At 35.2% G+C, this 72,089-nt stretch overlaps 1 protein-coding gene, 1 long non-coding RNA gene and 2 other non-coding genes across 4 annotated transcripts; 3 read left to right on the forward strand and 1 right to left on the reverse strand.

Moving 5' to 3' along the window:
* Window positions 1-22,424: 22,424 nt before the first annotated feature.
* On the reverse strand, window positions 22,425-22,532 carry LOC112745703 (small nucleolar RNA R71). The gene has a single exon (XR_003173617.1). It is a non-coding gene; the product is annotated as a small nucleolar RNA R71 (small nucleolar RNA).
* A 7,921-nt stretch (window positions 22,533-30,453) lies between these two features.
* LOC112743520 (delta-1-pyrroline-5-carboxylate synthase) lies at window positions 30,454-43,012 on the forward strand. The gene is made up of 20 exons (XM_025792758.3): window positions 30,454-30,995; window positions 35,392-35,463; window positions 35,613-35,716; window positions 35,964-36,066; window positions 36,257-36,418; window positions 37,054-37,331; window positions 37,972-38,122; window positions 38,453-38,617; window positions 39,007-39,084; window positions 39,344-39,433; window positions 39,538-39,624; window positions 39,957-40,043; window positions 40,123-40,219; window positions 40,543-40,646; window positions 40,739-40,814; window positions 41,003-41,153; window positions 41,248-41,316; window positions 41,997-42,063; window positions 42,167-42,237; window positions 42,537-43,012. The coding sequence occupies exons 1-20, from the start codon at window positions 30,822-30,824 to the stop codon at window positions 42,616-42,618; spliced, it is 2,268 nt and encodes a 755-aa protein (XP_025648543.1). The 5' UTR covers window positions 30,454-30,821; the 3' UTR covers window positions 42,619-43,012.
* Window positions 43,013-43,616: 604 nt separating this feature from the next.
* On the forward strand, window positions 43,617-44,990 carry LOC140178305 (uncharacterized). Its single transcript, XR_011870995.1, has 2 exons — window positions 43,617-43,960; window positions 44,074-44,990. It is a non-coding gene; the product is annotated as an uncharacterized lncRNA (long non-coding RNA).
* A 16,811-nt stretch (window positions 44,991-61,801) lies between these two features.
* On the forward strand, window positions 61,802-61,905 carry LOC112745874 (small nucleolar RNA R71). Its single transcript, XR_003173782.1, has one exon. It is a non-coding gene; the product is annotated as a small nucleolar RNA R71 (small nucleolar RNA).
* The last annotated feature ends 10,184 nt before the right edge of the window (window positions 61,906-72,089 follow it).

Below are 72,089 nucleotides of genomic sequence, written 5' to 3' on the forward strand. Positions count from 1 at the left end.
TAAGTGTCAGGCTATACTCAACATGAAAAGTCTGACCTGCATCAAAGAAGTACAGCAGCTCAACAGAAGACTTGCAGCCCTGTCCAGGTTTCTGGCCTGGTCAGCCATCAGATCTCTCCCCTTTTACGCCACATTAAGGAAAGGAAAGAGATTTGAATGGACAATAGAGTGTGAACAAGCCTTCCAGGATTTCAAGAAATTTTTGGGGCAACCACCCATTCTTACTCGACCACAGATAGGAGAAGCACTCATATTATACCTCGCAGTGGGAAATCGGGCAATAGCCTCAGCGCTAGTCAGAGAAGATGAAAGTGGGCAATAACCCGTCTACTTCATCAGCAAAGCGTTACCTGGGGCCGAAACGAACTATCAAAAGATAGAAAAATTCGCCTACGCACTCATACTCACTTCTCGACGACTCCGCCCGTACTTTCAAGTGCACACTATCAGGGTTCAGACCAATCAGCCCATAAAGGGCATCTTACAGAAAACAGAATTAGCTGGAAGAATCTTGCAGTGGGCGGTCAAGTTGTCCGAATTTGACCTTCATTATGAAGCTCGGACCGCCATCAAATCACAATATCTAGCCGACTTCATCGCCGAGTACACTGATACCCCAGGAAAACCCACAAAATGGAATCTCTATGTTGACGGTTCTTCAAACAAAACCGGGAGTGGCGCAGGTGTGATAATAGAAAGTGATCAGGGAACCCCAAATCGAACTCTCACTAAAATTCGAAATCCCTGCTTCAAACAATCAAGCTGAATACGAGGCATTACTGGCTGGTTTGAGGCTAGCTAAGGAGGTAGGAGTCCAAAAACTCACCATCTTCAGTGATTCGCAAATAGTTACCTCTCAAATAGAAGGGAACTACCAAGCTAAGGATCTCACCATGAAAAAATACCTAGACAAAACCAGAGAACAGCTCGGACAACTCGGGGAATATGAGGTCCAACATATACCCCGAGAGCAAAACGCCCGAGCTGATGCCCTCTCAAAATTAGCCAGCACCAAACCAGGGGGCAATAATAGAAACCTCATCTAAGAAAAGCTGCAAAGCCCATCAATCTTAGAAGAAGAAAAAATTCTAACCATATCAGGTCAAGATCAAGGGTGGATGACCTCCATAATCAACTACCTCAAGTCAGAGGCACTCCCCACATATAAAAAGGAGGCAAAAAGGTTGATACGAGAAGCCCAGTACTACACTATCGTGGGCGACATCTTATATAGGAGAGGGATTTCAACACCCCTCCTAAAATGTGTAGTGCCTTCAAATACAAGGGACGTCCTGGAAGAAGTACACAGTGGCATGTGTGGCAACCACTTGAGGGCACGAGCTCTTTCCAAAAAGGTACTACGAGCTGGATTCTTCTGGCCAACCTTACAAAAAGAAGCGACAGAGTTTGTCAAGACATGTCCACCATGTCAGAAGCATACTAACTTTCACATCACCCCACCAGAGGAGCTCATCAGTGTAATCTCACCTTGGCCGTTTGCAAAGTGGGGGCTAGACCTCCTTGGACCCTTTCCCCAAGGATCGGGACAAGTCAAGTTCCTCATTGTAGGGGTAGACTATTTCACAAAATGGATTGAGGCAGAGCCCCTAGCTAATGCCACCGCTCAAAGAAGTCAGAAATTTCTATATAGGAACATTATTACAAGGTTTGGGTCCCATACTCCATTACCATGGATAATGGCACTCAATTTACTGATACAGGTTTCAGGAACTTGGTAGTCGACTTGAAAATAAACCACCAATTCACATCCGTAGAACACCCACAAGCTAATGGACAGGCAGAAGCTGCCAACAAAGTCATACTAGTTAGGTTAAAATGGATACTACAGGACGCAAAGGGAGCCTGGGCTGAAGAGCTCCCCCAAGTCCTATGGGCATATCGGAAAACTCCACACTCCACCACAGCAGAATCGCCCTTCCGACTTGCTTAGGAATAGAGGCAATGATCCCAGTAGAGATAGAGGAAGGATCCCCTAGAAGGATCCTCTACAATGAAGAGGCCAACTCCCAAAATCAACGGAAAGAACTCGACCTACTTCCGGAAGTCTGAGAAAGAGCTCGGATTAGAGAGGAAGCGTTAAAGTGTCGAATGACTTTAAGGTACAATCAAAGAGTAATCCAGTGAAGCTTCGCCAACAACGATCTCATCCTAATTCGAAACGACATCGGAGCAGGTCGGTCAGGAGAAGGAAAGCTAGCAGCTAACTGGAAAGGTCCTTACCGAGTTGTATAGGTACTGGGAAAAGCCTACTACAAGGTGTCCGACCTCGAGGGACAAGAGCTACCAAGGTCATGGCACGCCTGTAATTTAGAAAGGTACTATAGTTAGAAAGTAATAAAGATCTTAGGTCAATGTGCACTCTTTTTCCTGAAAAGGTTTTTTAATGAGGCACCAAACCAAGATCTATAGAATTGCCCGACTTAGAAGGGTAAACACCCATATGTATATATTCCTGTCTACATGCCTATTTTTCTACTTGAATAAAGTTTTTCAGATCCTAAAAATTCCTTACCAAGACGCATTAATCTGAGTGCAAAAATTCACTGCCCGATCAAAACAAGGTCGGCGAGGTGAAAACCAAATTCACTGCCCGATCACGATAAGGTCGGCAAAGATGAAAACAGAATTCATCGTCCGATTTCGACAAGCTCGGCAAAAGTGAAAACAGAATTCATAGCCCGATTTCGACAAAATCGGCTAAGATGAAAGCGATAAAAATAGATTAATGCAAGAAGTTATAAAAATTAATCCATAAAAAGTGGCCTGACGAGGTCTAACTAAAAATGGACTACTAAAAATAACTTACAAAGAGGTCGGACAAAACGACCAATGCAAGAAGTTATGAAAAGTAATCCATAAAAAGTGGCCTGACAAGGTCTGACTAAAAATGGATTACTAAAAATAACTTATGAAGGATCGACATAAGAAGTCGGACCAACAAAAAGCGTGCGCTAAAAGGGACACAGCTCTGCCTAAAAAAGCCACGACTCCACAACAAGGCTATCAAAATTGTTCAAAGACTAACTAAAAAGGGTTCTGCCAGAACACTAAAAAGTTGTCAAACAAGATAGCCCTAAAGGACATCTCGCCCAACCAAGAGAGAAATAAAAGATCTAATCAAAATGAGGACGGACAATTAGAGCACCAACACTCCATAAAGACCTACACAAAAGTTGCAAAGGCATGAACAAGCATGTCAAGAGAAATATACCCATCAAAATAAAAACATTTAAGAAACTCAAGAGGCCACTTGAGAAGCAGCCTTTGAGTTTAAAAGTGTTTCGTTTTCAAAATAAAGTTGCATAGGAAGCAACTGAAAGTCAGAGAGCCAAACCACAAACAAATTACAAAAGGAGAGTTTTAAAAGCCAACAAATCGGGCTGTACAGATAAAACAGAGATATCATAAGGGGTTCAATGTTTCTCTATTGGTAGCATCAGTGGCTGAAGGAGGAGGTATGATATTCACAGGGATAGCGTCCACGGTCCCATCCTCACGATTAAGAATTTCGCAATCCGGATCAGGTTGAGAATGGTCGACCTCAGCAGAAGGATTTGAAGAAGTCGTGGCTACAGAAGCCTTGGCTGGTTGTTCAAAAGGAGGAGGCTCATCATCCTCGTCATCTGGGGCAGGCACTATCTTACCATCTTACACTACATTGTCCAGGCTAAAGAGTGTCAGGTCGAGTTTAGGAGCAAGAACTCGGACCTGAGCCTTTAGATTCTCATAAGCACCAGTCACGGAATCCACCAGATGGCCCTGAAGATCGGCATAGTTTACAAGAGCAGATTCAAGCCTCTCCCTTAGCTCCAATACCTCAGCGTAAGTGCGGGTATAACTTTTCTTGTGTTTCTTCATCATCTCCTCCACCAATTTTGCAGTCGCCTCAGCCTCGACAGCCCGCGACTTCTCCTTCTCCACGAGCTCCAATTTGGCCACCCTAGCATCAAGCTCATCCTTCAACCCCTTGACTCTATTGAATTCCGACTTGGCATCCTCAAGAAAAGCTTTCGTAGCATGAATTAAGGAGCCCTGAACAGTACGGAATAGAGCTGCGCCCATATGAGCCATCCGAATACTGTTACTGGTGATAAAATCCAAATGGTGAAGGATGGACACTTCATCCATAGGAATTCAACCAAAGGGGGCGATCTGATTATCAATAAATCTCACAGCATCAAAATCTGGGGCATCCAAGTCATAAGGTTTAGCAGTCTTTTGTTTTTTAGGAGGTGGGCCAGCATTAGAAGAAGCGGCAGCACCAGTGGATGGTCGAACTGGGTCAAAAGGAATAATTCGGACTTGAGGGGTAGGAATAATCTTCCTCGTCCCAGAAGCACTTGATGTTGGTTATTGTGGAGGAACCTGAGAAGACTCTCCTTCTACAGTCTTAACCGAAATGTTGGAGGCAGCGGTCGCCTTCTTAGCACGATGATAAGCCATCATGGAATCTGCATGCTTCACCATCTCTGAAAAGGAAAAACACCAAAATTAAATAACCAATAAGAAAGGTATAGATCAGCAAATAAATACAGAAAAGCTAAAAGGACGTCAACAACTACCCAATTCAGCCTTAAGAAGGGAAGGATCTCCTAGAAACTTTTTTGTGTCAAGATGAGGAGGCTCTCCCCAATTTTCCTCCAACACATTCACGAAGGCCTGCTCGACCTCATCCAGACTTTTCCAGGAGTACTTAGCTACAACTACATTCTTCTGCCAGCAAAGAGGGAAGGTAGGCTCATCATTCTCATCCAAAAAGAAGGGTCGAGCTCCGTCAACAGCTCGGACCTTGAAATAGTAGTTTTTAAAGTCCCTAAAGGACTCGTCATACATAGAGAAAACTTTCTTTCCTTGAGTAGCTCAGAAGGAAACCTAGGAGGCTTTTTTCTTCGCTACCCCAGGCTTCGTCAACACAAAAAGGTAAAGGAAGAGAGTTTGGGTAGGTCGGATATCCAGTTCTTGGCACAACAATTGGAAGATCTTTATGAACACCCATGAATTCGGATGAATCTGAGAAGGAGCTACGTTGCAAGACCACATCAACTCGGTCTCAAAAGGGGTAAAAGGAATGATAATATTCAACTGACTAAAGAAATAGTCATAAGCATAGAAAAAGGGACGTTCTTCTGGAATCAAGAAGGGAAAACTAACCCTCTCCTGAGGTTCAGGTGACACTAGCTCATAATTTTTCTCTTGATCCCTATCGCTACAAATTCTATGGTGCCTCCTAAGCCGCACACAATACTCAGAGTCAGCAACAGTAACACACATCAACACAATACTCAGAGTCCAGCCATAATACTCAGAGTCCAGCCAGTCCGACATGCCATCAGGGATCTTAGTAGACATCTCAACAATATTTTTGTGAGAAGACATAGGCCAACTATTCCTACAGGAAGAAAAAGAAACCATGGGTTACTACCAAACAACTCAGACAAATATGAAAACAGTTCGGATTTTATTATGTATGAACGACAAGAAGCAGACACGGTAGCAAAAGGGAAACCCCAGGATTCACACTAAAATCCAGGGGCACCCTTTGGAGGCAGTAACGAGGCAGGAACTAGAAAAGAAGGAAACCAACGGACCATGCCCTAACTATCTCACAAATAATCCTCTTCTAGTAACATCACAAAGCAGCAAGAATTTTCATCATCATCAACAAGGACTATCAAGACTACAATCTTTCTTCATCAAAAATGGTTCAAACAAAGTAGTAAACCCAAAAACGAAGACACGCAGAAATGAAGGATGCAGGAACGGCCCTAATAAAACCTTAGGAAAGCAAAAATCATCAGGCATACATCATAGCAAAGGAAATACAGGGATCATCACAAAAGATGCAAGCTTTTTCAGATAACCATCATTCATTCCGTGAGAAGGTCAAAGATTCTCAGAGACAAAGCACATGCAACAGCGGAGACACATAAAAAAGTGATTAAATAAAAAATAATAAAGGGAAGAGAAAATACCAACCTGTATAGGAAGAAAAGACGAGCGTGAGGGAAGGGTCTGGAGGAAACGGTGGAGATTAAACACCCTTGAATCGAAGCAGACAGAAGGGAGGAAGCACTTCAAGCGAAACGACGAAACACAAAGGGTTGAGAGAAACAAAGCGAACCAGAAGCAAAAAGAAAGGAAGCAAGAAACTGAAAGATGAGACTTGAAAATTCAAAGTGAAAGGAAAAGAGGGAAAGAAGGGAAACGGCAAAAGGGGAGTTAATGAGCATTTAAAACCTCGCACGTTCCCAAGGAAGCACAACGCACGCAGTAATTAAACAAGGGAAAAGAAAAAACGCTCCGCATTCAAAGGAGACCAGCAGGAGTTATACGAAGGTCGACAAAAAGGCTAAATGCTCGAGCTCGACTTCTCCAAAAGATCGATGTCGGAAGACGCGACCTTAAAAGGTAAAATCGAGATCAAGAAGGGGCACTGTTCATACCCAAGGTCGAGTTATCCGACCCGGACTGATTAAGACAAAGCAACCGACCTCTTCAGGTCATATCTCTCGACCTCTACTTTAAAAGAGTTCGGTCAAATCGTTAGAAGAACCCAAAGCAGGCCCAAATGAAGAGACACAGCCCAATCTAAAGGCAGCTAAAGCCTAGAAAAGATAAAGGCAGTTCCCCTTAAAGATAAGATGACTTCATTAAAAGATAAGATAAGATAACTAACTTATCTTATCTAAGAAGGTCAGCCCACACTACTATAAATACACTGGAGCACCCAGGTATAACTCATACTCTGATTCTACTAAAAACCTGCTTTAAGCCCATGCTAACTTAAGCATCGGAGTCTCTTGCAGGTACCACCACCCTCCGGTGATGAAGGATCAGCAGCATCTCCAGCTCCACCAGTTCCAACAAGTTGGAGACGACAGCCCCGGCCACCACAGCAGATCTCATCCGAGATCGACCTTCAGTTTCAGGTAACCCTCGGAACAAGATCCTTAGCCCGATAGTCATCATCCATTTTTGAGGTTATTACTTGAGAATCGCTAAATAGGACCACTCTTGAGGCACCGACTTCTTCAACCATTTAAAGTTAGCCAGAATGACTTTGTATTTAGCTTGATTGTTAGAAGCCAGGAAATTAAATTTGAGGGATAACTTCAGCCGAGTTCCATCCTCGCTTTCTAGGATAAGTCCTACACCGCGAACAACCTTATTGATGAACCATTCACATACAAACTCCATGTAGTCGAGCATTTTGTATGTTTTTTTGCATATTCGGCAATGAAGTAGGCCATACATTGTGACTTGATAGCTATCCGATCCTCATATCTCAAGTCGAACTCGAATAGCTCAACAACCCACTACAACAGTTGCCTTGTAATGTCTGTTTTCTGTAAGATGTGCTTCATGGGTTAATTAGCTTGGACCATCATGGTGTGGGCTTGGAAATAGAGTCATAGTCTTTTGGAATCCAAAACGAGGACATAGGAAAACTTCTCAATTCTTTGATAATTTAACTCGATTCCTTGCAACACTTTACTTGTAAAATAAACAGGCTTTTGCCCTGTTTCATCTTCTCGAACAAGTGCAGAAGCTATAGCATTATCTGCTACAACTAAATATAGGACGAGTTCTTCTCCTACCTCTGATCGGGTAAGAATAGGAGGTTGAGATAGAAACCACTTGGATTTTTGAAAATTTTGTTCACATTCTTGAGTCCAAGTGAAATCACCTCCTTTTTGGAGTATTGCAAACAATGGTAATAACTTTAGAGCTGATCCAGCTAAGAATCTTGAGAGAGCTACCAGCTTGCCATTCAATTACTGAATTTCTTTCAAGCAGATCAGACTTCTTATATCTAGGAATACTTTGCACTTGTCTGGATTAGCTTCAATTCTCCTTTGGTTGAGCATAAATCTAAGAAATTTCTCTCCTTCTGCTGCAAAGGTGCATTTTGTGAGATTTAGTCACATGCCATGCTGTCTTATGCTATTGAAAACCTCAGATAAGCCAGTCAGTAGGCTAGCTTCACTTTGGGTTTTGACAAGCATGTCATCTACACAGACTTCTATTAATCTTTATAAGTGAGGTGAGAACACCTTATTCATCAATTGCTGGTATGTTGCCATTTCCCTTTTCAACCTGAAACGCATGACTACGTAATAATAATTGGCCTTGGGAGTGATGAATGACATTTTCTCTTGATCAGGCTCGTATATTGGTATTTGATTATATCCCGAGTAAGCGTCCATAAACAAAAGAAACTTGTACCTTGATGGTGAATTCACCAAGGCATCAATGCTAGGTAAGGGATAAGGATCTTTGGGGCAAGCTTTGTTGAGGTCTATATAATCCATATAATCCTTAATTTCTTGTTTTGCTTCTTTATTAGAACTACATTTGCTAGTCATAAAAGGTACTTTACTTCTCTTTTATAAATCCAGCTTCCAAGAGTGCTTGAACTTGTGCTTCCACAACTGGTACTCTTTTAGGGCCAAGTTTTCATCATCATTGATGTACAGGTCGAAATCCTGGGTAAACAACCAGATTATGACATATGAGGTCAGGTTGTATGCCGAGCATGTCTGAAGCTTTTCTTGCAAAGAGGTTAGCATTCTCCTTTAATAAGAAAATGAGGTCCTCCTTTAACTTCTGTTCTAGATTAGCTCCCACATTGGTTATCTTTCCGACTTTATCACCTATATGAATCTCTTCCATTTTTCCTTCAGGCTGGAGTCTCATGTCTTTTCGCACTTGAACACCTCTAAGATTTATTGAATGGACCTCTTTGCCTTTTGAGCAGCCTTGCAGGTTTAAACTTTTATTATAATATATTCTCCCCAGCTTCTGATCTCTTCTTATGGTAGCTATTCTCTCCTAAGTGGAAAATTTCATGCAAAGGTGAAGAGTCGATACTACTATGGTAAGTTGTTTTAAAGTTGCCTAACCTATCAAGGTTGGATAATACAACATCTACTATAATATAGTTGAGGCTTACTATTCGCGCTTTTAATCCCTTGCCAAAGGTGGTATAAAGGGTGATATATCATAAAGGTTGGATAGGAAAATCTACCAACTTAAAGAGAGTATCTGGGTATACTTTCAAGTGTTTTCTTCCAAAACAGAGCTTATCAAAGGCTAGCTTAAATAGGATATTTGCTGAATTTTCTTAATCTACCAACATTCTATGAAGATTGGCATTGGCTAGAATCATTGTTATCACTACTGGGTCATCATATCCAGGGATCACACATTTTGCATCTTTCTTCATGAAAGTTATTGTGGGCAGATTAGGCATGTTTTCATTCTCCCAGACTTGATAAACCTCTTTCAAATGCCCTTTGCAGGAGGACTTAGTTATCCCTTCTCTTATGAACCCGCCAGTAATCACATGAATGTGTCTCTCAGGTGCTCTTGCTGGTCACTGTTGCTTTTCTCTATCTTCTTCCTCTATTTTTCTTTTGTTAGCTTCATCGCCCTTCTGACAAGGTACTCATCCAACCGTCCCTCTCTGGCTAGCTTTTCTATCACATTCTTCAAATCATATATAGCAATTATTAGAAGAATGGTTGTAAATTTTATGGTATTCACAGTATTCTGATCGATTTTTTCCTTTCTTGCTTTGAATTAGCCTTGGAGGTGATATCTTTTCAATGTGGCATATTATCTGCAAACATCGACCAAAAAAACTTACAACGGAGTATAGGAGTGATATTTATGAGGCCTATCCGAGCTATACTCTTCTTTTTTATTCTGCTTATTTTCCTTGTCTCGGGGTTGATATTGGTTGCCTTGTCCTGCTGTAGGTTTTCTTAATTGAATATTTTTCTCCATGTTAATATACTTTTCATCTCATTCCTAAATTTCATACAAAGAGGTTGGGTGCTTCTTTGATATGGATTGTGAGAAGGGACCTTTTCTGAGACCATTGACAAGTCCCATGATAGCTGCTTCAGTAGGTAAATTTTGGATTTTCAAAAATACTTTGTTATACTTCTCCATGTAGGCCCTAAGGACTTTTCGACCTCTTGTTTGACACCCAAAAGACTCGGAGTGTATTTGGCATTGTCTTTCTAAATGAAAAATTACGTGAGAAATCTTTTGGCCAAGTCGTCAAAACAAGTGACTGGCCTAGATGGGAGGCTATCAAACCATTTCATTGATACTTTGGTTAACCTAGTCGAAAATGCCTTGCACCTTGTTGCATCAAATGCATCCGCTAGATACATATGAATTTTAAAATTTCTTAGATAATATCGTGGGTCCGAAGTACCATCATAGAGGTTTATTTCTAGGCTTTTGAATAATGTCATGGGTCCGAAGTACCATCATAGAGGTCCATTTCTAGGCTTTGAAACTCTTTGGTACTCTAGCCCACATGATTTCTTCTGAGAATGGGTCATCTCTTCCTAAAGGGGTTGTATCATGATTAGCCCGAGATTTTTTGCCTTTAAGGTTGGACTTCAATCTCTTCAATTTTTCTTCAAGCTCTATATGGCTTTGTAGCTCCTTTCGTAGTAGTCGTTCAAATTTATGTTGTCACTCTAACTCTATCTTCAATTGTTCTAAATGACCTTGATGACCATGGACCAATTCTATGATTTTCGTTGCATCTCTATTTCCTGACGCTTCGAGAATATGGATCAAGGAACCTAACCTTTGCCCCCCTTAAGTTGCTTCTACCTTTGTCATCAGTGGTACCTTTACCCTTCTCCGAGTGTTTGGGTATAAAGATTATTTGATCATTATTTGGACACTCCGCACTATGGGATTCTAAATCAGATGTAGTACGTTCATTTTTTAGATGACCTTTTGCCATGGTTTAGTGTTGACTTCCAGGTCTCTAGCAACGGTGTCAATATTTCGAGGGTTACCTGAAACTAATGTGATTTGGGCCTAGATATAATGTACAGACTCCTTTTGATAAGGGTTCCGACATCTTTCCAACGAGGCAAAGTCGTCCAAGGTCTTTGAGTAAAGATGGTGGGTTGTATCTGCAAGGGACTCCAATACTTAAGTTAGCAAGGGTTTTAGGCAAGTTTAAGTGAATTAGGGTTGAGAAATACCTATGTTTGATGGAGTACTTATATAGTTGGGATGATGACTTGACCATCACTCTGGAACTCTTCCATCTATTGTGGTGGGTAGTTATTTTCTAACATTTAGAGAATTATTGTTATCCCTTGTTTTAAATAGTAGACAAGTTTGTAGGTGGGCATGTTAGTGTAGTTGAGACCTCTGTTCCTTCTCAGGTCGGGTCGTGCTTGGACCAAAGGATCCAGACTCCAGATAAGTTGGGTAGCTTGGTAATGTGAATCTTCTAGACTCTTTTAAATTTTGTAGGCTGAGCTTATTCATTTTGGTCCTGGTTTTAATTATGAGTTAGGATATGAACAATATTTGGTTTAAAATTGAAATACTTTCTTTGAAACTTAAAATTTTTGGGTTGGATTGTAAAAAAAAAAAAAAGATATTAAAAATATTATAAAAAATTAAAAAAAATTTAATGGGTTAAACAGGTTCGCCGGTTTATTTCACGGGACTAACCCGTAATTCATGAGTTAATTTGAGCAATTAAAATCTTGCTTTTATAAGTCTATTTTCGGAGGAAAAAACCCTATTTAAGCGGTTAAATGGCTAATCCGACAAAATCTAATAAAATTTAAAGAGTACGCAAAGATGAAAAAGGTTGTGTTATGTATTTGTTAATTGAAAAAATTACAAAGGTAAAGCTAAATATATAGGTTGAAATTGTAATCAAAATAATTCTATTGGGCTAAATTTATAGGTCCATGTAAGACTTCTTTATTGTTGTCATGGGCTAAAGTGGAAGAGTAGTTTAATACGCCCCTGCAAGCTGGAGGATAAAAGATGTCAAGAACACCGAGCTTATTGAGATTAAGATGGAAGACTTAAGAAGACAAAGGCTTGGTGAAGATGTCAGCTAGCTGCCCAGAAGAGGGAATGGGGAGAAGTTTCATCAGTCCAGCTTGAGATTTCTGTCAAACTAAGTAACAATCAACCTCTAAATATTTTGTCCGTTCATGAAAAACCAGATGAGCAGCAATATGAAGGAAATTCTTATTATCACAATATAAAACTAGTGGACAAATAGGAGAGATGTATAAAAATTATAACACATTTAGTATCCATTGAAGTTCACAAGTTGTGTTGGCAAGTGCACGATATTCTGCTTCAATGGATGAGCAGGCGATAGTGGTTTGTTTCTTGGTATTTTCAAGAGGTTAAAGAGCTGCCCAAGAAGAAACAATAGCCTGTTAAAGATAACCAAGTGTCAAGACATCTGGCCCAATCAGAGTCACTAAAGCTGAGAAGCTGAATTTCTGATTCTCTTGGAAAAAAAGTCCTTTGTCGGGGCTAAGTTTCAAAAATCGTAACACACGCTTGGCAGCTTGAACATGAAAGTCAGTAGGAGATGTCATAAATTGACTTAATTATTGAGTGTCATACATGATGTCAGGTCAGGTAATGGTGAGATAGATAAGACGTCAAACCAAACAGCGATAAACAAAATGGTCAGATAGCAGGGGATAATTGTCTTAATATAGTCTTGTGGCAGAATCCATTAGAACAGAAGCAGGTTTAGCACCTAATAAACCAGAATCTTCTAAAAGATCAAGACAGTATTTTCTCTAAGATAAGTAAATTTTCTTTACTGATTGAGCAACCTCAATACCCAAAAAATATTTTAATAGGTCCAAGTCTTTAATTTGGAAGTGTGGTGCAAAATAGACTTAATGACAACAAGTTCAGAAATGGAATTACCAGTGAGAACAATGTCGTCAACATGGACTCGAAGGATAGAAATTTGAGCACTAGTGAATTTAACAAATAGCACTACAAGATACACGGCAAATGCCGGCCGCGAATTACCAGCCCTTTCTGGAACCGTCGCCAATTAACGGAATAGCAGCGGTGATGGGAGTGTGCACCTGAAGCGTTGCTGACTGATGAGATCAGTGGCGTTTTTGTCTCCCAACCGCCTCAAAGAACATATTTTTGGACTATTTAATAAATTTTTTGGCAAAAAACAGAAGACGCTACTCTTTCACTTTTCGTTCGAACCTTAGGGGAGGAAAGGTGCCAATCACCTTCTCTAAGATACACTGCCGCCGTGACTCATTCCCTCTGTCAGTTCCAACAACTTTGTCCATGTCGTCGTTCTTCTCCGTCACTGGTGTGCTCCCTACGCCGTCGAGCTCGGTCGCGCGAAAGGAAACTGAAAGCGGTCGTCCAAGTCTCCTCAATCCGCGGTGCCAGTCCGTGTCGTCGTCGGCGTCCGTCCCATCCGTCCATCCTGGTGTCGTCGTCGGCACCCTCCCCATCCCGCTGTTGTATGTTGCTCGATCGCTCCCCTTTCCCTCTCTCTGGTTCGTTCTTCCCCTTTCTACTTTTCCCCCAATTTAATTCTGCCCTAATTTTGCTGCTCCCAATTTTGCCCTAATTGTATAACTATACAGAATTAAGAAAAAAAAACTTTCTATCTACATCATCTAACATGGTGTTGTTGTTAGATTCTGTGTATAACATGGTGGTGATGTTAGATTCTATGTATGGAAAGCTTTTTGAAATGTGTCAAATTTAAAATTCCTAGTTTAAATTTTGAACTAGAGTTATATTTTCTGTTCCTATGTGTTTTTTTTTTTTTGTATTAAAATTGTTAGCTGGAAAGAAAATTTTGTTACATTAAGCAAGAGCTAGATGCTGGATCCCAATTTCAATAATAGTAGTTATCATTGCAACACATTCTAGATCAATGTTTTGAGTTTACTAGCAAAGATATAATTGACTTAGGTCCACCCATGTCAGTTTTCAAGGATCTCAGTTCAGCATGCAAGTTAGATAAGATGGTATTAATGAATTCTTGAAATAAAGAATTCTCTTGGATAGAAATCTGCATTGCTGGGTTTAAAGTGTAAGCAAGGAAGCACAGAGCATAAGAAAATAGTGACTACTCTTCACCGTTTATCGTTCTTAAAGGAAATCAATGAGGCCAATTAATAGGCTTAGCACTATGCATTCATCTTTGGAAACCCTGTTTAGTGAATGTCAGCATGTTCAAAAGAATGTACGAGTCTTGTAGTTCAGGTGATGAGATTAAAATTATTTTATAAGAGGTTATAAAGAAGAGAGAGTGGATGTATGGCTATATTAATTTGTTAGTTCTCTGCTTTACTCTCAATCCCTATTTGTGCATAATTTCTTCAGCTCAAGTGTCATTTATCTTTGTTACTTTGCAATTTGATATTGGAATCTATTTTTTGCACTTTCAAAATCAGTTCATGGATTTTCCTGTGCTCAATGAAAGCTTTATATGAGTTAAGAATAAATACGCATACACCCAAGTGGTGGATCCCAATGCAAGCTTTACTACAGGTATCTATTTATTTATTTATAAATTACTAAAGCTTAGTTTTTGTGTTTAATAATACTGGGTTTGTGTGTTTGAGTTATTAGATATGCTAAAATACGGAGGTCTAGCTAAGTTATACTTTGAAGAACAACTATCATCTGAGGTACAATTAATAATTATATATGCATTGAGTATTGTTTAATTTGATAAATTACAAAATTGAATAATGTGTAAATAAAATTAGGAAAAGGTTATAAGAATGGAATATCATGCATTTGAAAGCAGCAATGTGTTCTGCACTGGACTCGCCTTTGTCCCTAAAGAAGAAGGGGTTAACGAAATGGAAGAAGAAGAAGATGATGGTTGGACCATTGCTTTTGTTCACTATGAAGACACTAACTTATCACAAGTAGGAACTACTTCTTCTTAATTATGTACCATGCCATATATATGTAGAATAATAATAATTATTATAACTGCATGCATGAATGCAGGTTCATATAATTGAAAGAAAGAAGTTAAGTGGTGAGGCAGTTGCTAAGATTACATTGCCATGCAAAGTTCCTTACGGATTTCATGAAGCTTTCATGCCAATCTCTTTTTAGCCCCAACTCCCTCATCATAGCTTTATTTATGTTATGTATATATGTCATTGCTATTTTGCCATCATATTATACTTTTAATATAATAAAGCCAACACAATACAATGCTTGAATATAATTATATTTCAATCTTATAATGTCAAGATTAGAATAGTTGAGGTTCCATTCCGAGCTGTACGTTAAAGAGAGATGAAAGAGTCAAAGTTAGTTAGAGTAATAGCAAGTTAGTTAAAAATTCTGTTTTCAGTTAATGCTAGAGTAGTCAACTTTTCTCTTTGGTCCTTTGAGTATATATACTCCGACAGAGTAGATCACTTTGCTTTTGACCAGAATTTTATCTTTAACTTATTATGATATTACTGAATCCAGAGGATCAGAGTTTATGAGTTTTTAGACGGTCTTTTTTGTAAACTTATACTTCAAGTAATTAGTATTAGTCTTTTCTAGCTCAGCTGTGTTGTATGGTTGTACTTGAAATATGTTCATTGCTTATATTAGTATAATTTAAATGCAGCCATCATCAATTCATCATCATGGTATTATCTATATAATTTAGATTTGCCAGTGCCTGCTCTTTTTTCAATTAGTGTTACACTTCGTGTATTGTATTATTAAGAATCTTTTGATCTCTTCTGATAATTATAATAAAAATCAGTTGAACCTGTCTCTAATTTCTTTTGCCAATTGTTTTATAGATGGACCCCCTTGATGGTTACTCATTCATGGAATAAAAAATGGCTTGAAGATAACTTAAAAGAACCTCCATCAGAGAACTTAGAAGTTCTTCCTTCACCATATCTCTCTCTTTCACTTATGAGCATTGTCAAAATTGCTAGGTATGTGTTCATAGAACTATCCTAACTAATCTTGGGAGATTCAACCAATGTAGACCTTTTTATTTTACATGTACATTTCTTAGAGCAAACATTAGTCTTGAGAATACTGCAGAAGTTTAACATTGAATTTTATCCACTTGATTGTGTTAAGCTACATATCTATGCCTTAAACTTTGTATATTCTATGGCTTACCACTACTAATCTATCTTTCTTTGGTGTTTATGCATAATAGAGAATGTGGACGGAAGACAAATGAATTAACACCGTGTCTAGATCCATGTGCGGTTTGTCTAGAAAAGAAGTGTACGGTTGCTGTAGAAGGTATTCTCCTCTTATATTGAAATGACAAATAAAACATGTGATTCTTTAATAAAAGAATTTTGTAAAGAGAGTAGGTTATAGTAAAGAAAAATGGCCTAAACTATTGTAATTATTCAGTTTTTTTATAAGCTCATGTATGAAATTGCGGCGGTTTAAAACCGTTCACATTTTTTTTAAAACACGTTACATAGATTTGTAGCGGTTTTAAAACTGCCACAATTTTTTTTCAAATTCACTGACCAAATAGCGGCAGTTATGCCAGCGGTTCCAATACCACAAAATCAAATCTCCACCCCTAATAGGCAACGCTTGTGGAACTGCTAGAATTTTTGTTTTGCAGCGGTTTAAAACCGCCGCAAATCCCTAAATAAACCGCCGCAGATTCCCAGCTCTATTGTAGTGTAGACTATAATTAGATAAGGTGTACTGATATCCATGAGATAGCAAAAGATGAAAAATTTTGTCATACCACATATGACTAGATTGTCGTAAACCATACAATGACTTCAGCAGCTTGCAGCATTGACTCGGTCGAGGAGATGTAAATCCGGGCAACAGAGTCATATAAACATCTTTAGAAAGATCCCCATATAAGAAAGTATTATTGACATCCAACTGATGTATGGGCCAATGCTTCATAGAGACCAATACAAAAACCAATCTGATGGTGACATGCTTGACAATAGAGGAGAAGGTTTTTAAGAAATCAACACCTTAAGTCTAGGTGAATTCTTTAGCCACAAGACGTGCCTTATATCGATCAACTGAACCATCAGGCTTGCATTTGATGCGATAGATCCATTTATAGCCAACCGGCTTAACACATGCAAGGCAATCAACAATATGCCAAATTTTGTTCAACTCAAGAGCATCCACCTCATCTTTCATAGAACTACACCAATTAGAATATTGATTGGAATCTTTAAAAGACTTTGGCTCAACATCAGAATATAGAGATAAAAAAACTTATGATGAAAAGATGAAAAAGAAGAAAAAGGCATAAATGAAGATAGAGGATACTAGCATTTTGAGAGAGAGAGAGAGATTTGTGAAGGTGAGGGAGAAATTGCACAAGTAATCAAAGAGATATGCTAGAAGTCGGTGAGGTCGGTCGGAATGACGAGGACGGGATTGCTCAAGTGATGAGGAAGGTAACATTGGATGAATAGGTGATGGTAGACTAGTGTCTATTGTGGAAGGAAGGGAGGGGGTATGAGTTGAAATAGATTCAGTGGTCATGGGTTCAAGTTAGTTAGGACACGACGGTGAGGAAGAAGGAGATGTTGTTGGAGAAAAGAAAGAATTAGATGGAAGTGGGTTAATGGGTATGGGTGAGAGTCTAACTGGAAGACTAACTAAATCTTGTTTTTGACAAGGCGTGTCTGGCAATGTTGGGCCGGGTGTATGGAATTGGACATTTTTGGTAACTAAGGACAAGATCATTTCATGAAAAATCACATTTCTAGAAATCTTAATTCTTTTATCTTATAAAACATAAACAATATGTCCTTTAAAACCATGTTCAAAACCAATAAACACAGCCTTTTTTGCTCTTGGATCAAATTTTGATCTATTTGCCATTAGGATAGAAACAAAACATAAACATCCAAAATTTTTAAGGTCATGATAATTTGGTGGATGAATAAATAAAATCTCTAATGGTATTTCAAAATTAATTGCAGATGATGGAACTTTATTAAGCAAATAAACAGCATGTTTAACAGCATCAGACCAAAAAGATGATGGTAAGTTAGATTGAAATATAAGAGCACAAGCTATATTCAAAATATGTTGATGCTTGCGTTCTACCCTTTCATTTTGTTGGAGTTTCAACACAACAACATTGATGAATAATGCCCTTTGAAGCATAAAAATCATGTAAAATGAATTCTGGTCCATTATCGGAACAGACAACTTTGACCTTAGAGTTGAATTTTGATCTAAAAAATTATTAACAATAGCAAAAGTACTGAAAGAACAAAAATAATGAGTAGTTGGATTTGGCAAAAGTCCAACTTGGTTTGAAGAGCTTTAGCCTTTCTTAAAAGTGCCATGAGAGAAGAGTGTTAGGCTGAGAGAGCCAAAGGAGTCTGATGAAGTTGTTGGTCTGCCATTTCTCCTTGACCTAGGACAGAGTAGGGAGGCAAGGAGACAGTGTCGGTATTAATGGAAGAATGATTATTCATTATGGGAGGGGATTGAAGGGGTTTTAGGATCTGAATTTGTTAGTTTATCCATAGATGTCAGCAGAGTTCAAAATCGAGTTCTGATACCATAATAAAATTTAAAGAGTACGCAAAGATAAAGAAGGTTGTATTATGTATTTGTTGATTGAAAAAATTACAAAAATAAAGGTAAATATATAGGCTGAAATTATAACCAAAATAATTCTATTAGACTCAATTTATAGACAGGTGTGAGACTTTTTTGTTATTGTCATAAGTGATGAGCGGATAATTTATACGCTTTTTGGCATTGTTTTTAGTATGTTTTTAGTAGAATCTAGTTACTTTTAGGGATGTTTTCATTAGTTTTTATGCTAAATTCACATTTCTGGACTTTACTATGAGTTTGTGTATTTTTCTATGATTTCAGGTATTTTCTGGCTGAAATTGAGGGACTTGAGCAAAAATCAGATTCAGAGGTTAAAGAAGGACTGCTGATGCTGTTGGATTCTGACCTCCCTGCACTCAAAATCGATTTTCTGGAGCTACAGAACTCAAAATGGCACGCTTCCAATTGCGTTGGAAAGTAGACATCCAGGGCTTTCCAGCCATATATAATAGTCCATACTTTGCCCAAGTTTAGATGACGCAAACTGGCGTTCAACGCCAGCTCTCTACCCAATTCTGACGTCCAGCGCCAGAAACAAGTTGCAAAGTGGAGTTCAACGCCCAAAATGGCACAAAAGCTGGCGTTCAACTCCAAGAATGACCTCTCCACGTGTAGACTTCAAGATCAGCCCAAGCACACACCAAGTGGGCCCCGGAAGTGGATTTATGCATCAATTACTTATTTCTGTAAACCCTAGTAACTAGTTTAGTATAAATAGGACTTTTTACTATTGTATTAGACATCCGGAGTTTTATCTTTGGATCATCTTTGGACGCCTGGTTCTTAGATCAGAGGGGCTGGCCATTCGGCCATGCCTGGACCTTTCACTTATGTATTTTCAAACGGTAGAGTTTCTACACTCCATAGATTAAGATTGAATGAGTATCTCTTGGATCTCTTGATCAGAATCTTCGTGGTATAAGCTAGATTGATGGCGGCATTCATGAGAGTCCGGAAAGTCTAAACCTTGTCTGTGGTATTCCGAGTAGGACTCTGGGATTGAATGACTGTGACGAACTTCAAACTCGCGAGTGCTGGGCGTAGTGACAGACGCAAAAGGATAGTAAATTCTATTCCAGTATGACCGAGGACCTCCAAGATGATTAGCCATGCAGTGACAGCGCATCGGACCATTTTCACAGAGAGGAATAGGATGCAGCCATCGATAAGGGTGATGCCTCCAGACGATTAGCCGTGCTGTGACAGAGCATTTGGACCATTTTCCCGAGAGGATTGAAAGTAGCCATTGGCACCGGCGACATCCTTACAAAAAGCCAGCCATAGAAAGGAGTAAGACTGATTGGATGAAGACAGCAGGAAAGCAGAGGTTCAGAGGAACGAAAGCATCTCTATGCGCTTATCTGAAATTCTCACCAATGATTTACATAAGTATTTCTATCCTTATTTTATTATATTATTTTCGAAAACTCCATAACTATTTTATATCCGCCTGACTGAGATTTACAAGGTGACCATAGCTTGCTTCAGACCAACAATCTCCGTGGGATCGATCCTTACTCACGTAAGGTTTATTACTTGGATGACCCAGTGCACTTGCTGGTTAGTTGTACCGAAGTTGTGACAAATTATGAATTAAGATTAGAGCACCAAGCTTTTGGAGCCACTACCAGAGATCACAATTTCGTGCACCAAGTTTTTGGCGCCGTTGCCAGGGATTGTTCGAGTTTGGACAACTAACGGTTCATCTTGTTGCTCAAATTAGGTAATTTTCTTTTTATTTTATTTTCAAAAATTTTTCAAAAATCTTTCAAAAATTTCTCATCTGTTTTCGAAAAAAAATAAAAAAATGTTTTCAAAAATATATTTTTTTCAGAATTTTTAAGAATGAATTCTAGTGTTTCATAAAGCATGTTGAAGCCTGGCTGGCTGTAAAGCCATGCCTGTAGGGCATGTTAGACGTATCATGTCTGAGTTACATACTAGAGCTTGGCTGGCTATTAAGCCATGCCTGACCCTTTGATTGGAGCTTTAGACTAAAGAGCATAAGATTCCTGGAATTCATATTAAAAATTTTAGAATCCTTATTTTTCTTTTTCAAAATGATTTTCGAAAAAAAAAATTTAAAAGAAAATACAAAAAAAAATTCATAAAATGATAAAAATAAAAAATATTTCATGTTTCTTGCTTGAGTCTTGAGTCATGTTATAAGTTTGGTGTCAATTGCATATTCATCTTGCATTTTTCGAAAAAATCATGCATTCATAGTGTTCGTCATGATCTTCAAGTTGTTCTTGGTAAGTCTTCTTGTTTGATCTTTGCATTTGCATGTTTTGTGTCTTTTCTTGTTTTTCATATGCATTTTTGAATTCTTAGTGTCTAAGCATTAAAGAATTCTAAGTTTGGTGTCTTGCATGTTTTCTTTGCATTAAAAGTTTTTCAAAATTATGTTCTTGATGTTCATCATGATCTTCAAAGTGTTCTTGGTGTTCATCTTAACATTCATAGCATTCTTGCATGCATTCATTGTTTTGATCCAAAATTTTCATGCATTGCATCATTTTTGTTGTTTTTCTCTCTCATCATAAAAATTCAAAAAAAATAAAAAAAATATCTTTCCCTCTTTCTCTCTCAAAATTTCGAAAATTAGATTTGACTTTTTCAAAAATTTTTAAAATCTAATTGTTTTTATGAGTCAAATCAAATTTTCAATTTAAAAATCTTATCTTTTTCAAAATCTTTTGCAAAAATCAAATCTTTTTCATTTTTCTTAGTTATTTTCGAAAATTCTAAAAATATTTTTCAAAAATCTTTTTCTTAATCTTACATCAAATTTTCGAAAATAACATCATCAATTAATGTTTTGATTCAAAAATTTCAAATTTGTTACTTGCTTGTTAAGAAAGATTCAAACTTTAAGTTCTAGAATCATATCTTGTGATTTCTTGTGAATCAAGTCATTAATTGTGATCTTAAAAATCAAATCTTTTTCAAAAACTAATTTATATCATATCTTTTCAAAAATATCTTCTTATCTTACCTTTTTCAAAAATTTGATTTCAAAATATCTTTTCTAACTTCCTAACTTCTTATCTTTTCAAAATTTGTTTCAACTAACTAACTAACTTTTTGTTTGTTTCTTATCTTTTTCAAAATCACCTAACTAACTCTCTCTCTCTAATTTTCGAAAATATCTCCCTCTTTTTCAAAAATTTCTTTTTTTTTTTTAATTTTTGACTTTTGAAAAACTACTAACCTTTTTCAAAAATTATTTTCGAAAATCCTTCTCCCTCATCTCCTTCTATTTATTTATTCATCTACTAACACTTCTCTTCATCTCACATCTCTGCTCCTATCATCACCTTTGTGTTTGGATTCTTCATTCTTCTTCACCCCTATTCCTTTTCTTCTTCTACTAACAATAAGGAACCTCTTTACTGTGACATAGAGGATTCCTCTTCTTTTCTTTTTCTCTTCTCTTTCTTATGAGCAGGGATAAAGAAAAAGGCATTCTTGTTGAAGCTGATCCAGAACCTGAAAGGACTCTGAAGAGGAAACTAAGAGAAGCTAAATTACAACAATCCAGAGACAACCTTATTGAAAATTTCGAACAAGTAAAGGAGATGGCAGCCGAACCCAACAACAATAATGCAAGGAGAATGCTTGGTGACTTTACTGCACCTAATTCCAATTTACATGGAAAGAGCATCTCCATTCCTACCATTAGAGCAAACAATTTTGAGCTGAAACCTCAGCTAGTTTCTCTGATGCAGCAGAACTGCAAGTTTCATGGACTTCCATCTGAAGATCCTTTTCAGTTCTTAACTGAATTCTTGCAGATCTGTGATACTGTTAAGACTAATGGAGTAAATCCTGAAGTCTACAGGCTCATGCTTTTCCCTTTTGCTGTAAGAGACAGAGCTAGAATATGGTTGGACTCTCAACCCAAAGACAGCCTGAACTCTTGGGATAAGCTGGTCACGGCTTTCTTAGCCAAGTTCTTTCCTCCTCAAAAGCTGAGCAAGCTTAGAGCTGATGTTCAAACCTTCAGACAGAAAGAAGGTGAATCCCTCTATGAAGCTTGGGAAAGATACAAGCAGCTGACCAAAAAGTGTCCTTCTGACATGCTTTCAGAATGGACCATCCTGGATATATTCTATGATGGTTTATCTGAGCTATCAAAGATGTCATTGGATACTTCTGCAGGTGGATCCATTCACCTAAAGAAAATGCCTGCAGAAGCTCAAGAACTCATTGACATGGTTGCTAATAACCAGTTCATGTACACTTCTGAGAGGAATCCTGTGAGTAATGGGACGCCTATAAAGAAGGGAGTTCTTGAAATTGATACTCTAAATGTCATATTGGCTCAGAACAAAATATTGACTCAGCAAGTCAATATGATTTCTCAGAGTCTGAATGGAATGCAAGCTGCATCCAACAGTACTCAAGAGGCGCCTTCTGAAGAAGAAGCCTATGATCCTGAAAACCCTGCAATAGCAGAGGTGAATTACATGGGTGAACCTTATGGAAACACCTATAATCCATCATGGAGAAATCACCCAAATTTCTCATGGAAGGATCAAAATCCTCAACAAGGCTTTAATAATGGTGGAAGAAACAGGTTTGGCAATAGCAAGCCTTTTCCATCATCCACTCAGCAACAGACAGAGAATTCTGAGCAGAATCCATCTAGCTTAGCAAATTTAGTCTCTGATCTATCTAAGGCCACTGTGAGTTTCATGAATGAAACAAGGTCTTCCATTAGAAATTTGGAAGCACAAGTGGGCCAGCTGAGTAAAAGGATCACTGAAATCCCTCCTAGTACTCTCCCAAGCAATACAGAAGAAAATCCAAAAGGAGAGTGCAAGGCCATTGACATAACCAAAATGGCCGAACCCAAAGAGGGAGAGGAGGATGTGAATCCCAAGGAGGAAGACCTCCTGGGACGTCCAGTGACCAGTAAGGAGCTTCCCTCTGAGGAACCAAAGGACTCTGAGGCTCATCTAGAGACCATAGAGATTCCATTGAACCTCTTTATGCCATTCATGAGCTCTGATGAGTATTTCTCTTCTGAAGAGAATGAGGATGTTACTGAAGAGCAAGCTGCCAAGTTTCTTGGTGCAATCATGAAGCTGAATGCCAAATTATTTAGCATTGAAACTTGGGAAGATGAACCTCCCTTGTTCACCAATGAACTAAGTGATCTGGATCAACTGACATTGCCTCAAAAGAAACAGGATCCTGGAAAGTTCTTAATACCTTGTACCATAGGCACCATGATCTTTAAGGCTCTGTGTGACCTTGGTTCAGGGATAAACCTCATGCCCCTCTCTGTAATAGAGAAACTGGGAATCTATGGGGTGCAAGTTGCTAAAATCTCATTAGAGATGGCAGACAATTCAAGAAAACAGGCTTATGGACAAGTAGAGGACGTGTTAGTAAAGGTTGAAGGCCTTTACATCCCTACTGATTTCATAGTCCTAGATACTGGGAAGGATGAGGATGAATCCATCATCCTAGGAAGACCCTTCCTAGCCACAGCAAGAGCTGTGATTGATGTGGACAGAGGAGAATTGATCCTTCAAATAAATGAGGACAACCTTGCGTTTACAACTCAAGGATCTCTCTCTGCATCCATGGAGAGGAAGCAGAAAAAACTTCTCTCAAAGCAGAGTCAACCAAAGCCCCCACAGTCAAACTCTAAGTTTGGTGTTGGGAGGCCACAACCAAACTCTAAGTTTGGTGTCAAACCCCCATATCCAAACTCTAAGTTTGGTGTTGGGAGGTCTCAACAAAGCTCTGCACATTTGTGAGGCTCCATGAGAGCCCACTGTCAAGCTATTGACATTAAAGAAGCGCTTGTTGGGAGGCAACCCAATGTTTATTTATCTAATTTTATTTTTGTTTTTCATGTTTCCTTAGGTTCATGATCATGTGGAGTCACAAAATAAACGAAAAATTTAGAAACAGAATCAAAAACAGCGGAAGAAAAATCACACCCTGGAGGAAGCACCTGTCTGGCGTTCAACGCCAGAACAGAGCATGGTTCTGGCGCTGAACGCCCAAAATGGGCAGTATCTGGGCGCTGAACGCCCAAAATGGGCAGCATCTGGGCGCTGAACGCCAGAATTGCACCCTGGAGAAGAGCTGGCGCTGAATGCCCAGAACAAGCATGGTTCTGGCATTCAACGCCAGAAATGGGCAACAAATGGGCGTTGAACGCCCAAAATGGGCACCAACCTGGCGCTGAACGCCCAGAGTTGTGTGCAAGGGCATTTTACATGCCTAATCTGGTGCAAGGTTGTAAATCCTTGAACACCTCAGGATCTGTGGACCCCACAGGATCCCCACCTACCTCCACTCACTCTCTTCTCTCTTCTCAATCATCCTCTATTCCCAATAAACACTCTTCCCCAAAACTCTTCACCACTCACATCCACCCACTCTTCCCCATAAACCTACCCAAAAAAACTCCACCTACCTTCAAAATTCAAATCAATTTCCCACCCAAACCCACCCATATGGCCGAACCTTAACCTCCCCTCCCTTCCCTATATAAAGCCTTCCATTCTTCTTCATATTCACACAACACAACCCTCTCTTCCCCTTCTTGGCCGAAACACAACCCCTTCTCCCTCTCCTCCATTTCTTCTTCTTCTTCATCTATTCTTTCTTCTTTTGCTCGAGGGCGAGCAACATTCTAAGTTTGGTGTGGTAAAACCATAGCTTTTTGTTTTTCTATAACCATTAATGGCACCTAAGGCCAGAGAATCCTCAAGAAAGAGGAAAGGGAAGGCAATTGCTTCCACCTCTGAGCCATGGGAGATGGAAAGATTCATCTCACAAGCCCATCACTAAGAAAAGGATGGAGCAAACAAGAGAACACATTCATAGATCTCAATAGGCACATGAAGAAGCTCATCACCATGAGATCCCGGAGATGCCTCACATGCATTTTCCTCCACAAAACTATTGGGAGCAAATCAATACCTCCCTAGGATAATTAAGTGCCAACATGGGACAATTAAGGGTGGAACATCAAGAGCACTCCATCATCCTTCATGAAATTAGAGAAGATCAAAAAGCAATGAGGGAGGAGCAACAAAGACAAGGAAGAGACATAGAAGAGCTCAAGGACATCATTGGTTCCTCAAGAAGGAAATGCCACCATCACTAAGGTGGACTCATTCCTTGTTCTTACTTTCTCTGTTTTTCGTTTTCCTTATGTTAAGTGCTTATCTGTGTTTGTGTCTTCATTACATGATCATTAGTAGTTAGTAACTTTGTCTTAAAGTTATGAATGTCCTACGCATCCATCACCTCTCTTAAATGAAAAATATTTTAATTCAAAAGAACAAGAAGTACATGAGTTTCGAATTTATCCTTGAACTTAGTTTGATTATATTGATGTGGTGACAATGCTTCTTGTTTTCTGAATGAATGCTTGAACAGTGCATGTGTCTTTTGAAGTTGTTGTTTAAGAATGTTAAATATGTTGGCTCTTGAAAGAATGATGACAAGGAGACATGTTATTTGATAATCTGAAAAATCATAAAAATGATTCTTGAAGCAAGAAAAAGCAGCAAAGAACAAAGCTTGCAGAAAAAAAAAATATATATGCGAAAAAAATATAAAGAAAAAAGAAAAAGCAAGCAGAAAAAGCCAAAGCTCTTAAAACCAAGAGGCAAGAGCAAAAAGCCAATAACCCTTAAAACCAAAAGGTAAGGGTAAATAAAAAGGATCCCAAGGCTTTGAGCATCAGTGGATAGGAGGGCCTAAAGGAATAAAATCCTGGTCTAAGCGGCTAAACCAAACTGTCCCTAACCATGTGCTTGTGGCGTGTAGGTGTCAAGTGAAAACTTGAGACTAAGCGGTTAAAGTCAAGGTCCAAAAGCAAAAAAAAGAGTGTGCTTAAGAACCCTAGACACCTCTAATTGGGGACTTTAGCAAAGCTGAGTCACAATCTGAAAAGGTTCACCCAGTTATGTGTCTGTGGCATTTATGTATCCGGTGGTAATACTGGAAAACAAAGTGCTTAGGGCCACGGCCAAAACTCATAAAGAAGCTGTGTTCAAGAATCATCATACTGAACTAGGAGAATCAATAACACTATCTGAACTCTGAGTTCCTATAGAAGTCAATCATTCTGAACTTCAATGGATAAAGTGAGATGCCAAAACTATTCAAGAGGCAAAAAGCTACAAGTCCCGCTCATATGATTGAAGTTATGTTTCATTGATAGTTTGGAATTTATAGTATATTCTCTTCTTTTTATCCTACTTGATTTTCAGTTGCTTGGGGACAAGCAACAATTTAAGTTTGGTGTTGTGATGAGCGGATAATTTATACGCTTTTTGGCATTGTTTTTAGTATGTTTTTAGTAGAATCTAGTTACTTTTAGGGATGTTTTTATGCTAAATTCACATTTCTGGAGTTTACTATGAGTTTGTCTGTTTTTCTGTGATTTCAGGTATTTTCTGGCTGAAATTGAGGGATTTGAGCAAAAATCAGATTCAGAGGTTAAAGAAGGACTGCTGATGCTGTTGGATTCTGACCTCCCTGCACTCAAAATGGATTTTCTGGAGCTAAAGAACTCAAAATGGCGCGCTTCCAATTGCGTTGAAAATTAGACATCCAGGGCTTTCCAGCAATATATAATAGTCTATACTTTGCCCAAGTTTAGATGACGCAAACTGGCGTTCAACGCCAGCTCTCTACCCAATTCTGGCGTCCAGCGCCAGAAACAAGTTGCAAAGTGGAGTTCAACGCCCAAAATGGCACAAAAGCTGCCGTTCAACTCCAAGAATGACCTCTCCACGTGTAGACTTCAAGCTCAGCCCAAGCACACACCAAGTGGGCCCCGGAAGTAGATTTATGCATCAATTACTTATTTCTGTAAACCCTAGTAACTAGTTTAGTATAAATAGGACTTTTTACTATTGTATTAGACATCCGGAGTTTTATCTTTGGATCATCTTTGGACGCCTGGTTCTTAGATCAGAGGGGCTGGCCATTCGGTCATGCCTGGACCTTTCACTTATGTATTTTCAAACGGTAGAGTTTCTACACTCCATAGATTAAGATTGAATGAGTATCTCTTGGATCTCTTAATCAGAATCTTCGTGGTATAAGCTAGATTGATGGCGGCATTCATGAGAGTCCAGAAAGTCTAAACCTTGTCTGTGGTATTCCGAGTAGGACTCTGGGATTGAATGACTGTGACGAACTTCAAACTCGCGAGTGCTGGGCGTAGTGACAGACGCAAAAGGATAGTAAATTCTATTCCAGTATGACCGAGAACCTCCAAGATGATTAGCCATGCAGTGACAGTGCATCGGACCATTTTCATAGAGAGGAATAGGATGCAGCCATCGACAAGGGTGATGCCTCCAGACGATTAGCCGTGCTGTGACAGAGCATTTGGACCATTTTCCTGAGAGGATTGAAAGTAGCCATTGGCACCGGCGACATCCTTACAAAAAGCCAGCCATAGAAAGGAGTAAGACTGATTGGATGAAGACAGCAGGAAAGCAGAGGTTCAGAGGAACGAAAGCATCTCTATGCGCTTATCTGAAATTCTCACCAATGATTTACATAAGTATTTCTATCCTTATTTTATTATATTATTTTCGAAAACTCCATAACTATTTTATATCCGCATGACTGAGATTTACAAGGTGACCATAGCTTGCTTCAGACCAACAATCTCCGTGGGATCGATCCTTACTCACGTAAGGTTTATTACTTGGACGACCCAGTGCACTTGCTGGTTAGTTGTACCGAAGTTGTGACAAATTATGAATTAAGATTAGAGCACCAAGCTTTTGGAGCCACTACCAGAGATCACAATTTCGTGCACCAATAAGTTAAAGTAGAAGAGTAGTTTAATAAACTTGACCAATTTTAACAATCTTAGTTATAATCAATTATATATTTCCTTATGATATAATTTTTGAATTTAGAAAATATTGGCAATATATAACATCAATTTTAATTCTAACCTATATATAAAATAAAATCAAATATACTAACCGAAAACTATGTAGTACACATATAAATTAATATTTAAGAAAACGTTTTTGGCATATATTGAAAAAAAAAGTAACACACACACATATATATATATGTGTGTGAGTATATATATATATTAGGGACCGATGCACTCTTCAACCAATGGGGACAAGTGTCTCCAGTAAAATTTGAAAAAGAAGTGAGTGATTTTTAGTAATATATTTTATTTGCCCCCATTACCTAATTAATTTTGACCCCCCCTCAAATCCCTAACCCCTCTCCTTCTTCCCTTTTCCAAATTTCTTTCTCTACTACTCCAGCCTTTGCCCTCCAGAGCTATTGCCACCAGTGCCGCTACTCCGCATCTCCGCCAGTGTCACTGGCTCACTGATACTATCGGCGCTGCACCGCTGCCCCCCGTTCAGCGTTTCTCCCGCATGGCTCCGTCACTGTTATAATTCTTTTTTCATTTCCTTTTACTTCTTCTGCGTGGCTGAGCATCTGAATTTGCCTTATTCTTCCGTGTTACTGGCTGTGTGGTTCTGCCACTGCGTTCCTTCGATGTCTAGTTCTACCTTCTTCTTCAGCATTTGTCACTGCGTGCCTCACTAGTTATCTGGTACTCTGGTTCTGCCTTCTTCTTCTATGTTCATCTGTTGTATTTCTCTTCAGCTTTTCTGGTTTTGCCTTCTTCTTTTGAGATCCGTCCCTCAGTCCCTGCTCTTCAGTCTTCAGCAGTTCAGCCTTCGTCTTGCAGTCCTGTTACCACTGGGCCTGGGCGCTGCACCGCTGCTGTGTTTTGCCTTATAGATTTAGCAGTTCAGCCCAGTGAAGCAATAAAGCAATACTGAAAGTTTGAAATACTGAAAGTCTGCCTCCTTGGACTCTTGATACATTCATGATTCAATGGACTCTTGCAATTCTTTGAATTCATTTTCAACTTACACTTGATGAAAAATATCTTGGGAGTTACTAATGAGTTATCTCAAGCATTACAAAGGAATGATCAAGACATTGTAAATGCTATGGCGTTGGTTAAAGTGTCTAAGCAACGGTTGCAAAATATAAGAGATGATGATTGGTCTCTTTTACTTGACGAAGTCTCATTATTTTGTGACAAACATAATAGTAATGTTCCAAAAATGGATGATATATTTGTGTCACAAGAAGATCAAGATACAAAGCTCAAAAGATCTCAAATTTGCATCATTTCCAAGTTGAGATATTCTATCAAGTAGTTGATAGACAACTTCAAGAACTCAACAATCGTTTTACAGAGATGAATACTGAATTGCTTCTTTGTATAGATTATCTGAATCCAATACACTCTTTTTTGCGTTTGATAAGGAGAAGTTGATCCAGTTAGCTCAATTCTATCTATTAGAAATTTCTTCCACTGAACTTTTGACACTTAATAGTCAACTTGAGAACTTCATATTAGATGTGTGTTCTAATGATCAATTCTCAAACTTAAATAGGATTAGTGCTCTTTCTCAGAATTGGTTGAGACTCAAAAAATATTATTTATCCATTATTGTTTCTTCTTTTGAAGTTAGTTTAGTTTTGTCTGTAGCAACTGCATCAGTTGAAAGAGCTTTCTCTGCTATGAACATCATAAAGAGTCGACTTAGTAACCGTATGGGAGATGAATTTTTAAATGATTGTTTAGTGACATATATAAAAAAAATATTTAATTGTATCGACAATAAAAAGATTATTCAATTATTTTAAAATATAAAACTCAAAATAATAAAATTTTAAATTATATATTATTATTTTAAATTATTATTTTATTAATTTAATTTATTAATTAAATAATTTAAAAAATAATTATATTTTATAACACTATAATATAATTATAAAAATTATTATTTATATCATATATATTTTCCTCCCACTTACAAAATTTTTTACATTCGCCACTATATATATATATATATATATATATAAGAAAAATGTTTGGTATACATACTTTTAGTACATTGAAACATATATTATATATTATTCCCGAAATATATGTCGTATGAACTTATGGGAGGCGGCGTAAACATGTGTAGTAATAATAAGCTTAAAATAAAGCATTTGTATCATATAATTGATCACTTGAACCGGAAGGAAATTAAGTACTTGTCAAGACTCAAGAGTAGTAAATTAAACTTTGTATTTTATATAACAATGATTAATCTTAGTAGCACACGGAAACCACATAACAACAAATAAAATTCGGTTTAGCATTCTTTAACAAACATGTCTGTACATATGTATGAATAATGTATCCATATATAAATACCCAATCCTTAAAAACCAGAACCAAGTGCTTTCAGAAAACAGCACCTTAGCTTGTATTCCAAATTAATTGGAGCTTCATTTGTCTAAGGTATCAGAACCAGATAACATACACAAAGATGCAGCCTCCCGTCAAAAATGGCTTCAACATGTTTTTGGGCAACTCGACGGAGTGGCGCCTTTCGAATGGGCCGGCTTACTTGAACTCGCCGCCGGCATACATAGAACCTGAATCTGTCACCTTGGATCCTTCTCGAGCTTTCTTGAAGGATGTCAAGCGCCTCATCGTTAAGGTTAGTTATTATTTGTTAGCCCAAACAAATGAAATCTATTGACAACCATTTTTTTCTGTTACAGAACGATCATGAAATTTGAAACTATAGACCTTATACATATATACAGAACAATTGTGCACTTATCATGAGTTTTATTTTTGGTATTTGGTAATATATATTTTTTTAAATTTCTCTGTTTTGCTATTTATTTTGTTTAAGACGCGAAGTAGCTTGAAAACCATTATCACTAGTTCATCCCTACTGTCTTTGTATTTTTATTTTATTCTCCCGGGGGATGGATTTTTTCTCTATTTTTATTTGTTATTATTATTTTTTAGAAAGAAATCTGCATTGTTTGTCCCCTGCTTTGTATATAGTTTTACACAGAAAACCTTGTAAATGTTGCCCGTCTCAACTCCAAATTGGTTTTTAATTTGATTTCTTTTTTATTCGTTGCGTTTTTCTTCACGATGGCTCTTAAAACTGTGTTTTGGGTTATTTAATCTGGATATTTGGTATTTGGGGAGAAACGATGAGATTATTGAACCCATAGTGTGGTTCCACCAAGAGTAGTTCTGAGTTCACCATACTATTAGCAGCTAACGGAATATGTTATGCCTTGAAATGTCATGATCAAAGTGTCCTTGAATCTATATCATGGGTTACATGTAATTATGTTATGTAAGAAAATTTTTGGATTATGTCATTGATTCAAGAAGTTAGAACCCATCCTTATATAAGAGTTTTGTGAAGAGATCTATTTTGTATATTTATCATGTTTCGCCATTGAATTGATACATAATTTTATTTCTGAAATGCGTATGGCTGCAAACTTCATTTCATTCTAATTTTTAAAAGGATTGTATATCAAATCAATATATATATATATATGAATTGATATACAATATTACTTTATGTTCACTGATCCTTATTTTCCATTTTTCTTGTTACAATATTACTTCTTTTTATAGATGTTATAGACTTATAGCATTACTTTTGATTTATTAACGAAAATTTATAACAAGGAAAAAAGAAAACAGAAAAAGAGAAGTTACCCATCCTAAAGTAGTCCCCCTCTTTTGGACCTTATCCTAAATTAGTCTTCTGAGGGCTAAAATTTGTAGTTGCTATCCTTCGTAAAACGTACCACTATATTACAAATCTTTATCTATCTGTTGATACATCACCCTTTTATCATGAAGCTATTATTTTTTTTCTAAATTTTTTTAATCTTTCAAAATCAAAAATAAAATAAAGGTGATTTAAATTTAATATATTTTATTTTTTTATTATCATGTCTTACCAATCTCCTGGTTGGCAGATCTCTTTATGCTAATTAAAAGTCTCCAAAGCATATTCATTTTATTGAAGTGAATCATCAAAATTTTAAATTTGATATTTAAGTTTTTAATAAATTTTTATTATTTTAAAAGTTTTTAAATTTATTATTGTCAGAAAATTAATCTTTCTATCATTTAATAAATTTTTTTTAACAAACATGTTAAATATTAAAAACTTAATAAATTTTATTATAAAATAAATAAGTCATTCTTTTATCAAAAGACGGATTTGTTTAAAAACTTTTAAAATTATAAAATATAATTAAAAAATAAATTATCTATAAATTAATTTAAATATTTACTCAAAATTTTATCTTCCCCAAACATCAGCCACTCTTTGTTTGTCAGACAGAGTCTCCTGCTATCCACACAGATGACAGACCACATGCATATTTAATAAATAAATATTGGTATGAAGGACTTCTGCAAAACAATAAAGAAGATTTAAATTTAAAATCGTAAAAGAAATTGCAAGACTATGAGAGAATGAGTGAGTAAGAGATATTTATGATTAATTTTGTTAAGATATTTAGTAAAAGAAATTTTCAAGTTTTTAACAAACAAATAATAAATTATAATTTATATTCATAAAAAATATAAATGTTAATAATATATTTATTAAATATAAAAATTTTATTAAAAAAATAACAAAAATTTAGAATTTAAATGTTTTTGTTAAATTAAATTTATTTTTTATTAATATAATTTTAATTTTTTTATTTGATGAATATATTTGTTAATATTTATATCTTTTATGAATATAGATAATATTTATTTAATAAAGAAATATGCGCCAACTGGACTAACTCAGTTGAGGTCACGAAGAATGGTTAAATTCCTTTCTCTCCCAGTCCAAGTCGCATAAAATTGTAATTAAAAATAATAAATTTTAATAATTTTCTAGTATTATTGTTCTGGATCCGTCAAGGTGAGGAAGAGGATTCTTGACTCATGCTTTGTGGGTGAAATTTCATTTATGATTTATTTTTTCTAAGCTAGCTCCCACTAGCTAAGCGGTTTTGTCATAGAATTGTCTTTTTTTTTTAATTATTAGTCAGTCAATAAAATAATAACAAAATTATATGATTAATAAATATTATTATTTTAAATTAATATTTAATAAATATATTTACAAAAAATTAAATATATATAATTTATATTTATATTTATTAAAATTTTTATATATAATTTAACATAATTTATAGTTATATTTATTAGAATTTATACTTATAAATTAATAAAATTTATTTATTAAAAATAATTTAATATTTGTAGTGGTCAATTACTAATCAAAATCACTAAAATCGGTTGATCTTCAAAACTTTCTAACAAAATAATATTTGAATTTGACATAAATATTTTTTATTAAATTTATTTCTCATATTTGTGCCACCCTAAACTAATCTAACAAAAATTAGATAAGATTAGGTCTCGATATATAATTAACATATAGTTTTAGAAATTATAGGTAATAAACTAATAAAATCTTATGCGTAAAAAATTAAATTCAAAGAATATTATATAATATTTATATTAAAATAAGTTATTATGAAACAAAAATAATATTGTATAATATAAAAGATTTCAGGTCGGATTCGGGTCTTCCTGAATTCCATCCGGAAACGACACCAAATAAAAAAAAGGCTAATCCGAATCTGTAAATATGTTTTGGGTTAATGGGTTCGTTTAGAATCCGGTCGAATCTTGTTCGATCATAATAGTAGGAAATTAGGAAGCATGGATCCCGCTCTATCCTTCGTAGCATATTCTGTTTAAGATATAAGGTAGCGTTTGGTGAAGAGACAGAGACTGAAAGACTGAGACTGAGAGACAAGGACTAAGAGATAGATAGAAATAAATTTTAGTATTCTATTTAGTGCAAAGTAGGAGATAGAAATTAAAACAAAAATGAAACTCTAATTTGATTTGTACAAAAAGTAAAATTAGAATTAATTAATTGAAATGAGGGTATTTTAGGTATAAAATGTTATTAAAATTTCAGTCTCTGTCTTTAAAAATTTCAGTCTCCTGTGTCCTTATTTTTTGGAAGTACTGAAATACTAAAATTTTAAGGACAAAGACAAAAATTTTAATATCAGTTTCTGAACCAACAAACATTATACTGAATTTCAGTCTTGGAGTCTGTGTCCTATTACTTCAAAACAAACACTACCTTAATGAATAGGAATAGCAACGTTGTTCTACGGAGATCCATGTGATGTGCAGTTTTACTAATACTATTATTATAGTATTATGGCTTTGATGACAATATTTTTGTGAAGTGATACTCCATGATAACATTTTTATATAAAGATAATATTATAGATTATTAAATGAATTGATATATTTAATTAAATATATTTAATTAATTATTCACAAATTTATAATACCATATTTTTGTGAAGATGTTATCATGTGAATATTTTTGTTTTTGTGAATGTATTTCAAATGAGTAAAACAATATCTATAATAAATTAATAATGTAAGGGAACTGTCGCATTTTATTGAATATGTGCAACATAACATTAGATTTACTCATTCATTTCAGCTCAAACCATTTTCCATGCACTGATTTTTTTCTTCCTCCAAATTTCTTTATATCCCAATTTCCCAGATTTGTTAACAATTTACACGTATAAACGGTTAGGATATAGTTGTTGTTATTATTATTAAATTTTAATCATTTTATTCATCTTTATACTTTTATCGAATTTATAATTATATTTTTATATTTTTTTAATTAAATTTTTATACAATTTTAAATTTTATAATTAAATTTTTTATTATAAAAAATATTAAAATTAATTAAATATTTTTTATAAATTAAAAATATTTATAATTATAAATTTAATTAAATTTTTAATAGTATGTATTTTAAAAAAATATTAGATTAATTTTAATATTTTTAATATAAAAAATTTAATTATAAAATTAAAAGTAGTATAATGATTCAAATTAAAAAAATATATAAAAATGTAATTAAACTTTATTATTGTTGTTGTTGTTGTTGTTGTTGTTGTTGTTGTTGTTGTTTTATGTAATTAACTGATTTTTTTATTTTTCTATGGTTGAAGGTTGGAACTGCGGTGGTTACTCGCAGCGATGGAAGATTAGCATTGGGGAGACTTGGAGCTCTTTGTGAGCAGGTAAACCCATAGAGCATGATGCAGTTTCAAACCACTTAGAATAATATTGACTAATACCATAGATACTCCAAACCAGATCCAAATATGGTTAAATCCTTACTCTGGTCATGTAACTTTTGTTGTGACTTTAGACTTATGTTTTCTTGCAGCTTAAAGAATTAAATTCTAGGGGATATGAGGTTATATTAGTGACTTCAGGTGCTGTCGGCCTTGGACGTCAAAGACTAAGATATCGCAGATTGGCCAATAGCAGGTTCATGCTTTCCTTACATGAATTTGTAGAATGATATTTTCTTATATCAGACATAAGAGAATCTATTGAGTTTCAATAAATTACTCTTTTTTTTTATTAGCACAATCTGAGCATGCTCCTAATTATTTAATTAGGGTTTGACCTCAATGAGATTTAAGGGATTTCATGTTTAGAATAGGTTGATTTTAAGAGAGCAAGCAAGAAAATCTTAACCATAAAATAACCGATTTAATTACTTATTATGCAGTTTTTCGGATCTTCAAAAGCCACAAGGTGAATTCGATGGAAAAGCATGTGCAGCCGTTGGGCAGAGTAGTCTTATGGCTCTTTATGATACCATGTTCAGCCAGGTGCTTAAGCATTTGAACCTATAATATGGATTCCTAATATCTTTATATCTATAACCATCACTCTTTGGTATATCCTTATGCAGATTCAAGAATGTATTAACTAGTGTTTCTTTGATTGATCTCATATAACATAGTTTCCTCCTTAGTTATTGATTATTGATGCTGATATATTATGATTTGGTTGGTGCAGCTTGATGTGACTTCATCCCAACTTCTTGTGAATGATGGCTTCTTTAGGGATGCAGGTTTCAGAAAACAACTTTCAGACACTGTGCACTCACTATTGGATTTAAGAGTTATCCCCATTTTCAATGAAAATGATGCTGTTAGTACTAGGAAGGCACCATATGAGGTATCTTGATTTTCCTTATCACATTTATTCATTTGAAATCACTCTTATATATTCATGAGCACATCTAAGATTTTCTTGTTATAAATTACATTCAACTTTCTAATATAACAAATCAATAAGTGTTACCTGTAACATCAATTAATCTTAGCGGGAGATCAATGTAATTTACTATGATTATGGTTCTGAGAACCGGACCGAATATCAGTCGGTTCAACCTAATTAATCAAAAATCAGTTATCAAATTAGTCTGAATCGAGGTAAAAAATCGTTTGGAAAGAACTAGTCAAAAATCGAAAAAATAGGTTTAAAAACTGATTAACCAATCGAATGGCTGCGATTTTTTAAGGGTTAACCGGTTTAAAATAATAAATTACAATTTTTTAAATAAATGCATATTTTATACATAAATATATTATATTATTATATCTGGTTTAGTCCCGGTTGAACATCGATTGAATCTTTGAACTTCTAATTCCACTAGTTCAATAACCGGTTCAATTTTCAGAACTTGACTATGATTGATGCATTTTAAGCCAGAGCTGTTCCTTTGTGACAAATTACATTTGAAACAAGAAACTTTGGTTATCTTGGTTTTATGACATACAATTACATTTAATTGCAAGCACTGCCCGCAGGATTCATCTGGTATATTCTGGGACAATGACAGTTTGGCTGGTTTATTAGCATTGGAACTAAAGGCTGATCTTCTTGTTCTGTTGAGTGATGTTGAAGGCCTTTATAGTGGCCCTCCATCTGACCCAAACTCAAAGCTAATTGATACATATGTGAAAGAAAAGCATCAAAAGGAAATCACTTTTGGAGACAAATCAAGATTGGGGAGAGGGGGTATGACTGCCAAAGTTAATGCTGCTGTTTGTGCTGCTTATGCTGGCACCCCAGTCATCATTACTAGGTACTCTTTTTAATTTATGATTATCATTTCTTTTGGTATGATCTTGCTGGTATAAAAAAGGGGGTTGATTGCTATGCATTTATAAACAGAGTGTAAAAGACTTTTATATTGTTTTACAATTAAATTTTCGTGTGTTGTATGACTTGATATAATAGATTATTGAATTAAACGTTTGACGTAACAATACATGATTGAATATCTATGTAACACTTACCGTAACTTTTTTTCGTTTCACATTTAAGAGAAATAATTATGTGGAAGATCGAATAAATTACGGATGAAATCAAAGAATTAAAGGAAATTTGAGAGAACGAGAAACACAAAGAATCACACAATGTCCATTATAATCAATAATCACTAATATTAATACAATTTTCTACTGTAACTATATCTATCTCTATTAACTGGTCTAATTTTTATCCCATTATAAATGTTGCATCCCATGCACTTGTTTGTCATGTTTGTTAGCCAATAAGTTTCCATTTTGTTTAGCGTGGTCAGAATTAAATTAACCAAAATGATAACAAATTAAATTTTTATTTTGAGCAATATTGATTCTTTTTATATGTACAAAATACAATCATACTTGTGGATGTTTCATTTTTTTAATGGCTTTCATTATCTTGAACCTCTTTTGAAGTGGCTATGCAACAGACAACATCATAAGAGTACTCCAAGGAGATAGAATTGGCACTGTTTTCCACAAAGATGCACATCTGTGGGCCCACATAAAGCAAGTGAGTGCACGTGAGATGGCAATTTCAGCACGTGATTCTTCAAGACGACTTCAAGTAAGTAACAAGGGTTTAGCTAACATGTATCCTAAGAACAAGTTATAGTTACTATTAGTAGAAGTTTTTAAACTTTTACTTAAATAAATGAATAACAAATACATTGAAAATTTAAACTTTGTATCTTAATCTATATAAATTTTTTTAATCAATAACATTAACTTGTGCTGGCACATATTAGCTAAATCCAAGTAACGATTGCATTTTTATGCAATTAACCTTCTAGTACTTATAGTTGCCTTTTTGGTTATTGCTAATAATGATACACTTGAATTGGTAATTGGTAGTCTCATTGGTACTATATTGGGATTTTTCTTTTTTCCACTTCAGTCTTTAAACTCTGAAGAAAGGAGGAAGATATTGCTAGCAGTGGCAGATGCACTAGAGAAAAATCTAAGCTTGATAATGGAAGAGAATGGAGTTGATATTGCTGATGCAGAGCTTGCTGGATTGGAAAAATCACTCATCTCTCGTTTGGCCCTCAAGCCTGAGAAGGCAAGAATTTTTATCACTTAAAAGTGAAAATACTGAAACATAACTATGCCCTCTTGTTTAGATCATTGACTTAAAGAGAAATGTTATATGTATATATTACGTGTGTGACATTGCTTACTATTGATTTAGTAACATGAATTCACCAATTAGGTATTGTATCGCGTACTAATTCGTGTGTATCACATACCAATTCATCTGCGAATTGAAATGTCATATACGCTTATCCGTTTTCATATTGGAATGTATTTAGTTCAATGTAATTATGAATTTAACATGTGATTCGGCACGCTGGGAGACATTGCTTACTTGGATGCGTCACTTTTGTGAATTCTTTTTTTCTTGATGTGATCATGTTCCTTGTGTCTTACCTATACTTTCTGTATTTTCAGATTGCTGGGCTTGTGAAATCTGTTCGAATGTTGGCAGACATGAAGGAACCTATTGGTCAGATTTTAAAGAGAATTGAGGTCAAAACTCCCTTATATCTACATATATTTTTTTTTTAATAAAAATACAAGTGACACTATTATTAGATCACATATGTATTCATGTCCGAATTTTCTTAAATTTGATAACCTTGATTCTTCAAGATTATATGACATGATTCAATGGTTGGATTGATAAAATTCATACAGTATGCAAAGTTATTAAAAAACGGTATAAGTTGGTAAGATTTATTATTTGCTTGCTACGTATTAGTTTCTGACTAGTGCTATTTGTATTCAGCTAGCAGATAAACTCACACTAGAGCGAATATCGTGTCCTTTGGGTGTTGTCCTAGTTATTTTTGAGTCACGACCAGATGCCCTTGTTCAGGTTAACATAAAAATACCATCCTTCTTAGTCCTTTTCATGGTGTGAATTTGTATTGTTGTGTTAAAACATTGATGATTAACATGTTTGTTGATACGGAATCATAGATTGCTGCTTTGGCAGTTCGAAGTGGAAATGGTTTATTGCTTAAAGGTGGAAAGGAAGCCAAAAGATCAAATGCTGCCTTACACAAGGTAAGTTCCTTCATTTTAGGTCATTTTTCTATTAATTGTTATTTAAAATAATATAAATCTATCAAATTTATAGTACCAAGTTGCATATTTTGGAATGATCGAAGGAGGCAATTTGCAAAGAAAGGATATAATACATTTATTTTAAATTCGATTGAGTCATACACTTTTAAATTCAAGATCTAAAGCACACATAACATAAAGCTCATGAAGATAAAATGCAAATAACCCTTTATTTTATATATGACATTGTTGTTTTATCTGATTAATCTGAATCAGAACTATGTGTTTATTTGAAACATATATCATATTTAAGATTTCATTACTTCTTGCAGGTTATTACTTCAGCTATTCCAGAAACAGTTGGTGACAAACTTATAGGACTTGTGACTTCAAGGGAAGAGATCCCGGATTTGCTTAAGGTTGATAAAAATACAAGTAATACTCCTAACAATTATTTGTCCAGATGATGTTTATCAAACTAATTATACTCTGCAACAGCTTGATGATGTGATAGATCTTGTTGTCCCCAGAGGCAGTAACAAGCTTGTTTCTCAAATCAAGGAATCAACAAAGATTCCTGTCCTCGGCCATTCTGGTAATGTGACACATCAAGTTTCTTAAAAGGCTAAAGCTTCATTTTGGTCCCCCTACATTTTTAATTGAGCATTTCTTCGTCATTATTTTAGTTCTTTCGTTAGGTATTAGTTGATGTCTCACGTTAAGTTACACATGACATTTTCAACTGATGTGACATGCCATATGTCACTTAACACGACACATTAGTAAATCCATAATGGCTAAACTAAAATAACCAATAGAATTACAATTTCAAAATATCAAGAATTAATCATATTTACAAACTCAAGGACCAAATATAAATTATGATTCTATTAAGTTTTCATTTTTTTTTTCATGCAGATGGAATTTGTCATGTGTATGTTGACAAAGCTGCTAATATTGATATGGCGAAGCAGATTGTAAAGGATGCAAAGATTGATTATCCTGCAGCTTGCAATGCAATGGTAATTACAAATCTCATCACTTGGAAATAATTGATATAAATTGTGTTAAAGGACTGTGCTTATTATAATATATTTTGTGCTGATTTTATTAGGAAACCCTTCTTGTACACAAGGATCTGTCAGAAACTGGTGGACTTAATCAACTTGTTGCTGAACTCACAAAAGAAGGTTTCAGCTTAATATAAATGGATTTAGTTATAATGAACAATATTCACTCAAAATTAATATTCTCAAGAGTTTAACTTCTATGCATTATAAACATAAAAATTTGCACAGATATCAAATCTAATGTTATCACGTAATGTAATAAAAAGAATTAATCATTTTTAATACCCTTTTTAATAATTTATTGGCAGGTGTTGAACTATATGGTGGACCAAGAGCAAGTGGCTTATTGAACATTACTAAAACAAGTTCTTTCCATAAGGAGTATAGCTCACTAGCATGCACAATTGAAATTGTTGATGATGTATCTGCTGCCATTGATCACATACATCAATATGGAAGGCATGCTAGTTTCTTTTGCTTATTTTTCATTGTTTTGATTTTTCTAAAGTCATAGACATCATTGTTATGCTAAAATTACTTTACCATGTTGCAGTTCTCATACTGAATGCATTGTTACAGAAGACCCCGAAGTTGCTGAAACTTTCTTACGTCAAGTTGATAGGTACCTATAGGTTTTTATTCTTTTTTCCATATTGTTTAACCTTTGATGTTAAATAATGGCAATAGAAAATAAGGATGCATTTAGATTCTATCTCCGAGATAGAAATACTAACACAACGACAAATAAAACAGATATAGGATTCTTCTTTTGGGCAAAGGATTAGATGGTCCCATTATGTTTGAGATTATTAAGTGGTCCTAATTAAAAACTATTAAATTCTAGTTTTAATGTATTTTTAAAATAATCCTTAGAAATTTATATTTGCAAACAAGTCCCTCTTTTTCTTTATTCATTTATCTCTAATCATAAACTTAGGATATAACAATGTTAGTTTTCCAATAGAAGAAGAAAAAAGTATTTATCAATGGTGTCCTTCATTATTCCAGGATGATATGTTCCATGAATACCATCCATGGCTTTGAAATAATTCTTTCTCTGAGACATAAAACTTTGTCTATGTTTGTGTCACCACAACCAAAGGAGTTTCTATGTTCATTGTCAATATATTTCTATTATTTAAATGCATATAATTTTGTTTGAAACATAATTCAATATCTTTACATTGAATGACATTAATGTTTCACGGAATTTCTCACATAACTTCCCCATGAATATGAATAAGTCATGTTCTTTACTTTACGTTGATAATTTTGTTTTATTTTGTCCTGATAAATAAATAGTGCTGCTGTATTCCACAATGCAAGTACAAGGTTCTGTGATGGAGCACGCTTTGGTCTTGGAGCAGAGGTGGTGTATCTTCTAGAAATGACATTGTGTTTGCAATAATCACATTTATTTTCTCAAATGTTATTCGTTTTCTTTATTATTATTATTATTGATCACTGATCAGGTTGGAATAAGCACCAGCAGAATTCATGCTCGAGGCCCTGTAGGAGTTGAGGGGTTATTAACTAGTAAATGGTATGGACTCCTGCACTTTTTTCTTGATTTATTTTTATTATTTAAAAAATAAAATAAAATATTAGCACCACCAACAGGCTAACTGAGAAAACATTTTCCGTTATTCTGTTGTATGTTCAAAAAATAAAATAAACTGTTGTATGTTTTATTATGTTTAATTTTGTTTCCTTATCTACTTTCAAGAACTTATCAACTTTTTTTAAATTACAATTGTAAACTATTTGCATGAGTTACGAAACTAATAAATACTTTTCAATTCAACAAATAATATTTACGATAAATGATACAATTTGCTGCAGGATATTGAGAGGGAGTGGGCAAGTGGTAGACGGTGATCGAGGGGTCACTTACACTCACAAGGAACTTCCAATCATAGCATGATTATATATAATCTAAAACAAAAGGATAGTTTTGAAGCTAAATATATATTGGCTATGTATTATTATTATTATTATTATTATTATTATTATTATTATTATTATTATTATTATTATTATTATTATTATTATTATTATTATATCATCTTCAATCCAGCAGCTTTTATCTGTTGTATTAAAATATACAGAAGTTGCTGTGATGCTAGCTAGCAGTGTACAACCTTATCACAATTTACTTCCACTTCTTCCTTTTCCTTTTTTTTTTCTTTGTATGAATGATATTGTTTAACTATGTTGATCTTTGATGAAGTATTACTAGTTACTAGAGACTGTGATACTATAATGGAATAACAAAGTTGACACCACACTAGTAATGTGAAGCAACAATTGCTTGTGAACTTGAATATGTTATTATTATTACTATTATTATGTTATGAACACATGATGCAACTTCTGTTATCACATTCAACAAATAGACAGGGGCCGGAGTGGGGTTTTGGTGACGGAAAAGCACGTTCGGTGATGCTTTTCAACTCTATAGCTTCAGTTTTCACCCATCGCACCGGAGGAAATTCCGGCTTATTTACATTGTGTTGGTCAAAATGTTTAATCGCATTAACTGTTTTCTTAGGCCACTTCTTATTCCCACAAATGTGTATTATACGGTTTGTTTTGCTTTTGCAGTGAATTAATTAATTAACCATGCACCACCAAATCTAATACATATTGGTCAAAATTCATGCCAAATGCTATGGTGTAACAAAATTTACACACACGTCTACATCAAGAAATGGTTAATACAAATGCTCTATCTCTTCACTTAGGGGTTTCAGAAGCTTAGACCAAGCTGTTATATGGTAAATCTAAGCATTATCTTCAGTAGCCTAGTTTATTAGTTGAGTTAATAGTGAAAATCGTCTTCCCAAAATATCTTGATCTCCCTTTTCATTCCTGAAAAAATAAATTAATCAAATTCGTTTCTAAATAATATTTTTTAGTCAAGTTCATCCCTATGATAGTTTCTTGACGCTGCTGTTAATCTGCAACGTGAAATGACAGCGCAACATAGTAAACACTTCGTTTTGCACTCTTCATCTCCTGAACAAGCGTTCTCATTCGTTCTTCTTCTTGCACCTCTAACTGATAGAGAAGTCTCACTGCCGTTGCACAGTGTTCTCGTCACCTCCGCTGTCACTAGTTGAAGCCATCCCTGCACGCGATTCTCGTTGCTCCATCGCTCTCTCAGTCGCCTTCTCATTTTCTCACTCACGCATCAAAGAAGAAGGCTGAGCCAGGAGCATCACTCTCCTCCTCTGCTTCTCTGCTTTGCCGTGACGTCAGTTCAGGTAGGCCTTCTCTTTTGTGATTTTTTTTTTCTATTTCTGTTATGCTCTAACTGCAACTGAGATCATATATATAATAATTAATCTTAATAAGAAAATCAAGTTGGGAATTTCAGGGGAGAACGACATCCATGTCTATGGAGTTGATGGCTATGGAATTTTAGTACTGAGGAACAGAATCAGCAAGGGAGAAGATGGGTAATGAGTGAGGGTTTTTGTGTTAGAAATGTAACTCCCGGTGACGAACAGGCGACCTTGCCACTGTCCGATCGGACTTTCAATGACGGAGAAGGGAAAAGACAAGTACCCTCAGCAGCGATTGTGTTCACTCTTAATGGCAGCTACAAACACCGCTCATGGAAGGGATTAAGTTGTTTATGGTAGGAGTGTACATGGTTATGTCCGTCCAAAGACCCGACCTGGACCCGAACATAGTAGGGGTTAGTTTGGTGTAATTTCATTGGGTTTAGGTCAGGTACGGTTAAGGGTGGCAATGGATAGGGTAGGATAGGGTTTAGAGCCAACCTTAACCCTACCCGCGGGTTGAGAGTATCTCAACCCTAACTCTACTCGCTCTTAACCCGCGGATACCCGACCCTACCTGCGGGTTACAACAAAAGATGCAACTTTATTATATAACTTGATGATAATTTAAAATAAAACTGACTTTAATGTAAAAAAAAATATTAAATTATCAATTAATGATCTTCTTTTAATAACTAAGGATCTTTTTCATTTAGTAAGAGATCTTTGGTTCAACATCCACTTAAAACATATTTTTATATAAGTATATAACATATACATATATAGGGTGCGGGTTGGTCAGGTAGGGTTGATGCACAACCCGCACCCTACCCGACCCGTACGAGAACCCTACCCACACCCTACCCTACCCGCTGTGGATCGGGTTGGCAATCCTACCTGATCGGGTGGGGTCAGGTTGAGTACCCGCGGATAGGGTACATGTTGCCACCCCTAAATACATTATCTAAGTCAACTTATTGGATAAGAAGAATACAGAAAATTATTTTTTTAATGTCTCTTGTGCATGACTTGTGAATTTATATTGCAGATTACTCAAATTACCAATTAATATCAGACAAGTTAGGCATGGAATTTATATTCCAAACCAAAATTAGTACCTAAGAAACTTTCTTCATCTTATATTTATGCTTAAACTCAAAATAATCTATAATAAAAAAAATTTAATATGTAACGTATTGATTAATGTATATGATAATAGAGGATCGGATATGCTAGACCCACTATTTCTATTTTTTTAAATCACAAACTTAGAGCTCGTTGATAGCAAAAGTTACAAATAAAGTTGAGAACATTCATTGAACAATAACTGAAAATAAAAAAATATATAATAAAAGAGATATATTTTGTAAAAAAAAAAAATCAAGGAAAATTACATAAAAAGATGTACTAATATATAGGATGCGCAAAAGAAAAAACTACATAAAAAGATATACTAATATAATCAAGGAAATTATATACCAAAAAAAAAATCTGCAAGACCATATGATTAGCAATGAAATTTTTAATATGGAAACCTCATAACAATTGCGATGTACCCTGTACCGGAACTATGCATTTCAAAACAATTCACTTATATCTCTTAATCTTAGAGGTTTCGTTCAGATAATCCCACCACATATATGAAGTTGAGAAAGAATGCACAAGAAAAGAGTTGAATCGTGCAAAGATTTATTTCTGATATGAAATATGAATAAAAGTATAAACTTCTAGTGGTGATGGATTTTTTATATTTATGAAAATTTTGATTATTTTGATAAAAAAGTTTGATTATTTTATTGTCAAAACCTTGATTATATTTGTAGTCAATTATTTTATTTTAAACAATATGTAAAATAACATTTTGAAAAAATTTTAAAGGTTAGTAATTTTAATTTATATTGGCTAACATTTTTAGCCAACAATCCAACTATCTAACAAAAACTAAATGTCAATAAGGATAAACTACTAAAAATGACTTAAATACTGACATAGATCAATTATACTAGTTGATTATTTTTGTCAAATATAAAAATTATTTATAATATATTTACTTATTTTTGTCAAATTTTATAATTTTTTAAAAATATTTTAGTCATTTTGAATTTTTGAAAGAGTTTAACTTTTGAGTTTCGCTATACATCTAAGCATTTTTGTCAACTAAATTCAACCAAATTGACTCAAACCCAACAAAAATCACTTATGCAACGTGCGTGTGAATCATGCACTTCTTCTTCTTCATGATTCTTCTTTTTTAGCATGTTGTTTCCACCTCCGCTTTCTTCTTCTATTGGTACTATTTTTGCTACATTTTTTTTCTTCTCTTTTTTGTCATGTGTTATTGCATTTATTTTTTTTCTTTGTTTGATTTTTTTCTCTTTTTCTTGATTTTATTTCTCTCAACAGAGTGAAATAAGAACTATATGAGAAAATGAAATAAGAAAAATATGAAGAAGAAAAAGATGAAAAGAAAGAAGAAGAAGAAGAAGGAGTTTTGAATTGTGCAGAATTTATCGAAAAAATAATACCGAAATTTCTTAATAATAACACATAAATTTTTTAATTTTTGACACCGAGATTTTGCTACAAAAATACAGAAATGTCTTCTTTAATACTGCATTTTTTTCTTTTTAATATTTTTCTTTCTTCTTTTTTCAGGAGCATTGCTTCTCATATTAGACTTGAATGAACATGTCTGTACTGTATTGCAATCTTATTCAGTTGAATGAATATAGATTCACACTTATTGGATTGAATTTTTGTCAAAAATAAAAATAGCACCAAAATTTGTTTAAAGTGACACCAAAATTTAAATACAATGATAAAGAATGTAAAAAATAAATTATATACGAAAAGATCATTAACTCTATAAAATGAAATAAGATAGTATCAAAATTAATTAAAATTGACTCTAGAAGTTCAATAACACGAAACAAAAAATATTAAATCTTTCTAAAAAATATTACACATTGAATGAATTGAATGCTTATCTTATATATAAAACAATACATACATTTCTAAAAGATAATACCGAAATGTCTTCATTCTAATACTAAAATTTTTAACTAAATGATATGATAGAATTAAAAACTTATTTCATGAAGACTTGAGTTGCAGATTTACCAATTTTAATAGAAAAGAGAATAAGTGAGAAAATATATAGATAATGCAGCGAAATTAAGTAGAACAAATACAAAAATTCGAATACAAATGAACACTGTCATTTACATATAAAAAGACGATATTTTCAATATATAAAATAACACATAAATTTCTGAAAAAGAATACCAAATGGCATCACTCTAATACTGAAATTTTTAACTAAATGGTATAAAAGAACTAAGAATTTATTTCATGAAGATTTGAGTTGTAGATTTACAAATTTTGATAGAAAAAAAATGAGTAAAAAAATCTATAGATAATACAACGAAGTTAGCTAGAACAAGTACAAAAATTCGAAAGAGAATGAACATTATTATTTACGTATAAGAAGAAGATGATGACGATGATGATAACGATAAAGATGATGATGATGATAATGATGATTATAAAAGAGGAGGGGAAAAAGAAAGGAGGAAAAAAATTCAAATGATAAAAAAAAGAGGAGGAGGAGTAGGAGATAGTGGTGGTGGTAACAATGATAATAACAAAAGAGAAAGATGAGAAAAAGGAGGAAAAGAAGAAAAATAGCAGTAGAAATGTAAGTAAGAGCGCACGTGAATATGAAACAAATTATAACAAAATTTGGTTGAACTTAGGGGAGGAGCTTTAGTTAGACAATAAAAGATCCTAAATTTTTTTATAAAAAAATTAGTAATATATCTCTAAAAAAAATGTAATTTAGTTGACTTAAGTACTTAACTTTAATATGGGTATCTAAGTTCAATTTTCACCTCTTAATTTTAAACATTAGTAACTTGATCTTTGGACTTAAGCTGAAGAGGGTTTTCACATATTAAAGGCCTTTGTTGACTTATTCAAAGAAGACATTAGTATATCTCTAACCTTTCATTGTTCTCTCTCTCATATTTATTCTTGGTCACACTTATAAAATTAATGGTGAGTGATCACAATTTATTCGCTCAATTGTTAAAAAAATTGAGAGAATCCATTCCTATCAAAATCTTTCATTCTAGTTAAAAAAAAATCAAATCAAATCTAAAAAAATTATGTAACAAAAAAAGATAACAAAAAAATCATAATTGAATCCTTACCTCTCAACTCTCAAGAATAAAAGCTTCCTTGCCTCTGTTCAAAAAACCAAAATTCTCCGGTTCAAAAAATCAAAACACGCTATCTTTGTTCAACAAGAAAAAACAAGCAAAGTAAGTTTTTAATGGTGTCAATTATAAAAAAAAATAGGTATTTTTATTTATTTAATTTAATATTATTTTATTTTTTACTGTTTATTTGATTTAATTTTTTATATAATACAAAATATTAGAATATTCCGTAAGTATTAATGTCATTGTATTTTCATAGATTGATAGAAGAATTTACAAGTTATAACTTAAAAAGTTTCAATCTTTTAAACTAAGTTTCGAATTCAAGCAATTATAGTTTTTAGTATCATCTTTGTAAAATTAGGTAACTTTTTTATTTAATTTAGTATATTTTATATTTGTTTATTCCTTAATTGATTTTGTTTTGGCTAAAAAAATATTCAATAAATATTATAAATTTTAATATTTATTTTTCTAACTTATTTTATACATATTTTATAGGATATATATTCAATTTTTTGGACAATCATAATGATAAAAAATCAAAGAATTGATACATTTTTTTTAGAGAAAGACTAACGTTCAAAAAGGAAAAAATATAAATTCTACAATATCAACACCTACTATAGATAGTTCTTCTATTTCAATAAATAACGAAGAAAGTGAGATACATCCTTCAAAGGTTTAAAGAGTTGCATCTAATGAGTTTGACCTTAATTCTTTAAAACGAGATCCTGAAAAATGGCTTTAAATTTGGTAATATAATCCAAGCCAAAAAGATAAGGTTAGACGAGCTTATCCTGAAAAATGGCTTTAAATGGGGATAATTTTCTTAAAATGATAAAAATCATAGCATCTTACAATGATGAAGTTGTAAAACTGTGTTAGAAAATGCTCCATATAATGCTAAGTATACTTCACATTAAATTAAAAAAAATCTTGCATATTCTCTCAAACAAGGTGAGAAAGCATATTTGTGAAGAAATTGGGGATTCTAAGTTTTGTATTGTAGTAGATGAAACTTGTGATGAATCCAAAAAAGAACAAATGGCACTTGTTTTGAGATTTCTTGATATACATAATTTTATTCAAGAGCGTTTTTTTTTTATCTTGTACATGTTGAAGATATTACATCATTAACTCTGAAACATAAACAGTGTGGCATTCTTTCTCAACATGGTCTTGATGTCTCTAATATTCATAGTCAAGGATATGATGTTGTGGTATTATGACTTCTAAAATAAAATATATACACATATAATAATTGAAAGAATATAATATCCAAGGAACCTTGAAGGATAGTTAAAGTAAAATCATGAAATTAAAAGCACAACGCTCAGGAATAACGTTTACTTGCGTACGAAAAAAGTATAAGTACATATATATATATATATATATATATATATATATATATATATATATATATATATATATATATATATATATATATATATATATATATATATATATAATGCTAAGTATACTTCACATTAAATTAAAAAAAATCTTGCATATTCTCTCAAACAAGGTGAGAAAGCATATTTGTGAAGAAATTGGGGATTCTAAGTTTTGTATTGTAGTAGATGAAACTTGTGATGAATCCAAAAAAGAACAAATGGCACTTGTTTTGAGATTTCTTGATATACATAATTTTATTCAAGAGCGTTTTTTTTTTATCTTGTACATGTTGAAGATATTACATCATTAACTCTGAAACATAAACAGTGTGGCATTCTTTCTCAACATGGTCTTGATGTCTCTAATATTCATAGTCAAGGATATGATGTTGTGGTATTATGACTTCTAAAATAAAATATATACACATATAATAATTGAAAGAATATAATATCCAAGGAACCTTGAAGGATAGTTAAAGTAAAATCATGAAATTAAAAGCACAACGCTCAGGAATAACGTTTACTTGCGTACGAAAAAAGTATAAGTACATATATATATATATATATATATACAATGAGAGTAGAGGGTCAAAGATACAAAATATTCAAGCCCCGAGCTCAACCTACAAAACTAAGACTAGCCGGAGAATATTTACATACATACATATAAATTCCAAGTAATAAAGTATTCAAAATAACCCTAGTTCTCTATCAAAAGCCTCTACGAGGTACAAGAGTTAAGCAAAATAAGGAGAAGTCTATACAATATATATATATATAGACACACACACACATCAAAATAACCCAACAACGACATCCCAACTCCGCTGTGTCAGGAACTCTAGACGCCTAGCGAAGTGCCTCTTGACCTGCAGCTGAAAAACACAAATATCCATATGGAATGAGAATCGGAGGTTCTCAGCATGGTAAATGTGCCACATACATAAGATATAAGGTCCTGAAAAAGTCAGAGGCGATCCTAGAACTCCAACGCTCATATTATAAAACTTAAAGATTTTAAAATGGAAACCATAAATAAGGCGGTTCTCTAATGTTCTTAAACTTAACCAAACTCTAACTAAACCTCTCCAAAATCCTTCTCCTTCCTCTACAATCCTCCAAAACACCAATAGAGTCACATAGACAAACACAACAAACAAGGCAAACACAATTAGAGTGCAGTTAATGCAGGTAACAAGTATAACAAATAGCATATTGATTCACATAGGCAAACCCAATTAATGCACAAGAAGACAAAACAAGCATATGCATATGATGTATGCCTGCCCTATGACTGATGAATCTGATCTATCGGTTTTAAAGCCAACCGGACATGTTCGGCTGCTAAACCCTGGACAGTCCTCCGTGCGGCATCTCCAAGAGTCTATGCATAGCCTTTTCTCATTCATAAATAAATTCTGCTCATTGGGAGAATTTCTGGGGCATTAAAGTGTCCGGCCACATCTTGCGGCGTAGGGTCAATAGAGTATCGAGTCTCGACCTAGCGTACATGGTGGCAAGCCACTGCATACCCAGAGAAACTCGTATCTCAGATAAAGAAGTGCATAAGCCACATTCAAATTCATATTAATTCATTCATTCATATTCACCATGGCTAGTCAAATCATCATTCTTTTCATTCATATTCATTCAATTTCATTAAGGCCATATATCTCATACATACCCCATTTCTACACTTCCCATGCATAATTCGTCATGTATCAAGCTTTCTGCACCTCCAAGTTATTTTTTTTTCATAGCTTAATCTCTTCACTATACTTAAAACTAATATTTAAGGTCTAAAAGAGTAAAAATAGTGGTTTAGAGGTTTAAAATCATGTTTAAAATACAAAAAAACTCAATTTACTAAAAACAGGGCCCCACGTACATGAACCATGTCACGCGTACGCAGATGTGGTATTTTTTTCAACTCGCATACGCACTCCTTGTCTGCGCAAGTACACTGAACAAAGGCGTATGACCGCGTATGCGACCGTATTTCTGCGTACGCGAGTGCCCCTCGCGTGCACGGCACTTGCTCGCATGCGTGAGTGCACCAAACAGAAGCAAATGGCCGCGTACGCAGCCATAAGCCCGCATACGCGCCCCTTCATTTTCCTTAAAAAGTTGTTAAAGTATAAATTTCACATTTTACATCTCCAACTTCTGACATCCATACCTTCCTCTACAAAATTCTGTTTTCCATAAAATTTATACCGTTTTAAAGATTTTGAAACTGTCTTTAATTTGAAATAAATTTTATTCCAATCCAAAATTTAAGACTCCAGTTATAGACCTCCAAAATTTGTTAAAGTCAAGTTTTTCATCTAAAATAACAACCTCTATTTTTACCACATTTTTCAACTCAAACCAACACTCCAAGTTTTCAAACCATCCCCAAACAAGCTGAAGTCAATCTCAACCCTTCTCATTCATTCCATTACACATTTATATACACATACATCAATTCCAACCTCAAGAACTTATAATCAACATAATCTCATACTTACTCATTAAAATAGCATCATTATTCATTCAATACATCACCTCATCAACCATCCACCACATTCATATCATTAACCAACACACCCATTTACCCATATCCAACTCAACACATATGGCATTAACTAAAACCATTCAGCATGCACCAGACATACAATTCAACTTATGTTAAGTCATCTAGCCTAAATTTTTACAAGGCATTATATATTACATACGAGAAAGCAAAATCATACCTTAGCCGATTCCTTCCCAAAGCCAAAGACACCCAAATAGGTAAGGTCACAAGCCTCCAACACTAAAATTCCGCAACTAAGACCCAATCCAAGCTTCCAATTTCCACAATATCCTCCAATTTATATATATATGCATTCCAGAGTGGGTAAGGGCGGGTTCACCATGAACCCGACCCTGCCCCGCCCCGCTCAACTATCCGTCCCGGTTGAAATCTGTCCCGCTCCGGGTTGTGTTTATACCCATCCCGACCGGGTAGGGTGGGTTCGGGTACTCCTAAGTACCACCTTATTCATATAGCACTTACATTACCCTTACCTCATTTGAGTTTGTATTGATCTTACAAGATATTATAGAAATAACTGATATTCTTTGTCAAGCTTTATAAAAGCAATCTCAAAACATAGTTAATGTTGTGCAATTTTTTCATTCTACAAAAATACTTATCCAAAATATGAGAGATGACAAATTGAAAAAATTATTGAAAAATGTGAAATTATTTTGTGAGCAATGTGATATTCTAATTTATGATTTAAGTGCTTCTTACGTAGCAAGACAGAGACGCTCGCGTCACCAAAAAAATCATATTACAGTTGAGCACTATTTTAGAGTGAAGATATTTTTAGTCACAATTAATAAGCAATTACAAGAGTTGAATAGCAGATTCAATGATTGATGACATGTCATCATGTCATGTTTTTCTATGCTTTTTCATACAAGAAATTGATTATTTGTGCTTAAATATTGAATGCTTTTGTGCTTAAATGTTATATTTCTTTGATCTTTTGATTTGATAAATTTTGTAGAAAATAAGAAGAAAAATAAGCAAAATAGCATAAAATCAACTCAAAAAGGAGAAAAGAAGAGTTTCGGGGCACACTTTGAAGTTAGAACACACTTAGATGCCCTAGGCCACACTTTTAAAAGCGTGGCCCATGACCAAGTAGCGCTCAAACAAGGCACCAGCGCCCAAATTGAGGAGAGCGTTAAGTTAAAAGAGTTAACTTAACTTCTTCGGGCTTTTCTAAAGCCTTGTGACAGCATGACCATGCCTCCTTCAAAGGGCCATAACTTGAGCTACAGATGTCCAATTGATGCGATTTCAGTTGCGTTGGAAAACTGATGATCAGAGCGTTCCAAGGCTATATAATGATCCATATTTGGCATACAATTGAAGTACAAGTGATAGGCATCTTTAAGGCCCAAAAATCAACCAAAAATAGGCCAGCCAAGGTTCGAAGAGGGGGTCACCAAAGAGAGCAAGCCACAGCTCTCAAAATGGCTTCACCAAGTTTCGAACCTTGCACATGAGGCATAAGGGAAGTGCTACTCTTCACAAAGAAAATTGGCAAAAGTGCAACCACCAGGATTCGAACAAGGGAGCTCCTCACTTGCAAGGAAGGAACGCTACTAGTATGCAAGGAAATGAGCAAAAATTGGCTCAGCAAGGATTCGAAGAGGGAGCCTCCACTAAAAGCAAAAGGGGTGCTCAGTTAACTTAGTTAACTTAACACTATGAGGGGCATGCACAAGGAAGGTTTGGACGCAGAAAAATTGAGGGGCCTGGGCCAAGGAAACAAGCATTGTAGCGCTAAGTTAAAACACTTAACTGAGCGCTAGGATGGAAAGCAAGACACAAGGAGTGCTCCGTTACATGTTTTCACTTTTTCGGGCATGGCTCAAAACAAAAACAAGGCCTTGGGTGCTCAGTTACCTTACTTAACTGAGCGCTCCACTGGAAGCATGCCTCCAACCAGAATTAAACCAAGTGCCCCTGACCCAAGCTTCACAAAATGCACACTGATCCAATTAAATCAAGCCATCCAGATCCACTCTTCTTCAAATCCAAAGCAAGCAAAGTCCATTGACTTAAAGGCACAAGGATCAATTAGATTAGGAATTTTATTTCAATTGTAATTTGTTTTCAATTTCAATTTAGAATTTTGTAAAAAGCTTATATAAGGCATCATTTTCATTTTTGTAAGGAGGCTGGCTCTGCTAGAGAGCATTAGGAGTAGAGTAGAATAGAGAACTCTCTTTTAAATTTTCCTTGTTGAAATTGAGAATTGAAAATTAGATCTGAGTTTTCTTTTCTTTCTGTTTCATTTTTTCTTCCTCTGCAAGTTTCCCTTTCTGAAATTTCACAATTCAATTTACATTGAGCTTGATTTTAATCTTCTGTTATCATTGCTTTCTATTCCCATTGCTTCCAATTTACTTTCATGAAATTTAAATCTTCCTGTTCCTCTGTATTTTACTTTTGATGATTGCTGTGAGCTTGATTTACATTTTCTGCAAATTTATATTTTCTGCAATTGCTAAGTTACTGATTTACTGCTTTCCTTTAACTTTCCAGCACCCAGCCCCCTTTACATTTCATGCAATTTATCTTTCTTGTCATTTAAGATTTTGCCAATTTACTTTTTCTTGTTCTTTAAGCTTCTGCCAATTTAAGCTTCTGTCCAATTTACATTTTGCAATTTACAATTTATTGCAATTTACTTTCTGTTGATCAACTTCACACAATTCACTCAATGTTAGCTTGACTAAACTAATCACCCACTAAAGTTGCTTGATCCATCAATCCCTGTGGGATCAACCTCACTCTTGTGAGTTATTACTACTTGATGCGACCCGGTACACTTGCCGGTGAGTTTAGGAGTTGGAATTCCGATTCCAACCCATCAAGTTTTTGGCACCGTTGCCGGGGATTTATTTAGATCAACAATTATTAAGTGGGTGAGAGGTCTAGATTAAGCATTTTATTTATTTTTGTTCTCTGTTTTAAAGTGAAACCAAGGTGTTTGAGTTATTGCCTCACTAAGAAATTCTTCTCTGAGACATGAATTTCAATTTTCCTTGGTGTTGTGTTTTACAAAATTCAAATGGAGTTCAACTCATCTTATGATCAAACAAATTTTATGGGATATTACCCACCATCACCAATCTCTAATGGTGGCTGGGAATATCACCAAGAAAATACAAATCCTGAGCACTCCAATCCATGGAGATTTGCTTCAGAGACACAAGATGAGCAAGAGAATCATATGGGATATTTTTCTCCACCACAAAATGATGCAAGTCATTATTCTAATGGTGGCTGGGAGTATCACCAAGAAATGATAAATGATCAAGAAAATCACATGAGATATTGTCCAGAACCACAAAATAATTTATGTCATTATCCTCATGGTAGCTGGGCATATCAACAAGAGTATGAACAATCAAGTGAAATGAACTATTTTCCAGAGCCACAAAGTGACTCATATTGCTATGATACTGACATAAATTGTGGCTGGGAAGGGAATTACAATATTTCATCTTCTGTTCATCAAGGAACATCATCATTTGATTGTGTTGTCAATGCATACATGGAAAATTGTTCCCCAATGCCACAAGATGATTCATACTGTGATGAAATCAACAATTCTTCAAGTTGTGCTTGGGAGAATCAAAATCAGAAAGCATTTGACAATTCATACTCCACTTATAAAGAGCCATTATCACTTGAGCAAACCTTCAATTCATTCATGGAAAGCTGTCAAACCTCACCTCCTAGTTTTTCATCTGAAAATTATTCATCACTTAACTATCCCTTGACACAAAATCTCTTCCAAAACTCACAGTCCACACAAACTTCCATGAACCAAAGCCTTTCAAGGCTTGAAACCATGCTTGAAAGATATGAAAGGGAAGCACAGAGGTCCTGGAATGACCAAGAGAACTCCCTCAAAAACATGGAAGTGCTATTAAGTCAAATGTTAAGTGCAAGGGAGGAAGTGGAAAAACAAGAACAAAATGTCCCTGTGTCAAGTGAAATTGCAATGAAGGATGAGTAACATGAGCCAAGGATTTTATATTCATAGAAGCTAATTGAGGTGATAGAGGAATATGAAACTTCACTCCCAAAAGACTTAATGGAAGATCATGTAAAAGAAGAGGAGGAAGCTGGTGCACGAAATTGTGATCATCAACAATGGCGCCAACAACTTGGTGCTCTCAAACGTGAATCACACTTTGTCACAACTTCGCACAACTAACCAGCAAGTGCACTGGGTCATCCAAGTAATAAACCTTACGTGAGTAAGCGTCAATCCCATGGAGATTGTCGGCTTGAAGCAAGCTATGGTCACCTTGTAAATCTCAGTCAGGCGGATTCAATTGGTTATAGAGAATTGATAATTAAAACATAATTAAAATATAAAGTAGGATAGAGATACTTATGTAATTCATTGGTGAGAATTTTAGATAAGCATATAGAGATGCTTTCGTTCCTCCTGAACCTCTGCTTTTCTGCTGCCTTCATCCAATCATTCCTACTCCTTTCCATGGCAAGCTGTATGTTGGGCATCACCGTTGTCAATGGCTACATCCCGTCCTCTCTGTGAAAATGGTCCAATGCACTGTCACTGCATGGCTAATCATCTGTCGGTTCTCGATCATACTGGAATAGGATTTACTATCCTTTTGCGTCTGTCACTACGCCCAGCACTCGCGAGTTTGAAGCTCGTCACAGCCATCCCTTCCTAAATCCTACTCGGAATACCACAGACAAGGTTTAGACTTTTCGGATCTCAGGAATGGCCATCCATGGGTTCTAACTTATACCACGAAGACTCTAATATCTCGGACTCGGTCCCCTATATTAGATATCTAAGAGATATTCATTCTAGCTTGTTTGCATGTAGAACAGAAGTGTTTGTCAAGCACGCGTTCGTAAGTGAGAATGATGGTGAGCGTCACATAATCATCACATTCATCATGTTCTTGGGTGCGAATGAACATCTTAGAATAGGAATAAGCTTGAATTAAATAGAAAACAATAGTACTTTGCATTAATTCATGAGGAACAGCAGAGTTCCACACCTTAATCTATGGTGTGTAGAAACTCTACCGTTGAAAATACATAAGAACAAGGTCCAGGCATGGCCGAATGGCCAGCCCCCAAAACGTGATCAAAGGATCAAAAGACAATCCAAAGATATAAATACAATAGTAAAAAGTTCTATTTATACTAAACTAGTTACTAGGGTTTACAGAAATAAGTGAATGATGCAGAAATCCACTTCCGGGGCCCACTTGGTGTGTGCTTGGGCTGAGCATTGAAGCTTTCACGTGGAGAGGTCTTTCTTGGAGTTAAATGCCAGTTTGTAACCTGTTTCTGGCATTTAACTCCATTTTGCAACCTGTTTCTGGTGTTTGACTCCAGAATAGGGCAGGGAACTGGCGTTGAATGCCAGTTTGCATCGTCTAAACTCAGGCAAAGTATGGACTATTATATATTTTTGGAAAGCCCTGGATGTCTAATTTCCAACGCAATTGAGAACGCACCATTTGGACTCTTGTAGCTCCAGAAAATCCCCTTTGAGTGCAGCGAGGTCAGAATCCAACAGCATCTGCAGTCCTTCTTCAACCTCTGAATCTGATTTTTACTCAAGTCCCTCAATTTCAGCCAGAAATGACCTGAAATCACATAAAAACACACAAACTCATAGTAAAGTCTAGAAATGTGAATTTTATTTAAAAACTAATAAAAATATACTAAAAACTAACTAAATCATACTAAAAACTATGTAAAAACAATGCCAAAAAGCGTATAAATTATCCGCTCATCACAACACCAAACTTAAATTGTTGCTTGTCCCCAAGAAACTGAAAATCAAATAGGATAAAAAGAAGAGAATATACTATAAATCCCAAATATCAATAAAACTTAGCTCCAATCAGATGAGCGGGACTAGTAGCTTTTTGCCTCTTGAATAGTTTTGGCATCTCACTTTATCCATTGAAGTTCAGAATGATTGGCATCTATAGGAACTTAGAATTCAGATAGTGTTATTGATTCTCCTAGTTCAGTATGTTGATTCTTGAACATAGCTACTTTATGAGTCTTGGCCGTGGCCCTAAGCACTTTGTTTTCCAGTATTACCACCGGATACATAAATGCCACAGACACATAACTGGGTGAACTTTTTCAGATTGTGACTCAGCTTTGCTAAAGTCCCCAATTAGAGGTGTCCAGGGTTCTTAAGCACACTCTTTTTTTTTCTTTGGACCTCGACTTTAACCTCTCAGTCTCAAGTTTTCACTTGACACCTTCACGCCACAAGCACATGGTTAAGGATAGCTTGGTTTAGCTGCTTAGGCCAGGATTTTATTCCTTTGGGCCCTCCTATCCACTGATGCTCAAAGCCTTGGATCCTTTTTATTACCCTTGCCTTTTGGTTTTAAGGGTTATTGGTTTTTTGCTCTTGTCTTTTGGTTTAAAGAGCTTTTGGCTTTTTCTGCTTGCTTTTTCTTTTTCTTTCTCTTTTTTTCGCTATTTTTCTCTTTTTTTTTCACAAGCTTTTGTATTCACTGCTTTTTCTTGCTTCAAGAATCATTTTTATGATTTTTCAGATCTTCAAATAATATTTCTCCTTTTTCCTTATTCTTCAAGAGCCAGCATATTTAACATTCATAAACCACAATATCAAAAGACATATGCACTGTTCAAGCATTCATTCAGAAAACAAAAAGTATTATTACCACATCAAAATAATTAAACTAGTTTCAAAGATGAATTCGAAACCATGTACTTCTTGTTCTTTTGTTTTTAGAACATTTTTTCATTTAAGAGAGGTGATGGATTCATAGGACATTCATAACTTTAAGGCATAGACACTTAGACACTAGTGATCATATAGTGAAGACACAAACATAAATAAAACATAAAGCTCAAAAATAAAAAAACAGTAAAATAAATAGACAAGGAAATTAAGGAATGAGTTCACCTTAGTGAGGATGGCGTCTTCCTCTTCTTGAAGAACCAATGGTGCTTTTGAGCTCCTCTATGTCTCTTCCTTGCCTTTGTTGCTCCTCCCTCATAGCTCTTTGATCTTCTCTAATTTCATAGAGGATGATGGAATGCTCTTGGTGCTCCATCCTTAGTTGTCCCATGTTGGAGCTTAATTCTCCTAGGGAAGTGTTGATTTGCTCCCAATAGTTTTGTGGAGGAAAGTGCATCCCTTGAGGCATTAGTGGTTATGGAAAAACAAAAAAGCAATGCTTTTTCCACACCAAACTTAAAATGTTTGCTCGTCCTCGAGCAAAAGAAGAAAAAAAGGATGAGAAGAAGAAGAGATGGAGAAGATGGAGGTGTGTGAATGGTTCGGCCAGGGGGGTTTAGGTGGTAATGACATGTGAAAAGGAAAGAGTGATGGTTTGAATTTGAGTGGGTGGGTGTAGGTGGGTTGTATGATGGTTTTGGGCGAGTAATGGAGGTGATTGGTGAAGGGTATTTGTGGAAGAGAGTTATGAAAAGGTGTGAAGAGGAGAGAAGAAGTGGTGGGGATCCTGTGGGGTCCACAGATCCAGTGGGGCCAAGGACTTAACATCCCTGCTCCAATTAGGCATGTAAAACGCCCTTGCTGTGCAATCCTGGCGTTTAACACCAGACTGCTACTTGTTTCTGGCGTTAAACGCCCAAATGTAGCCTGTTTCTGGCGTTTAACGCCAGGTATATGCTTGTTTCTGGCGTTAAACGCTAGACAGATGCTTGTTTCTGGCGTTTAAACGCCAGAATGCTCCTCCTCCAGGGTGTGCTATTTTTTAATGCTGTTTTTTTTCATTCTGTTTTTTATTTTTCAGTAGTTTTTGTGACTCCACATGATCATCAACCTAATAAAACACGAAATAAAAATAAAAAAAATAGATATAATTAAATAACATTGGGTTGCCTCCCAACAAGCGCTTCTTTAATGTCAATAGCTTGACAGTGAGCTCTCATGGAGCTTCACAGGTAATCAGAGCAAGGTTGGAACCTCCCAACACCAAACTTAGAGTTTGAATGTGGGGGTTCAACACCAAACTTAGAGTTTGGTTGTGGCCTCCCAACACCAAACTTAGAGTTTGATTGTGGGGGCTTTGGTTGACTCTGCAGTGAGAGAAGCTTTTCATGCTTCCTCTCCATGGTTATAGAAGGAGATCCTTGAGTCTTAAACACAAGGTTGTCCTCATTCAGTTGAAGGACCAACTCTCCTTTGTCCACATCAATCACAGCTCTTGCTGTGGCTAGGAAGGGTCTTCCAAGGATGATGGATTCATCCTCATCCTTTCCAGTGTCCAAGATTATGAAATCAGCAGGGATGTAAAGGCCTTCAACTTTTACTAACACGTCCTCTACTTGTCCATAAGCCTGTTTTCTTGAGTTGTCTGCCATCTCTAATGAGATTCTAGCAGCTTGCACCTCAAAGATCCCAAGTTTCTCCATTACAGAGAGTGGCATTAAGTTTATTCCTGATCCGAAGTCACACAGAGCCTTCTCAAAGGTCATGGTGCCTATGGTACAGGGTATTAAGAATTTGCCAGGATCCTGTTTCTTTTGAGGTAATTTCTACCTATCCAATGCATTTAGTTCATTGGTGAGCAAGGGAGGTTCATCTTCCCAAGTCTCATTACCAAATAGTCTGGCATTCAACTTCATGATTGCACCAAGGTACTTAGCAACTTGCTCTTTAGTAACGTCTTCATTCTCTTCAGAAGAAGAATACTCATCAGAGCTCATGAAGGGCAGAAGGAGGTTCAATGGAATCTCTATGGTCTCTAGATGAGCCTCAGATTCCTTTGGTTCCTCAAAGGAAAACTCCTTATTGGTCACTGAATGTCCCAGGAGGTCTTCCTCACTAGGATTCACGTCCTCCTCCTCCCTTGTAGGTTCGGCCATGATGGTCAAGTCAATGGCCTTGCACTCTCTCTTTGGATTTTCTTCTGTATTGCTTGGGAGAGTACTAGGAGGAGTTTTAGTGACCCTTTTACTCAGCTGGCCCACTTGTGCCTCCAAATTTCTAATGGAGGACCTTGTTTCATTCATGAAACTCATAGTGGCCTTAGATAGATCAGAGACTATATTTGCTAAGCTATATGGGTTCTGCTCAGAATTCTCTGTCTGTTGCTAAGTGGATGATGGAAAAGGTTTGCTATTGCTAAACCTGTTTCTTCCACCATTATTAAAGCCTTGTTGAGGCTTTTGTTGATCCTTCCATGAGAAATTTGGATGATTTCTCCATGAGGGATTATAAGTGTTTCCATAGGGTTCACCCATGTAATTCACCTCTGCTATTGCAGGGTTCTCAGGATCATAAGCTTCTTCTTCAGAAGATGCCTCTTTAGTACTGTTGGATGATTCCTTCAATCCATTCAGACTCTGAGAGATCATATTGACTTGCTGAGTCAATATTTTATTCTGAGCCAATATGGCATTCAGAGTATCAATTTCAAGAACTCCCTTCCTCTGAGGCGTCCCATTACTCACAGGATTCCTTTCAGAAGTGTACATGAACTTGTTATTTGCAATCATGTCAATGAGTTCCTGAGCTTCTACAGGTGTTTTCTTTAGGTGAATGGATCCACCTGCAGAATGGTCCAATGACATCTTAGATAATTCAGACAGACCATCATAGAATATATCCAGGATGGTCCATTCTGAAAGCATGTCAGAGGGACACTTTTTGGTCAGTTGCTTATATCTCTCCCAAGCTTCATAGAGGGATTCACCTTCTTTTTGTTTGAAGGTTTTAACATCCACTCTAAACTTGCTAAGCTTTTGAGGAGGAAAGAACTTGGCTAAGAAAGCCGTGACCAGCTTATCCCAAGAGTTCAGGCTATCTTTAGGTTGAGAGTCCAACCATATTCTAGCTCTGTCTCTTACAGCAAACGGGAAAAGCATAAGCCTGTAGACCTCGGGATCAACCCCATTGGTCTTAACAGTATCACAGATCTGCAAGAATTCAGTTAAGAACTGAAAAGGATCTTCTGATGGAAATCCATGAAACTTGCAATTCTGTTGCATCAGAGAAACTAATTGAGGCTTTAGCTCAAAATTGTTTGCTCCAATTGCAGGGATTGAGATGCTTCTTCCATGTAAGTTGGAATTTGGTGCAGTAAAGTCACCAAGCATCTTCCTTGCACCTCCACCATTGTTATTGGTTTCGGCCATCTCAACTTCTTTTTCGAAAATTTCAGTAAAGTCCTCTTCAGAGTGTTGTGTTTTAGCTTCTCTTAGCTTCCTCTTTAGAGTCCTTTCAGGTTCAGGATCAACTTCAATAAGAATGTCTTTATCCCTGTTCCTGCTCATATATAAAAAAGAAGAGAACAACAAGAAGAAGAATCTTCTATGTCACAGTATAGAGATTCCTTTATGTGAGTAGAAGAGGAGAAGAATAGGAGAGTAGAATGGAGAAGAGAGAAGATGAAGAATTCGAATTTCAAATTAAAAAAAAAGGAAAATATTTTTGTTTTTATTAAATTAATTAATTAAAATTCGAAAATATAAAAAGAAATAAAATAAAATTGAAATTTAAAACAATTAGTTAATTAAAAAGAATTTTGAAAAAAAATTAGTGATTTTCGAAAATTGGAGAGAGAAAAGTAGTTAGGAGTTTTGAAAAAGATATGATTGAAATAGAAAACTTTTAAAATCAAACAAAAAGTCAAGTAGTTAATTGAAAAAGATTTGAAAATCAATTTTGAAAAGATAAGAAGTTATAAAAGATTTTGAAATTGATTTTGAAAAAGATATGATTGAAATTATTTTGAAAAAGGTTTGATTGAGAAGATATGATTGCAATTTATTTTTAAAAAAAGATATGATTAAAAAGATATGATTGAAGAGGAAATTAAAAAGATTTGATTTTAAAAAAGATTTTGAAAATTAAAGTTGATTACTTGACTAACAAGAAACAAAAAATATGATTTTAAAATTTAAAGATTGAACCTTTCTTAATAGGCAAGTAACAACTTGAAATTTTTGAATATAAAAATTAAATGTTAGTGAGATTTTCGAAAATATAAAGTAAGAATAGGAAAAAGATTTTGAAAATCAATTTTAAAAAAAAATTTCGAAAATATATATAAAAATAAATGAAAAAGATTTGATTTTTGAAAAAGATTTGAAAAGATAGAATTTTGAAATTGAAATTTATGAGTAAAACAAGGAAAGATATATTTTAGATTTTTGAATTTTTAATGATGAAAGAGAAAAACACAAAATTGACACAAAACATAGAAATTATGAATCAAAACAACTAATGCATGCAAGAACACTTTGAATGTCAAGATGAACACCAAGAACACTTTGAAGATCAAGATGAACATCAAGACTTATTTTTGAAAATTTTTAAGAAAAGAAAAACATGCAAGACACCAAACTTAAAAATTTTTAATGTTGAGACACTAACAAATTGAAAATGCATATGAGAAACAAGAAAAGATACAAAACAAGAAAAATTAAAGATCAAACATAGAAAATCATCAAGAACAACTTGAAGATCATGAAGAACACATGCATGGGTTTTCAAAATTTTTAAGAAAAATTAAAAAGATGCAATTGACACCAAACTTACAAATTGACACTAGACTCAAACAAGAAACATAAAATTTTTTGTTTTTATGATTTTATAAGAATTTTTTGGTTTTTTCGAAAATTATTTTGGGAAAAACGAAAAAGAAAATTTTTTTTTGTATTATTTTCGAAAATAAGAAATAAAAAGCTTAAAAATAAAATAAAATTACCTAATCTGAGCAACAAGATGAACCGTCAGTTGTCCAAACTCGAACAATCCCCGGCAACGGCGCCAAAAACTTGGTGCACGAAATTGTGATCATCAACAACGGCGCCAACAACTTGGTGCTCTCAAACGTGAATCACACTTTGTCACAACTTCGCACAAGTAACCAGCAAGTGCACTGGGTCGTCCAAGTAATAAACCTTACGTGAGTAAGGGTCGATCCCACGGAGATTGTCGGCTTGAAGCAAGCTATGGTCACCTTGTAAATCTCAGTCAGGCGGATTCAATCGGTTATAGAGAATTGATAATTAAAACATAATTAAAATATAAACTAGGATAGAGATACTTATGTAATTCATTGGTGAGAATTTCAGATAAGCGTATAGAGATGCTTTCGTTCCTCCTGAACCTCTGCTTTCCTGCTATCTTCATCCAATCATTCCTACTCCTTTCCATGGCAAGCTGTATGTTGGGCATCACCATTGTCAATGGCTACATCCCGTTCTCTCTGTGAAAATGGTCCAATGCACTGTCACTGCATGGCTAATCATCTGTCGGTTCTCGATCATACTGGAATAGGATTTACTATCCTTTTGCGTCTGTCACTACGCCCAGCACTCGCAAGTTTGAAGCTCGTCACAGCCATCCCTTCCCAGATCCTACTCGGAATACCACAGACAAGGTTTAGAATTTTCGGATCTCATGAATGGCCGTCCATGGGTTCTAACTTATACCACGAAGACTCTAATATCTCGGATTCGGTCCCCTGTATTAGATATCTAAGAGATATTCATTCTAGCTTGTTTGCATGTAGAACGGAAGTGTTTGTCAGGCACGCGTTCGTAAGTGAGAATGATGATGAGCATCACATAATCATCACATTCATCATGTTCTTGGGTGCGAATGAACATTTTAGAATAGGAATAAGCTTGAATTGAATAGAAAACAATAGTACTTTGCATTAATTCATGAGGAATAGCAGAGCTCCACACCTTAATCTATGGTGTGTAGAAACTCTACCGTTGAAAATACATAAGAACAAGGTCCAGGCATGGCCGAATGGCCAGCCCCCAAAACGTGATCAAAGGATCAAAAGACAATCCAAAAATGTAAATACAATAGTAAAAAGTTCTATTTATACTAAACTAATTACTAGGGTTTACAGAAATAAGTGAATGATGCAGAAATCCACTTCCGGGGCCCACATGGTGTGTGCTTGGGCTGAGCATTGAAGCTTTCACGTGGAGAGGTCTTTCTTGGAGTTAAACGCCAGTTTGTAACCTGTTTCTAGCGTTTAACTCCACTTTGCAACCTGTTTCTGGCGTTTGACTCCAGAATAGGGCAGAGAGCTGGCGTTGAACGCCAGTTTGCATCATCTAAACTCGGAAAAAGTATGGACTATTATATATTGCTGGAAAGCCCTAGATGTCTACTTTCCAACGCAATTGAGAGCGTGCCATTTGAAATCTTGTAGCTCCAGAAAATCCACTTTGAGTGCAGGGAGGTCAGAATCCAACAACATCTGCAGTCCTTCTTCAACCTCTAAATCTGATTTTTGCTCAAGTCCCTCAATTTCAGCCAGAAATGACCTGAAATCACAAAAAAACACACAAACTCATAGTAAAGTCTAGAAATGTGAATTTTATTTAAAAACTAATAAAAATATACTAAAAACTAACTAAATCATACTAAAAACTATGTAAAAATAATGCGAAAAAGCGTATAAATTATCCGCTCATCAGAAGCCAATTAAAGAAGTTCACACTCAATTGAAGCAGAAAATTTCTGGAAGGAAGAGCTCACTGAACCATCAATACAAAAAGCTCTTGATGAAGAGAACACTCCAACAATCACACAACCACCAAGACTTGGATTCAAGGAAGTGAAGGCAATTAACAAAAGCACTGAGAAGAGGATTGTGACCAAGCTACAAAGCACAATATTCATGAAGAAGAGAAGGTCAACTACAAGCAATCCTCCCCTTGATCTAGCAAGCACGCACAATCAAGCCATTAACAAAAGAAAGCTTGCTGAGGTGAGGCTGATAAACCACTATTTTATGGTTTATTTTGTGCTCAATTGAGTGGATTTCATCAACTCTTTACCCACTTATTCATAATATTTGCATGGTTTTATATTTCCTTCCTGATTTTGTGCTATGATTGAAAACATGCTTCTTTGATCTTATATTTGCTTATTATTAATCCTCTCTTATTACCATTAGATGCCTTGATATATGTGTTAAGTGTTTTCAGAGATTACAGGGCAGGAATGGCTCAGAGGATGGAAAGGAAGCATGCAAAAATGGAAGGAATACAAGAAGTTGGAGAAACTGCTAAGCTGTCCAGCCTGACCTCTTCGCACTCAAAGGGCTATAACTTTAGCTACAGAGGTCCAAACAACGCAGTTCTAGTTGCATTGGAAAGCTAACGTCCGGGGCTTCGATTTGATATATAATATGCTATAGTTGCTCTGACGCTGGGTGACGCGAACGCGTGATCCACGCAAACGCGTCGCATCTGCAAACTTCAATCCGCGCGGCCGCGTGGACGACGCCTCCGCGTCACTTGTCCGCGACCTGAACGTACCAGAATACGCAGGGGGCGATTTCTGGGCTGTTTTTGACCCAGTTTTTGGCCCGGAAAACACAGATTAGAGGCTATAAAGTGAGGGAATGCATCCATTCAGAGAGAGCTCGCATTTTTATTACTTTCCATGATTTAGATTTAGTTTGAGAGGGAGATTCTCTCCTCTCTCTCTTAGGATTAGGATTTAGGACTTCTCTTAGTTTTTAAGAGTGACTCTCGATCCAGGTTTAATATTTATTTTAATTTATGTTTCTATGCTACTTTTACTTTAATGCTTTTGTTCGTATCTATAAATGTTGCCAACTTGACTTATGAACCCTTTCCATGTTATGATTTGAATTAATAATTATTTGAGGTATTTCAGTTTATTATTATTCTCTTTGATTTAAGTTATTATTGCTTCCCAGCTAAGGACATTTTTATTCCAGTAATTTTACTTTTTCCCCTTTTGGTTTTGGTTAAGAAATCAGTAACTCAACATTATCAAACTCAACATAACTGATAATCGCTATCTTGCTAATTGAACTGAACTTCAATTATCCCAACTTTTTCTTAGGAAATAAATAGGATTCGAAGGTCAAACTAATTAGTCCCTTGACTTTCCTTTGCTTTAGTAAAGGTTAACTAAGTGGAATTTAGATTCAACTTTCATTATTGTTGAGAGAGATAATTAAGTTGGACTTCCAATTTCTCTTACCTTGCCAGAAGTTTGCTTTACAGTATTTATTTATTTTAATTGCCATCTACTTTACTTGTCATTTAAATCACTTGCTTCTCACCTTCTAAACCCCAATTACAACCTTTATAGCCAATAATAAGAACATACTTCCTTGCAGTTCCTTGAGAAGACGACCTGAGGTTTGAATACTCGATTAACAATTTTTAAGGGGTTTGTTACTTGTGACACCCAAAACGTTTGTACGAAGGGATTTCTGTCAGTTTAGAGACTATATCTACAACGCGACTATTTTTATGAACTTCTTTACTGGCAAAAATCCCAACGTCAGAGGCCAAGACAGGGGACACTAGCTGGTTTATCTCTCCCCTTGAGGTCATTCCTCTTAACAAACTGGAAGAAGAGGAAGAAAGTGAAGAACATGTCAACCGTAGGTAACATTTCTTTGCTTTGTTTACTTTCTATCTTTGCTTTGTTTGAATTTTAATAAATTGGCATATGGTTGCATTCTAAGTTTGGTGTTGCCATGCAACAATTTGTTTTCAATCCTTCTGGATGATTGCATCAATTCTAATTAAAAGTGTCATACTAAGATCCTAAGTTTGGTGTGCCACTTATTTTCTATGCAAGTCATCCAGCAACACCACTTGTCTTTGTCTGCATAATCATAATACCTTTGCAGTATTATTTTTCTTTTGATTTGACACTTTCTCTTTCTCTTTGTTTTAGTCATTTTCTTGTTTTTAATGCTTTCTTTTATTAACTATTTTTGTTAATACATCACCAAGAGATCCTTATTCATGACATATTCTTATCTTGGTGATTGTACTTAACATATAACAGTTTCATTTGCTTAGTTTTAATTCAAATAACTTGACATATGATTGCATTCTAAGTTTGGTGTTGCTATGCAACAAAATTTGATTCCAATATTTACTAGATACTTGCATCAATTCCAAGTGAAAGTGTCACACTAAGTTTGGTTTGCCACTTATTTTCTCTATGCAATGTATCATACACACCCTCTTATGTTTGCAATCACAATGTCTCTGTCTCTTGTGCTTTGATTGTTATCTCTAATTTCGCTTGCTTGAAACACATGTACTGCTAACATTTCATTGTGTAAGACATTCATGATCCATATTAGTCCCATAGCCATTGTTCTAATTGTTGCTTGAGGATGAGCAAGCATTCTGAGTATTGGTATGGGAAGAAGGAAGAATAGAAGGAAAAGGACAACAGTAGAGAAGATGAATTACAAGGTTGTAAAGTCCCTTTTCCTCTCCTTTGTTTCCAGCACTTTAAATTGTATGATTGTCTTCATCTTCTCTGTTTACATGTGTGTATGAATAAGCATAGCCTGCATCTTAATTTGTAACATGTTGCCATACCATTATAACTACCAACTTAAGTTTTGTAAAGTTCAAAGCAGCAAAGTATCATGATCATAAACAAACAAGGAATTAAAGAAGAAATTATCATGTGCATAAAAGTTTTGGAAAGCTAGTATGATTAATTGTTGCTCAATTACATTAGATTTTATTTAATTGAAGTTTTCATCTAGGACATTTTGTGAAATCTTTTGAAATCATGAAAACCTTGAAGAAGCAATTACAAATTAAAGCAAGAAAAGCAAAAGGGGAAGAATGAGAAAGCTGAAGGCTCTGAGTACCAATGACATTTCATTTGTTAAGTACTTGTGGTGTTTATGTATCAAGCAAAAAGCTTGAAAACAAAACACTTAGAGTCAAGGCTAGGCTCAAGTGCAAAAGCACTCCCTCAAAGCTCAAGGTTCTGAGCATCACTGATTAGAGAGTCAAGAAAAGAAAAAATGAGCTTAAAGAAGTCCTCTAATTAAATGCTTGTGGTACTTATGTATCAAGTGGTAATACTTGAAAACAAAGCATTTAGAAGTCGTAGCTTTGTTATCAACTCATGGGGAAAAGCACTCAAAAGGAGAAGCTAATAAGAAAATCAAAAGCTTGTTTCAAGGAAGAAATATAAGAAAAAGATTTCATAAATTGAGCTAGATAGAACCATCAATCATTTACATTTCTTTTGTGATTGTAGCATGCATAGAAAACTAGCTTACCATGAACATTAACTTGCCATTCTTCTTACCTTGGATTGTCAGTCTTAATTGCATGATTCTTTTCTTGCTTGGGGACAAGCAAGGTTTAAGTTTGGTGTTGTGATAACATGTCATCATGTCATATTTTTCTATGCTTTTTCATATAAGAAATTGATGATTTGTGCTTAAATATTGAATGCTTTTGTGCTTAAATGTTATATTTCTTTGATCTTTTGATTTGATAAACTTTGTAGAAAATAAGAAGAAAAAGAAGCAAAATAGCATAAAATCAACTCAAAAGGAGAAAAGAAGAGTTTTAGGACACACTTTGAAGTTAGAACACACGTAGATACCTTAGGCCACACTTTTAAAAGCGTGGCCCATGACCAAGTAGCGCTCAAACAAGGAACCAGCGCCGAAATTGAGGAGAGCGTTAAGTTAAAAGAGTTAACTTAACTTCTTCGGGCTTTTCTAAAGCCTTGTGACAGCATGACCATGCCTCCTTCAAAGGGCCATAACTTGAGCTACAGATGTCCAATTGATGCGATTCTAGTTGTGTTGGAAAGCTGACATTTAGAGCTTTCCAACGATATATAATAATCCATATTTGGAATACAATTGAAGCACAAGTGATAGGCATCTTTAAGGCCCAAAAATCAACCAAAAATGGGCCAGCCAAGGTTCGAAGAGGGGGTCACCAAGGAGAGCAAGGCACAGCACTCAAAATGGCTTCACCAAGTTTCAAACCTTGCACATGAAGCATAAGGGAAGCTCTACTCTTCACAAAGGAAATTGGCAAAAGTGCAACCACCAGGATTCGAACAAGGGAGCTCCTCACTTGCAAGGAAGGAGCGCTACTAGTATGCAAGGAAATGAGCAAAAATTGGCTCAGCAAGGATTCGAAGAGGGGGCCTCCACTAAAAGCAAAAGGGGTGCTCAGTTACCTTAGTTAACTTAACGCTATGAGGGCATGCACAAGGAAGGTTTGGATGCAGCAAAATTGAGGGGCCTGGGCCAAGGAAACAAGCATTGTAGCACTAAGTTAAAACACTTAACTAAGCGCTAGGAAGGAAAGCAAGACACAAGGAGCGCTCCGTTACATGTTTTCACTTTTTCGGGCATGGCTCAAAACAAAAACAAGGGCTTGGGCGCTCAGTTACCTTACTTAACTGAGCGCTCCACTGGAAGCATGCCTCTAACCATAATTAAACCAAGTGCCCCTGACCCAAGCTTCACAAAATATACACTGATCCAATTAAATCAAGCCATCCGGATCCACTCTTCTTCAAATCCAAAACAAGCAAAGCCCATTGACTCAAAGGCACAAGGATCAATTAGATTAGGAATTTCATTTCAATTGTAATTTATTTTCAATTTCAATTTAGAATTTTGTAAAAAGCCTATATAAGGCATCATTTTCATTTTTGTAAGGAGGCTGGCTCTTCTAGAGAGCATTAGGAGTAGAGTAGAATAGAGAACTCTCTTTTAAATTTTCCTTGTTGAATTTGAGAATTGAAAATCAGATCTGTGTTTTCTTTTCTTTCTGTTTCATTTTTCCTTCCTCTGCAAGTTTCCCTTTCTGAAATTTCACAATTCAATTTACATTGAGCTTGATTTTAATCTTCTGTTATCATTGCTTTCTATTCCCATTACTTCCAATTTACTTTCATGCAATTTAAGTCTTCATGTTCCTTTGCATTTTACATTTGATGATTACTGTGAGCTTGATTTACATTTCCTGCAAATTTACATTTTCTGCAATTGCTCTAAGTTACTGATTTACTGCTTTCCTTTAAGTTTCCAGCACCCAGCCCCCTTTACATTTCATGCAATTTACCTTTCTTGTCATTTAAGATTTTACCAATTTATTTTTCTTGTTCTTTAAGCTTCTGCCAATTTAAGCTTCTGTCCAATTTACATTTTGCAATTTACAATTCATTACAATTTACTTTCTGTTGATCAACTTCACACAATTCACTCAATGTTAGCTTGACTAAACTAATCACCCATTAAATTTGCTTGATCCATCAATCCCTGTGGGATCGACCTCACTCTTGTGAGTTATTACTATTTGATGTGACCCGGTACACTTGCCGGTGAGTTTAGGTGTTGGAATTCCGATTCCAACCCATCAATGATCAAGTAATAGATCTACTAAGTCTAAGCTCTGGTCTCATGCCTAAGGATGCTTACAAAAATTTTGACATTGCTAAGATTTCTACCCTTGTTGATAGTTACTATCCCAAAGACTTTACTCAATTAGAGAAGATTAATTTGCCTTTTTAGTTTTAATATTTTATTCTTGATGCTTGTCAACATCCAGAAATGATGAATTTATCAATTATTCATGAATTGTGTAGATGTTTAACATAAACTAAAAAGTCAGAAGTGTATTACTTGATTGATAGATTGATTTGTCTGATATTGACTCTTCCAGTTTCTGTAGCTACTACAAAGTGATCATTTTCAACAATGAAACTAATGAAGAAAAGGTTAAGAAATAAGATGGTGGACGACTTTCTCGCAGATAGTCTGGTGATTTACATTAAGAAAGAAATTGCTGAAAAGTTTAGTTCTAATTCAATTATACAAAATTTCAAGTCATTCAAGACTCGAAAAGCACCATTATATTATATTTTTTATACATAGAATTATTTATTTATTATCTTATTAGTAACAAACTTAAAGAATAATTATATTTATAAATTTTATTTTAATATAATTATTATTATATAATTTTATGTTAAATTTTTTGCCTCCTTAAATTTTTTTTTCAAATTTCACTACTGATTGAACTTGATAAAGTATTCTGCTCAATTATAAATTTTTTTATTAATTTTTTTGTGTTGACATTATAAAATATTATATACAATGGTC

This window comes from Arachis hypogaea, chromosome 14 (assembly GCF_003086295.3).
Source record: "Arachis hypogaea cultivar Tifrunner chromosome 14, arahy.Tifrunner.gnm2.J5K5, whole genome shotgun sequence".
NCBI lineage: Eukaryota > Viridiplantae > Streptophyta > Magnoliopsida > Fabales > Fabaceae > Arachis > Arachis hypogaea.

Coding starts and splice junctions, on each gene's coding strand:
- LOC112743520 (XM_025792758.3), top strand. CDS start 30,822: ATGCAGCCTCCCGTCAAAAATGGCTTCAACATGTTTTTGGGCAACTCG. Junction 30,996..35,391: donor TCAAGCGCCTCATCGTTAAG/GTTAGTTATTAT, acceptor CTATGGTTGAAG/GTTGGAACTGCGGTGGTTAC. Junction 41,317..41,996: donor TTCTTACGTCAAGTTGATAG/GTACCTATAGGT, acceptor ATAAATAAATAG/TGCTGCTGTATTCCACAATG.